The 72089-nt window shown below is 46.8% G+C and overlaps 7 non-coding genes across 7 annotated transcripts; all 7 read right to left on the bottom strand.

The window, feature by feature from the left end:
• Positions 1-5352: 5352 nt before the first annotated feature.
• TRNAV-AAC (transfer RNA valine (anticodon AAC)) lies at positions 5353-5425 on the bottom strand. Its single transcript has one exon. It is a non-coding gene; the product is annotated as a tRNA-Val (tRNA).
• A 7129-nt stretch (positions 5426-12554) lies between these two features.
• Positions 12555-12627, bottom strand: TRNAV-AAC (transfer RNA valine (anticodon AAC)). The gene has a single exon. It is a non-coding gene; the product is annotated as a tRNA-Val (tRNA).
• Positions 12628-26961: 14334 nt separating this feature from the next.
• TRNAV-AAC (transfer RNA valine (anticodon AAC)) lies at positions 26962-27034 on the bottom strand. Its single transcript has one exon. It is a non-coding gene; the product is annotated as a tRNA-Val (tRNA).
• A 7130-nt stretch (positions 27035-34164) lies between these two features.
• TRNAV-AAC (transfer RNA valine (anticodon AAC)) lies at positions 34165-34237 on the bottom strand. Its single transcript has one exon. It is a non-coding gene; the product is annotated as a tRNA-Val (tRNA).
• A 14314-nt stretch (positions 34238-48551) lies between these two features.
• TRNAV-AAC (transfer RNA valine (anticodon AAC)) lies at positions 48552-48624 on the bottom strand. Its single transcript has one exon. It is a non-coding gene; the product is annotated as a tRNA-Val (tRNA).
• Positions 48625-55757: 7133 nt separating this feature from the next.
• Positions 55758-55830, bottom strand: TRNAV-AAC (transfer RNA valine (anticodon AAC)). The gene has a single exon. It is a non-coding gene; the product is annotated as a tRNA-Val (tRNA).
• A 7130-nt stretch (positions 55831-62960) lies between these two features.
• On the bottom strand, positions 62961-63033 carry TRNAV-AAC (transfer RNA valine (anticodon AAC)). The gene has a single exon. It is a non-coding gene; the product is annotated as a tRNA-Val (tRNA).
• Positions 63034-72089: the final 9056 nt, after the last annotated feature.

Below are 72089 nucleotides of genomic sequence, written 5' to 3'. Positions count from 1 at the left end.
CCTAGCCATAATGGACAAGTACCCCAGCTATTTAGAGGCGCAGAGAGTCTCCACGGCAGCTCACTATGTCATCCGAGTCCTGGACCACATTTTCACAGCATATGGCATTTCCCAAAAAGTGAAGACAGATAATGTATCTCCATACGCTGGCCAAGACTTTGAGCGCTTCAGTGAATACATGGGGTTTCATCACCAGAAGATCATGCTGTTATGGCCTCAAGCAAACGGCATGATTGAGCGTTTCATGGCAAACCTCAAACAAGTGCTACAGGTGGCCCAGTAAACTGGACAACCCTACGAGCATGTCTTCCATCAACTGCTCAGGGACTATTGGAGCACTGCACACAGCTCCACAGGAAAAGCCCAGCAGAGGTCCTGTTTGGGAGAAATGTTCGGTCCCGGCTGCCACAGCATGGCCCCCAAGACACCATGCGACCTGAGGATAGTGAAATGAGAGATCACGACCAGAACGCCAAGCAGAGAATAAAGGACGATGCAGACATTCGCAGGAAAGCCAAGGACTGCATGCTAGAAGTTGAAGAGGTAGTGACGATGAAGCAGCCACAAACCCACAAACACATGGCAATGTTCAAGGATGATCTCCTAGTGATTACTGCACGAAAGGGTTCAATGGTTACGGCCCAGGGCGACCGTGGGTCCACCACCTGCAACTCCTCACATTTCAAACGGTTTCCACTAGCCACCCCACGGCGGGCAAGGGGAAGAGGGGACATGTCTGATGAACACCATGAGGACGATTCATATCATGGAGACCGAGAAGACTCTGACACCTCTGGTGTGGAATACACTGGGGAGCCGGCAGGAAGAATGGTGCGAGAGACAGAGAACTCGAGACCCCAGAGAGCAAGAAACAAACTGCAATGTCTCATTGAAGAAATGGTCTGAGGCGCACCATCCCAGGCACATGTTGCACCCCCTTTGGGGTAATTGTTTAATTTGCGGGGATGTCCCATTGACAGTTGGGTTCTGGGGCATGGGGCGGGGGTAACAGGGGAACTGATGAAGGCTAAGCATGGGCAAGGCAGTGGCATGTAGGAGGTGTATGAATAAAGATGTGTTGCGTTTGACACCTGCCTCCCGTGTCTTTGTACTGTGCAGTGCCGGCACCAGGGCAGGAGGTCCCTCACCCCGGGCCCAACACAATGGCCTGCATGTGATGATGCCATGAGCGAGGCAATGGACAAGTCAGCCTGCGCTGCACGACACACACCTGATCAACATTATGTATGGAAAATGGTGCAGACCATAACAACGTGTAAGAACGGGTTATTTTGTATAGTGCAGAATTATGTATTGTCAGCTGGAAAATGTCCCGACAGTTTTCAGATATAAGCCAGCCACATGGTGGTTGGTATATGTGAATTTAGTATGTAATACGTTTTCAGGAACTGCTAAGAACCAGCCTAAATACCAATACCAGTAATTGTCACATAGAACAGACTTCAGACACTTACGTGGGCAACTACCACCAAGTAGGTAAGATACCACCTGTCCAGTGACAGATGCACCCTGGTGGATCCACCCTGGTGCACAAGGCATCCTAGTTCGAGAGAAGTGTGAGAGAATTCCTAGACTTCACTGTGAATGATCCTATGGTTAAGAGACCATAGTAACTACATTGAAAAATGTAATCTCCATAAAAGAAGCACTTGACTTCTGAAGTGAATTCATTTTCATAATCAATGACTCAGGCCATGTTCTTTCACTTTAAGTATCCTGGTTCTTCCCTTATCTGCTCAAGGCTCACCCCTTCACTCACCTGGTCTCTATCTCTTTCCCCTCCACCTGTCTTTCTAGTCTCTACTCATTGGCTCTCATTTCCTCACTACCGTAAATGCCTCTTTTTTGCAACTTTTCCAATACACCTCTAGCAACTCTGTCCTTGTCTCACCTCTAGCCCTTCCAATCTGCTGATTATCCCCTATTCCGCCCTATTGCATCTTTCCCTTTGAACTATCCCATTCACTCTCACCTTCATGGCTGTCCTACTCTCACTTTTATCTATCTCTATCTATGGTTCCACGCCACTCATAGCTCAGGGTCTTTCTCCCACTGCAACCTCAATCCTTGTTTTGTTATCAACTTTATCTTTACCAATTCCACTCTGGCACCAATGCCAGACTCGCGTCTATATCCTTTCATCTAAATAAGTTTCCCCATGTTAATTTTCATCAATAAAATTACATTGTGGCCTTTCATCGTTTTGTTAATATATAGGGGGTGTCACCCCATAGTCCACAATACCCCCAGCCCTATGCTTCCTTTCTTAATACATATGCATGCCTTGTCATCACCACCATGCAATGCTGTCAAAGTCAATTTCCACAAGGTAATTTATTTTGATGAAAGATGGCATATGTCAGACTATCACCTACATTCCTCCCAGTATCACACCTCCAACTCTCCTTGTTTCTTCCCTTCTTCTATCCTCTCATTCTCTCATGATATTCTCTTATTATCCCTATAATCTCCATCAGTTTGGTTTCCTCTCAACTACATCAAGTCTTCTTCCTCTTTTTCCTTCTACTATTTTGCTCTCATCTGTCAACCCAGCTCTCTCAGAGTCCTGGTGGCCTCTGGGCTCTGTGGGTTTTCCGGCGTGTGCCTCTCTGCTCCAGGAGCCGCCGCCATAGGTTGTTACCGTGGCAAGACCCAGTGGTCGGGTCTCTCCTCCGTTCCGTTCTGCCCTCAGAAACACCACTCAGTTCCTCGGGTGTCCTGGCTGGTGTATGCTGATCTCCCCAGTAGTTGGGGGACTGGTTGCTCCGCCTTCGCCTCCCGGGAGTGACGGGCTGCGATCCTCCATGCCACACAGAGGAGGAGCCGTTATGCCCGGGGCTCCCCCGGTGTGGTGAGCCGATCCGCAGCCTCCCTGCTGGCTCCCTCGATGTCCGGGAGTCGGGTAAGGCTCTTGCCAATTCCGCTTTGATGTTGCCCGCAAGGCAGTCTAGGCCATCTGGGGTGCTAGGTGCAGCTGAAGTCCCTGTCACAGGATCAGAGGCGCCTCTCCCTGCACTCCGCGCTACTGCGCACACAAAGGTGTCCTCTGTCGTTCTCAGCCCAGTTTAGGTTTAGGAACCTCAAGTCTCGCCAAGAGGTGCCCAGTGTCTCAAATTTTCATAATCTGCACTTTGAGGTTGGCTTCAGAGTTGATGTGCGGCCGGATCTTGTACGGATGTTTCGGCTCACGGCCATGTTGATTGGGCTCTCTAGTACCACCTCCAAGGTGTATTTTATTAAAATTTGAAATTAACAAAGATCACTTCGCAGTGTGTGCTGAAAACTGTACTCTATAAATTAATTGGGTAATCCTTGTTGTCCAGCTGACCACGACTTCTTAAGGAAGAGGGGTGTCATTGTTTTTTAATCAGTCCAACCTTTTTATCCAGCTTCCCCAAAACAGGTATTTCTGCAAGGGGAGTCTGAAATCCAAAATTCCCCAAAGCATTCTAAGTTTTCTGTCTGACTTCCCAACATAGACCAAAGCGGGGGGAGTGGTGGGGGGGTCTGAAAAATTAACCGATAAATCACCCTGTGTTTATTTTAAACCATAAGTGTGTGCGAAATCATCATTACCAATCTTGAAATCCTACTTCTATCCTTTTAAGCCTGCAGGAAAATCAAAATCGCACAAAAGTGCCTCCATTATTAATCAATATAATTATTTTGTGAAGTTAAATTTACAGAAAGTGAATAATTGCGATTGTGTCTTTTTAACTCACTTTTGTGATATATTTATGCTGAGAAAAGTTGAGCCACGGATAAAGTGGTTTTTAACATTTTCGTGCTCATTTCTATTACTTTTAATTTAAATAAATACCAATATATTTCCCCTACACTGGCCTGGTTCTTGGCTCATTGTCAGCTCATGGTAGAGGGATCCAAGGGGCATGATATGTGTCTGAGATAGGGCAAAAAAAAAAAGAATCTGTTAAATAGTTTGTTGCATAACCACGTGAGTGGGGAGAGAAGGAACTCCCCGTTTTGAGGGTGGCTTATCGACACTGTTACAACCCTCAGGAAGAGTATGTTATCAAACAAATTTGGACTTTGGAAAATCGGTCTGAGATTAGGCGCAGAGCCTCTAGGCATCAAGAATTGGGACTCAATCTGAAAGGCATTTGAATTTTCTCAAATAGGACTATTACAGGAATTATGCAAGGTAGAAGAAGTACCTATGAAGTGATTAGAAATAAGCATCTCAAGAACCATTGGGAATTTGTATAGTGAAGACGTTCTAACGCCCTGGTGAAGACCAGTGAGTAAGAGGTTGAAACACTCATTGACGATATTTTCAGGCTGAATGGACATTAAAGAATATCTATATGCATGACATAAAACTATTGTTGTTCGAATTCAACTTTTTTTAGTGTTATAATTGTTCATGTAAAATAGATGAATAGGTACATGGCGCATATGCCAGATACTGTGAACTTTAGTATTATGTCAGAAGAAGCTTCAAAACTGCTAAATAATCTTAAACTGATCGCTACAAATGGATGCAAGTTGTCCCGACCCCTTACAGCTACCATATTCCGAAGGAACAGATAAATACAATTTTAAGGGAGCATTGGTAAAGTTCATAAAAATGTCCCTCTATTTGGACTAACAGTATACCACAAAAGAAAGGGACAAGACTTGATATGATTTATCAAGTGCAACAAGTCACCAGTGTGATCCCTCTAGAAGAAGTACGCTATGCCTATTTAAGCTTCACAAAGGTGGTTTAAAAAAGGCCACCCCAGTGTGGGTCACATTGGTGCAGGCCTGTTTTGTAATTTTGTGTTTATTTTTTTTTGGTCAATTCACATAATTATCTATGGACTGTAACTTTACTGTTTCTACCCCTTTTAGATAGGTGGCACACCACCGCTATCTATGGACATGAGCCTTTATTAGGGATCGTGTAGTTCTTCCAGGGGTATATATAGGTCGTGAACATGATGCAGCAACTCTATATAGCAATCTACGTTTAAGGGTAGCCCAAACTCTGATATCTGGATCCTCCCAATCTATCTATGAGTGCAGCCACTCTGGTACTTAATGCATATTTCCAGTTTTGATTTGATCATCCCTTTTGCTGTATATTGTATAGGCGTTCATAAAACTGTCCCATACTTTGGTCTATAAAGTCTGGTACACCCCTAATTTCTATATGTGGCAGTGCAGAGTATGCACATGGCTAGTCAGAATGTGAGATTCCTTGCACAGCACTAACCATATGTTGCCGCTACCGACTTTTTTAGCATGTCATCCACAAATGTTTGCACGTATGTGCAGTTTTTAATTAACAGAGTTCTAATTCGGTATGTGCCAGGAAAAAAAAAAAAGTGTTTCCGCCCGGTCTCGAACCGGGGACCTTTCGCGTGTTAGGCGAACGTGATAACCACTACACTACGGAAACTGCCACGTTAGCACTGAACAGTTTGACTTACTCTTCACACTCCTCCTTCTGTGATGTATGTTTTGGCCTGTTTTCAGCACTCAAAGCCTCCTTGTATTTCAGTTTCTCTTACTGTTGTTGGATAATTGTGTTGTAGCTTCACCAAAATCCTACCCCCATCAGGATAGTTTCTAAGAAGTTTGTGAAATATGGTGCCAAAGGAAAACTGTTACATGCACCCCTGCCCCAAATGTGTGCACGGCTCCCTTCCATGCCCCAAACTTCTCCCTATGCATAACCACCACATGGCACCACCCAATATCAATGGCCCCTCTTGCTTCAGGCACAAACATGACAGCATGTGTAGCTTCCATATCCACAGGCCCAAAGACGTAGGGTTTGCAAAATCCCCACCCAGATAAATACCTTGTCCCAGCCAGATCTGCGTTTACCCACCATACCCTGCAGTATATTATTAACCTGACCCATACATCTCAACCTCTTCGAGTTGCCCTGGCAAATTAAATCAGATTTAGCCAGAGAGAGTCCACTGAAATCAATGGGCTGGTGGGCGGGCTAGCCATATTTATGAACTGACTCCATAGTAAGTGACACCCCACGAAATGTGTTAATTGAGTGGTAGGCCTCACTTTTCTGTTAGGAATGGATGATGGCCCTCACGTTGATAGTTGGGTTCCCGGGGCACGGAGCGGGATAGGGTGGGGGGCGGCGGGAAAAGGGGAAGTGACAAGGCTAAGCACGGGCAAGGCAGTTGCAGGTAGGAGGTGTATGAATAACAACATGTTGCGTGTGACACCTGCCTCCTGTGTCTTTGTACTGCCCAGTGCTGGCCCTGGGGTAGAAGGTCCCTCACCCCGGGTCCACCCAGTGGCAACGAAGGAGAGACATCCTATGCGTGGGAGGCTACAGCGCCGGGAAGGCGAAGCGCATGGCAACGGAGGCCCAGGAGAGGGAGAACTACTGGTGGCCGTGGCAGTGAGGGCGTTGCCCTGCCTATGTATCGGAAGATGCAGGAGGCTGGATTGTGCCCGGGGGTCCGCAGCAGTGATTGCCAGTAGCAGTGGTGAGTGAGGGAAGGGAGCAGGGAACCAACGGTGCTTGTGCCTCGCTGCAGCTGTTAGAAGAAGCCCCTCCCTCCCACATCTCATAACCCCACGGTGCTGGTACCTCACATAGGCTCCAAGGGTGAAAGTGAGTGTGAGTTCTGTCCCGTCATCCGAGAAGCGGAGACCGACCGGAACCTTCTGTAGTGAATCGCTACTTCTGATATCTTATTCAAGAAGCCATGCCCAAGGGCATCGACCCCGCTACCCTCGCACAGGAAACAAGAGATGGATCCAGCATGCCTCATCGTCAGTGAAGGACTCAGATCAGGGCGGTGGAGATGGGCCAAAGAAAGAGGTCGCCTTGAATCGGAAGACGTCCATAGAGAAATAGACAGGCTTTTACTGGTGAAGGAGGAACTAGCCTTGTCTGAGGACAACCTACTACTAAAAGGACACAATATGGTGATCCCAGCTTCACTCCGAAGGAAAGTAGTGGAACTAGCACATGAGGGGCACCGAGGAATAGTGTCTACGAAACACATGTTGAGACAGAAGGTCTGGTTCCCCCAACTAGATGCGCTTTTGGGGGAGGTCTTGAAAGAGTGTCCGACCTGTTGCCTCATTACACCCAACAGACATCCAGAGCGTTATCGGATGTCTGCGTTACCGGAGGGGGTGTGGGAAGCAGTGGCGGCTGACTTCTTTGGTCTCATCGAAGGGAGAAAATACATCCTAGCCATAATGGACAAGTACCCCAGCTATTTAGAGGCGCAGAGAGTCTCCACGGCAGCTCACTATGTCATCCGAGTCCTGGACCACATTTTCACAGCATATGGCATTTCCCAAAAAGTGAAGACAGATAATGTATCTCCATACGCTGGCCAAGACTTTGAGCGCTTCAGTGAATACATGGGGTTTCATCACCAGAAGATCATGCTGTTATGGCCTCAAGCAAACGGCATGATTGAGCGTTTCATGGCAAACCTCAAACAAGTGCTACAGGTGGCCCAGTAAACTGGACAACCCTACGAGCATGTCTTCCATCAACTGCTCAGGGACTATTGGAGCACTGCACACAGCTCCACAGGAAAAGCCCAGCAGAGGTCCTGTTTGGGAGAAATGTTCGGTCCCGGCTGCCACAGCATGGCCCCCAAGACACCATGCGACCTGAGGATAGTGAAATGAGAGATCACGACCAGAAAGCCAAGCAGAGAATAAAGGACTATGCAGACATTCGCAGGAAAGCCAAGGACTGCATGCTAGAAGTTGAAGAGGTAGTGACGATGAAGCAGCCACAAACCCACAAACACATGGCAATGTTCAAGGATGATCTCCTAGTGATTACTGCACGAAAGGGTTCAATGGTTACGGCCCAGGGCGACTGTGGGTCCACCACCTGCAACTCCTCACATTTCAAACGGTTTCCACTAGCCACCCCACGGCGGGCAAGGGGAAGAGGGGACATGTCTGATGAACACCATGAGGACGATTCATATCATGGAGACCGAGAAGACTCTGACACCTCTGGTGTGGAATACACTGGGGAGCCGGCAGGAAGAATGGTGCGAGAGACAGAGAACTCGAGACCCCAAAGAGCAAGAAACAAACTGCAATGTCTCATTGAAGAAATGGTCTGAGGCGCACCATCCCAGGCACATGTTGCACCCCCTTTGGGGTAATTGTTTAATTTGCGGGGATGTCCCATTGACAGTTGGGTTCTGGGGCATGGGGCGGGGGTAACAGGGGAACTGATGAAGGCTAAGCATGGGCAAGGCAGTGGCATGTAGGAGGTGTATGAATAAAGATGTGTTGCGTTTGACACCTGCCTCCTGTGTCTTTGTACTGTGCAGTGCCGGCACCAGGGCAGGAGGTCCCTCACCCCGGGCCCAACACAATGGCCTGTATGTGATGATGCCATGAGCGAGGCAATGGACAAGTCAGCCTGCGCTGCACGACACACACCTGATCAACATTATGTATGGAAAATGGTGCAGACCATAACAACGTGTAAGAACGGGTTATTTTGTATAGTGCAGAATTATGTATTGTCAGCTGGAAAATGTCCCGACAGTTTTCAGATATAAGCCAGCCACATGGTGGTTGGTATATGTGAATTTAGTATGTAATACGTTTTCAGGAACTGCTAAGAACCAGCCTAAATACCAATACCAGTAATTGTCACATAGAACAGACTTCAGACACTTACGTGGGCAACTACCACCAAGTAGGTAAGATACCACCTGTCCAGTGACAGATGCACCCTGGTGGATCCACCCTGGTGCACAAGGCATCCTAGTTCGAGAGAAGTGTGAGAGAATTCCTAGACTTCACTGTGAATGATCCTATGGTTAAGAGACCATAGTAACTACATTGAAAAATGTAATCTCCATAAAAGAAGCACTTGACTTCTGAAGTGAATTCATTTTCATAATCAATGACTCAGGCCATGTTCTTTCACTTTAAGTATCCTGGTTCTTCCCTTATCTGCTCAAGGCTCACCCCCTTCACTCACCTGGTCTCTATCTCTTTCCCCTCCACCTGTCTTTCTAGTCTCTACTCATTGGCTCTCATTTCCTCACTACCGTAAATGCCTCTTTTTTGCAACTTTTCCAATACACCTCTAGCAACTCTGTCCTTGTCTCACCTCTAGCCCTTCCAATCTGCTGATTATCCCCTATTCCGCCCCATTGCATCTTTCCCTTTGAATTATCCCATTCACTCTCACCTTCATGGCTGTCCTACTCTCACTTTTATCTATCTCTATCTATGGTTCCACGCCACTCATAGCTCAGGGTCTTTCTCCCACTGCAACCTCAATCCTTGTTTTGTTATCAACTTTATCTTTACCAATTCCACTCTGGCACCAATGCCAGACTCGCGTCTATGTCCTTTCATCTAAATAAGTTTCCCCATTTTAATTTTCATCAATAAAATTACATTGTGGCCTTTCATCGTTTTGTTAATATATAGGGGGTGTCACCCCATAGTCCACAATACCCCCAGCCCTATGCTGCCTTTCTTAATACATATGCATGCCTTGTCATCACCACCATGCAATGCTGTCAAAGTCAATTTCCACAAGGTAATTTATTTTGATGAAAGATGGCATATGTCAGACTATCACCTACATTCCTCCCAGTATCACACCTCCAACTCTCCTTGTTTCTTCCCTTCTTCTATCCTCTCATTCTCTCATGATATTCTCTTATTATCCCTATAATCTCCATCAGTTTGGTTTCCTCTCAACTACATCAAGTCTTCTTCCTCTTTTTCCCTCTACTATTTTGCTCTCATCTGTCAACCCAGCTCTCTCAGAGTCCTGGTGGCCTCTGGGCTCTGTGGGTTTTCCGGCGTGTGCCTCTCTGCTCCAGGAGCCGCCGCCATAGTTTGTTACCGTGGCAAGACCCAGTGGTCGGGTCTCTCCTCCGTTCCGTTCTGCCCTCAGAAACACCACTCAGTTCCTCGGGTGTCCTGGCTGGTGTATGCTGATCTCCCCAGTAGTTGGGGGACTGGTTGCTCCGCCTTCGCCTCCCGGGAGTGACGGGCTGCGATCCTCCATGCCACACAGAGGAGGAGCCGTTATGCCTGGGGCTCCCCCGGTGTGGTGAGCCGATCCGCAGCCTCCCTGCTGGCTCCCTCGATGTCCGGGAGTCGGGTAAGGCTCTTGCCAATTCCGCTTTGATGTTGCCCGCAAGGCAGTCTAGGCCATCTGGGGTGCTAGGTGCAGCTGAAGTCCCTGTCACAGGATCAGAGGCGCCTCTCCCTGCACTCCGCGCTACTGCGCACACAAAGGTGTCCTCTGTCGTTCTCAGCCCAGTTTAGGTTTAGGAACCTCAAGTCTCGCCAACAGGTGCCCAGTGTCTCAAATTTTCATAATCTGCACTTTGAGGTTGGCTTCAGAGTTGATGTGCGGCCGGATCTTGTACGGATGTTTCGGCTCGCGGCCATGTTGATTGGGCTCTCTAGTACCACCTCCAGGGTGTATTTTATTAAAATTTGAAATTAACAAAGATCACTTCGCAGTGTGTGCTGAAAACTGTACTCTATAAATTAATTGGGTAATCCTTGTTGTCCAGCTGACCACGACTTCTTAAGGAAGAGGGGTGTCTTTGTTTTTTAATCAGTCCAACCTTTTTATCCAGCTTCCCCAAAACAGGTATTTCTGCAAGGGGAGTCTGAAATCCAAAATTCCCCAAAGCATTCTAAGTTTTCTGTCTGACTTCCCAACATAGACCAAAGCGGGGGGAGTAGTGGGGGGGTCTGAAAAATTAACCGATAAATCACCCTGTGTTTATTTTAAATCATAAGTGTGTGCGAAATCATCATTACCAATCTTGAAATCCTACTTCTATCCTTTTAAGCCTGCAGGAAAATCAAAATCGCACAAAAGTGCCTCCATTATTAATCAATATAATTATTTTGTGAAGTTAAATTTACAGAAAGTGAATAATTGCGATTGTGTCTTTTTAACTCACTTTTGTGATATATTTATGCTGAGAAAAGTTGAGCCACGGATAAAGTGGTTTTTAACATTTTCGTGCTCATTTCTATTACTTTTAATTTAAATAAATACCAATATATTTCCCCTACACTGGCCTGGTTCTTGGCTCATTGTCAGCTCATGGTAGAGGGATCCAAGGGGCATGATATGTGTCTGAGATAGGGCAAAAAAAAAAAGAATCTGTTAAATAGTTTGTTGCATAACCACGTGAGTGGGGAGAGAAGGAACTCCCCGTTTTGAGGGTGGCTTATCGACACTGTTACAACCCTCAGGAAGAGTATGTTATCAAACAAATTTGGACTTTGGAAAATCGGTCTGAGATTAGGCGCAGAGCCTCTAGGCATCAAGAATTGGGACTCAATCTGAAAGGCATTTGAATTTTCTCAAATAGGACTATTACAGGAATTATGCAAGGTAGAAGAAGTACCTATGAAGTGATTAGAAATAAGCATCTCAAGAACCATTGGGAATTTGTATAGTGAAGACGTTCTAACGCCCTGGTGAAGACCAGTGAGTAAGAGGTTGAAACACTCATTGACGATATTTTCAGGCTGAATGGACATTAAAGAATATCTATATGCATGACATAAAACTATTGTTGTTCGAATTCAACTTTTTTTAGTGTTATAATTGTTCATGTAAAATAGATGAATAGGTACATGGCGCATATGCCAGATACTGTGAACTTTAGTATTATGTCAGAAGAAGCTTCAAAACTGCTAAATAATCTTAAACTGATCGCTACAAATGGATGCAAGTTGTCCCGACCCCTTACAGCTACCATATTCCGAAGGAACAGATAAATACAATTTTAAGGGAGCATTGGTAAAGTTCATAAAAATGTCCCTCTATTTGGACTAACAGTATACCACAAAAGAAAGGGACAAGACTTGATATGATTTATCAAGTGCAACAAGTCACCAGTGTGATCCCTCTAGAAGAAGTACGCTATGCCTATTTAAGCTTCACAAAGGTGGTTTAAAAAAGGCCACCCCAGTGTGGGTCACATTGGTGCAGGCCTGTTTTGTAATTTTGTGTTTATTTTTTTTTGGTCAATTCACATAATTATCTATGGACTGTAACTTTACTGTTTCTACCCCTTTTAGATAGGTGGCACACCACCGCTATCTATGGACATGAGCCTTTATTAGGGATCGTGTAGTTCTTCCAGGGGTATATATAGGTCGTGAACATGATGCAGCAACTCTATATAGCAATCTACGTTTAAGGGTAGCCCAAACTCTGATATCTGGATCCTCCCAATCTATCTATGAGTGCAGCCACTCTGGTACTTAATGCATATTTCCAGTTTTGATTTGATCATCCCTTTTGCTGTATATTGTATAGGCGTTCATAAAACTGTCCCATACGTTGGTCTATAAAGTCTGGTACACCCCTAATTTCTATATGTGGCAGTGCAGAGTATGCACATGGCTAGTCAGAATGTGAGATTCCTTGCACAGCACTAACCATATGTTGCCGCTACCGACTTTTTTAGCATGTCATCCACAAATGTTTGCACGTATGTGCAGTTTTTAATTAACAGAGTTCTAATTCGGTATGTGCCAGGAAAAAAAAAAAGTGTTTCCGCCCGGTCTCGAACCGGGGACCTTTCGCGTGTTAGGCGAACGTGATAACCACTACACTACGGTAACTGCCACGTTAGCACTGAACAGTTTGACTTACTCTTCACACTCCTCCTTCTGTGATGTATGTTTTGGCCTGTTTTCAGCACTCAAAGCCTCCTTGTATTTCAGTTTCTCTTACTGTTGTTGGATAATTGTGTTGTAGCTTCACCAAAATCCTACCCCCATCAGGATAGTTTCTAAGAAGTTTGTGAAATATGGTGCCAAAGGAAAACTGTTACATGCACCCCTGCCCCAAATGTGTGCACGGCTCCCTTCCATGCCCCAAACTTCTCCCTATGCATAACCACCACATGGCACCACCCAATATCAATGGCCCCTCTTGCTTCAGGCACAAACATGACAGCATGTGTAGCTTCCATATCCACAGGCCCAAAGACGTAGGGTTTGCAAAATCCCCACCCAGATAAATACCTTGTCCCAGCCAGATCTGCGTTTACCCACCATACCCTGCAGTATATTATTAACCTGACCCATACATCTCAACCTCTTCGAGTTGCCCTGGCAAATTAAATCAGATTTAGCCAGAGAGAGTCCACTGAAATCAATGGGCTGGTGGGCGGGCTAGCCATATTTATGAACTGACTCCATAGTAAGTGACACCCCACGAAATGTGTTAATTGAGTAGTAGGCCTCACTTTTCTGTTAGGAATGGATGATGGCCCTCACGTTGATAGTTGGGTTCCCGGGGCACGGAGCGGGATAGGGTGGGGGGCGGCGGGAAAAGGGGAAGTGACAAGGCTAAGCACGGGCAAGGCAGTTGCAGGTAGGAGGTGTATGAATAACAACATGTTGCGTGTGACACCTGCCTCCTGTGTCTTTGTACTGCCCAGTGCTGGCCCTGGGGTAGAAGGTCCCTCACCCCGGGTCCACCCAGTGGCAACGAAGGAGAGACATCCTATGCGTGGGAGGCTACAGCGCCGGGAAGGCGAAGCGCATGGCAACGGAGGCCCAGGAGAGGGAGAACTACTGGTGGCCGTGGCAGTGAGGGCGTTGCCCTGCCTATGTATCGGAAGATGCAGGAGGCTGGATTGTGCCCGGGGGTCCGCAGCAGTGATTGCCAGTAGCAGTGGTGAGTGAGGGAAGGGAGCAGGGAACCAACGGTGCTTGTGCCTCGCTGCAGCTGTTAGAAGAAGCCCCTCCCTCCCACATCTCATAACCCCACGGTGCTGGTACCTCACATAGGTTCCAAGGGTGAAAGTGAGTGTGAGTTCTGTCCCGTCATCCGAGAAGCGGAGACCGACCGGAACCTTCTGTAGTGAATCGCTACTTCTGATATCTTATTCAAGAAGCCATGCCCAAGGGCATCGACCCCGCTACCCTCGCACAGGAAACAAGAGATGGATCCAGCATGCCTCATCGTCAGTGAAGGACTCAGATCAGGGCGGTGGAGATGGGCCAAAGAAAGAGGTCGCCTTGAATCGGAAGACGTCCATAGAGAAATAGACAGGCTTTTACTGGTGAAGGAGGAACTAGCCTTGTCTGAGGACAACCTACTACTAAAAGGACACAATATGGTGATCCCAGCTTCACTCCGAAGGAAAGTAGTGGAACTAGCACATGAGGGGCACCGAGGAATAGTGTCTACGAAACACATGTTGAGACAGAAGGTCTGGTTCCCCCAACTAGATGCGCTTTTGGGGGAGGTCTTGAAAGAGTGTCCGACCTGTTGCCTCATTACACCCAACAGACATCCAGAGCGTTATCGGATGTCTGCGTTACCGGAGGGGGTGTGGGAAGCAGTGGCGGCTGACTTCTTTGGTCTCATCGAAGGGAGAAAATACATCCTAGCCATAATGGACAAGTACCCCAGCTATTTAGAGGCGCAGAGAGTCTCCACGGCAGCTCACTATGTCATCCGAGTCCTGGACCACATTTTCACAGCATATGGCATTTCCCAAAAAGTGAAGACAGATAATGTATCTCCATACGCTGGCCAAGACTTTGAGCGCTTCAGTGAATACATGGGGTTTCATCACCAGAAGATCATGCTGTTATGGCCTCAAGCAAACGGCATGATTGAGCGTTTCATGGCAAACCTCAAACAAGTGCTACAGGTGGCCCAGTAAACTGGACAACCCTACGAGCATGTCTTCCATCAACTGCTCAGGGACTATTGGAGCACTGCACACAGCTCCACAGGAAAAGCCCAGCAGAGGTCCTGTTTGGGAGAAATGTTCGGTCCCGGCTGCCACAGCATGGCCCCCAAGACACCATGCGACCTGAGGATAGTGAAATGAGAGATCACGACCAGAACGCCAAGCAGAGAATAAAGGACTATGCAGACATTCGCAGGAAAGCCAAGGACTGCATGCTAGAAGTTGAAGAGGTAGTGACGATGAAGCAGCCACAAACCCACAAACACATGGCAATGTTCAAGGATGATCTCCTAGTGATTACTGCACGAAAGGGTTCAATGGTTACGGCCCAGGGCGACCGTGGGTCCACCACCTGCAACTCCTCACATTTCAAACGGTTTCCACTAGCCACCCCACGGCGGGCAAGGGGAAGAGGGGACATGTCTGATGAACACCATGAGGACGATTCATATCATGGAGACCGAGAAGACTCTGACACCTCTGGTGTGGAATACACTGGGGAGCCGGCAGGAAGAATGGTGCGAGAGACAGAGAACTCGAGACCCCAGAGAGCAAGAAACAAACTGCAATGTCTCATTGAAGAAATGGTCTGAGGCGCACCATCCCAGGCACATGTTGCACCCCCTTTGGGGTAATTGTTTAATTTGCGGGGATGTCCCATTGACAGTTGGGTTCTGGGGCATGGGGCGGGGGTAACAGGGGAACTGATGAAGGCTAAGCATGGGCAAGGCAGTGGCATGTAGGAGGTGTATGAATAAAGATGTGTTGCGTTTGACACCTGCCTCCCGTGTCTTTGTACTGTGCAGTGCCGGCACCAGGGCAGGAGGTCCCTCACCCCGGGCCCAACACAATGGCCTGCATGTGATGATGCCATGAGCGAGGCAATGGACAAGTCAGCCTGCGCTGCACGACACACACCTGATCAACATTATGTATGGAAAATGGTGCAGACCATAACAACGTGTAAGAACGGGTTATTTTGTATAGTGCAGAATTATGTATTGTCAGCTGGAAAATGTCCCGACAGTTTTCAGATATAAGCCAGCCACATGGTGGTTGGTATATGTGAATTTAGTATGTAATACGTTTTCAGGAACTGCTAAGAACCAGCCTAAATACCAATACCAGTAATTGTCACATAGAACAGACTTCAGACACTTACGTGGGCAACTACCACCAAGTAGGTAAGATACCACCTGTCCAGTGACAGATGCACCCTGGTGGATCCACCCTGGTGCACAAGGCATCCTAGTTCGAGAGAAGTGTGAGAGAATTCCTAGACTTCACTGTGAATGATCCTATGGTTAAGAGACCATAGTAACTACATTGAAAAATGTAATCTCCATAAAAGAAGCACTTGACTTCTGAAGTGAATTCATTTTCATAATCAATGACTCAGGCCATGTTCTTTCACTTTAAGTATCCTGGTTCTTCCCTTATCTGCTCAAGGCTCACCCCTTCACTCACCTGGTCTCTATCTCTTTCCCCTCCACCTGTCTTTCTAGTCTCTACTCATTGGCTCTCATTTCCTCACTACCGTAAATGCCTCTTTTTTGCAACTTTTCCAATACACCTCTAGCAACTCTGTCCTTGTCTCACCTCTAGCCCTTCCAATCTGCTGATTATCCCCTATTCCGCCCTATTGCATCTTTCCCTTTGAACTATCCCATTCACTCTCACCTTCATGGCTGTCCTACTCTCACTTTTATCTATCTCTATCTATGGTTCCACGCCACTCATAGCTCAGGGTCTTTCTCCCACTGCAACCTCAATCCTTGTTTTGTTATCAACTTTATCTTTACCAATTCCACTCTGGCACCAATGCCAGACTCGCGTCTATATCCTTTCATCTAAATAAGTTTCCCCATGTTAATTTTCATCAATAAAATTACATTGTGGCCTTTCATCGTTTTGTTAATATATAGGGGGTGTCACCCCATAGTCCACAATACCCCCAGCCCTATGCTTCCTTTCTTAATACATATGCATGCCTTGTCATCACCACCATGCAATGCTGTCAAAGTCAATTTCCACAAGGTAATTTATTTTGATGAAAGATGGCATATGTCAGACTATCACCTACATTCCTCCCAGTATCACACCTCCAACTCTCCTTGTTTCTTCCCTTCTTCTATCCTCTCATTCTCTCATGATATTCTCTTATTATCCCTATAATCTCCATCAGTTTGGTTTCCTCTCAACTACATCAAGTCTTCTTCCTCTTTTTCCTTCTACTATTTTGCTCTCATCTGTCAACCCAGCTCTCTCAGAGTCCTGGTGGCCTCTGGGCTCTGTGGGTTTTCCGGCGTGTGCCTCTCTGCTCCAGGAGCCGCCGCCATAGGTTGTTACCGTGGCAAGACCCAGTGGTCGGGTCTCTCCTCCGTTCCGTTCTGCCCTCAGAAACACCACTCAGTTCCTCGGGTGTCCTGGCTGGTGTATGCTGATCTCCCCAGTAGTTGGGGGACTGGTTGCTCCGCCTTCGCCTCCCGGGAGTGACGGGCTGCGATCCTCCATGCCACACAGAGGAGGAGCCGTTATGCCCGGGGCTCCCCCGGTGTGGTGAGCCGATCCGCAGCCTCCCTGCTGGCTCCCTCGATGTCCGGGAGTCGGGTAAGGCTCTTGCCAATTCCGCTTTGATGTTGCCCGCAAGGCAGTCTAGGCCATCTGGGGTGCTAGGTGCAGCTGAAGTCCCTGTCACAGGATCAGAGGCGCCTCTCCCTGCACTCCGCGCTACTGCGCACACAAAGGTGTCCTCTGTCGTTCTCAGCCCAGTTTAGGTTTAGGAACCTCAAGTCTCGCCAAGAGGTGCCCAGTGTCTCAAATTTTCATAATCTGCACTTTGAGGTTGGCTTCAGAGTTGATGTGCGGCCGGATCTTGTACGGATGTTTCGGCTCACGGCCATGTTGATTGGGCTCTCTAGTACCACCTCCAGGGTGTATTTTATTAAAATTTGAAATTAACAAAGATCACTTCGCAGTGTGTGCTGAAAACTGTACTCTATAAATTAATTGGGTAATCCTTGTTGTCCAGCTGACCACGACTTCTTAAGGAAGAGGGGTGTCTTTGTTTTTTAATCAGTCCAACCTTTTTATCCAGCTTCCCCAAAACAGGTATTTCTGCAAGGGGAGTCTGAAATCCAAAATTCCCCAAAGCATTCTAAGTTTTCTGTCTGACTTCCCAACATAGACCAAAGCGGGGGGAGTGGTGGGGGGGTCTGAAAAATTAACCGATAAATCACCCTGTGTTTATTTTAAACCATAAGTGTGTGCGAAATCATCATTACCAATCTTGAAATCCTACTTCTATCCTTTTAAGCCTGCAGGAAAATCAAAATCGCACAAAAGTGCCTCCATTATTAATCAATATAATTATTTTGTGAAGTTAAATTTACAGAAAGTGAATAATTGCGATTGTGTCTTTTTAACTCACTTTTGTGATATATTTATGCTGAGAAAAGTTGAGCCACGGATAAAGTGGTTTTTAACATTTTCGTGCTCATTTCTATTACTTTTAATTTAAATAAATACCAATATATTTCCCCTACACTGGCCTGGTTCTTGGCTCATTGTCAGCTCATGGTAGAGGGATCCAAGGGGCATGATATGTGTCTGAGATAGGGCAAAAAAAAAAAGAATCTGTTAAATAGTTTGTTGCATAACCACGTGAGTGGGGAGAGAAGGAACTCCCCGTTTTGAGGGTGGCTTATCGACACTGTTACAACCCTCAGGAAGAGTATGTTATCAAACAAATTTGGACTTTGGAAAATCGGTCTGAGATTAGGCGCAGAGCCTCTAGGCATCAAGAATTGGGACTCAATCTGAAAGGCATTTGAATTTTCTCAAATAGGACTATTACAGGAATTATGCAAGGTAGAAGAAGTACCTATGAAGTGATTAGAAATAAGCATCTCAAGAACCATTGGGAATTTGTATAGTGAAGACGTTCTAACGCCCTGGTGAAGACCAGTGAGTAAGAGGTTGAAACACTCATTGACGATATTTTCAGGCTGAATGGACATTAAAGAATATCTATATGCATGACATAAAACTATTGTTGTTCGAATTCAACTTTTTTTAGTGTTATAATTGTTCATGTAAAATAGATGAATAGGTACATGGCGCATATGCCAGATACTGTGAACTTTAGTATTATGTCAGAAGAAGCTTCAAAACTGCTAAATAATCTTAAACTGATCGCTACAAATGGATGCAAGTTGTCCCGACCCCTTACAGCTACCATATTCCGAAGGAACAGATAAATACAATTTTAAGGGAGCATTGGTAAAGTTCATAAAAATGTCCCTCTATTTGGACTAACAGTATACCACAAAAGAAAGGGACAAGACTTGATATGATTTATCAAGTGCAACAAGTCACCAGTGTGATCCCTCTAGAAGAAGTACGCTATGCCTATTTAAGCTTCACAAAGGTGGTTTAAAAAAGGCCACCCCAGTGTGGGTCACATTGGTGCAGGCCTGTTTTGTAATTTTGTGTTTATTTTTTTTTGGTCAATTCACATAATTATCTATGGACTGTAACTTTACTGTTTCTACCCCTTTTAGATAGGTGGCACACCACCGCTATCTATGGACATGAGCCTTTATTAGGGATCGTGTAGTTCTTCCAGGGGTATATATAGGTCGTGAACATGATGCAGCAACTCTATATAGCAATCTACGTTTAAGGGTAGCCCAAACTCTGATATCTGGATCCTCCCAATCTATCTATGAGTGCAGCCACTCTGGTACTTAATGCATATTTCCAGTTTTGATTTGATCATCCCTTTTGCTGTATATTGTATAGGCGTTCATAAAACTGTCCCATACTTTGGTCTATAAAGTCTGGTACACCCCTAATTTCTATATGTGGCAGTGCAGAGTATGCACATGGCTAGTCAGAATGTGAGATTCCTTGCACAGCACTAACCATATGTTGCCGCTACCGACTTTTTTAGCATGTCATCCACAAATGTTTGCACGTATGTGCAGTTTTTAATTAACAGAGTTCTAATTCGGTATGTGCCAGGAAAAAAAAAAAGTGTTTCCGCCCGGTCTCAAACCGGGGACCTTTCGCGTGTTAGGCGAACGTGATAACCACTACACTACGGTAACTGCCACGTTAGCACTGAACAGTTTGACTTACTCTTCACACTCCTCCTTCTGTGATGTATGTTTTGGCCTGTTTTCAGCACTCAAAGCCTCCTTGTATTTCAGTTTCTATTACTGTTGTTGGATAATTGTGTTGTAGCTTCACCAAAATCCTACCCCCATCAGGATAGTTTCTAAGAAGTTTGTGAAATATGGTGCCAAAGGAAAACTGTTACATGCACCCCTGCCCCAAATGTGTGCACGGCTCCCTTCCATGCCCCAAACTTCTCCCTATGCATAACCACCACATGGCACCACCCAATATCAATGGCCCCTCTTGCTTCAGGCACAAACATGACAGCATGTGTAGCTTCCATATCCACAGGCCCAAAGACGTAGGGTTTGCAAAATCCCCACCCAGATAAATACCTTGTCCCAGCCAGATCTGCGTTTACCCACCATACCCTGCAGTATATTATTAACCTGACCCATACATCTCAACCTCTTCGAGTTGCCCTGGCAAATTAAATCAGATTTATCCAGAGAGAGTCCACTGAAATCAATGGGCTGGTGGGCGGGCTAGCCATATTTATGAACTGACTCCATAGTAAGTGACACCCCACGAAATGTGTTAATTGAGTGGTAGGCCTCACTTTTCTGTTAGGAATGGATGATGGCCCTCACGTTGATAGTTGGGTTCCCGGGGCACGGAGCGGGATAGGGTGGGGGGCGGCGGGAAAAGGGGAAGTGACAAGGCTAAGCACGGGCAAGGCAGTTGCAGGTAGGAGGTGTATGAATAACAACATGTTGCGTGTGACACCTGCCTCCTGTGTCTTTGTACTGCCCAGTGCTGGCCCTGGGGTAGAAGGTCCCTCACCCCGGGTCCACCCAGTGGCAACGAAGGAGAGACATCCTATGCGTGGGAGGCTACAGCGCCGGGAAGGCGAAGCGCATGGCAACGGAGGCCCAGGAGAGGGAGAACTACTGGTGGCCGTGGCAGTGAGGGCGTTGCCCTGCCTATGTATCGGAAGATGCAGGAGGCTGGATTGTGCCCGGGGGTCCGCAGCAGTGATTGCCAGTAGCAGTGGTGAGTGAGGGAAGGGAGCAGGGAACCAACGGTGCTTGTGCCTCGCTGCAGCTGTTAGAAGAAGCCCCTCCCTCCCACATCTCATAACCCCACGGTGCTGGTACCTCACATAGGTTCCAAGGGTGAAAGTGAGTGTGAGTTCTGTCCCGTCATCCGAGAAGCGGAGACCGACCGGAACCTTCTGTAGTGAATCGCTACTTCTGATATCTTATTCAAGAAGCCATGCCCAAGGGCATCGACCCCGCTACCCTCGCACAGGAAACAAGAGATGGATCCAGCATGCCTCATCGTCAGTGAAGGACTCAGATCAGGGCGGTGGAGATGGGCCAAAGAAAGAGGTCGCCTTGAATCGGAAGACGTCCATAGAGAAATAGACAGGCTTTTACTGGTGAAGGAGGAACTAGCCTTGTCTGAGGACAACCTACTACTAAAAGGACACAATATGGTGATCCCAGCTTCACTCCGAAGGAAAGTAGTGGAACTAGCACATGAGGGGCACCGAGGAATAGTGTCTACGAAACACATGTTGAGACAGAAGGTCTGGTTCCCCCAACTAGATGCGCTTTTGGGGGAGGTCTTGAAAGAGTGTCCGACCTGTTGCCTCATTACACCCAACAGACATCCAGAGCGTTATCGGATGTCTGCGTTACCGGAGGGGGTGTGGGAAGCAGTGGCGGCTGACTTCTTTGGTCTCATCGAAGGGAGAAAATACATCCTAGCCATAATGGACAAGTACCCCAGCTATTTAGAGGCGCAGAGAGTCTCCACGGCAGCTCACTATGTCATCCGAGTCCTGGACCACATTTTCACAGCATATGGCATTTCCCAAAAAGTGAAGACAGATAATGTATCTCCATACGCTGGCCAAGACTTTGAGCGCTTCAGTGAATACATGGGGTTTCATCACCAGAAGATCATGCTGTTATGGCCTCAAGCAAACGGCATGATTGAGCGTTTCATGGCAAACCTCAAACAAGTGCTACAGGTGGCCCAGTAAACTGGACAACCCTACGAGCATGTCTTCCATCAACTGCTCAGGGACTATTGGAGCACTGCACACAGCTCCACAGGAAAAGCCCAGCAGAGGTCCTGTTTGGGAGAAATGTTCGGTCCCGGCTGCCACAGCATGGCCCCCAAGACACCATGCGACCTGAGGATAGTGAAATGAGAGATCACGACCAGAACGCCAAGCAGAGAATAAAGGACTATGCAGACATTCGCAGGAAAGCCAAGGACTGCATGCTAGAAGTTGAAGAGGTAGTGACGATGAAGCAGCCACAAACCCACAAACACATGGCAATGTTCAAGGATGATCTCCTAGTGATTACTGCACGAAAGGGTTCAATGGTTACGGCCCAGGGCGACCGTGGGTCCACCACCTGCAACTCCTCACATTTCAAACGGTTTCCACTAGCCACCCCACGGCGGGCAAGGGGAAGAGGGGACATGTCTGATGAACACCATGAGGACGATTCATATCATGGAGACCGAGAAGACTCTGACACCTCTGGTGTGGAATACACTGGGGAGCCGGCAGGAAGAATGGTGCGAGAGACAGAGAACTCGAGACCCCAGAGAGCAAGAAACAAACTGCAATGTCTCATTGAAGAAATGGTCTGAGGCGCACCATCCCAGGCACATGTTGCACCCCCTTTGGGGTAATTGTTTAATTTGCGGGGATGTCCCATTGACAGTTGGGTTCTGGGGCATGGGGCGGGGGTAACAGGGGAACTGATGAAGGCTAAGCATGGGCAAGGCAGTGGCATGTAGGAGGTGTATGAATAAAGATGTGTTGCGTTTGACACCTGCCTCCCGTGTCTTTGTACTGTGCAGTGCCGGCACCAGGGCAGGAGGTCCCTCACCCCGGGCCCAACACAATGGCCTGCATGTGATGATGCCATGAGCGAGGCAATGGACAAGTCAGCCTGCGCTGCACGACACACACCTGATCAACATTATGTATGGAAAATGGTGCAGACCATAACAACGTGTAAGAACGGGTTATTTTGTATAGTGCAGAATTATGTATTGTCAGCTGGAAAATGTCCCGACAGTTTTCAGATATAAGCCAGCCACATGGTGGTTGGTATATGTGAATTTAGTATGTAATACGTTTTCAGGAACTGCTAAGAACCAGCCTAAATACCAATACCAGTAATTGTCACATAGAACAGACTTCAGACACTTACGTGGGCAACTACCACCAAGTAGGTAAGATACCACCTGTCCAGTGACAGATGCACCCTGGTGGATCCACCCTGGTGCACAAGGCATCCTAGTTCGAGAGAAGTGTGAGAGAATTCCTAGACTTCACTGTGAATGATCCTATGGTTAAGAGACCATAGTAACTACATTGAAAAATGTAATCTCCATAAAAGAAGCACTTGACTTCTGAAGTGAATTCATTTTCATAATCAATGACTCAGGCCATGTTCTTTCACTTTAAGTATCCTGGTTCTTCCCTTATCTGCTCAAGGCTCACCCCTTCACTCACCTGGTCTCTATCTCTTTCCCCTCCACCTGTCTTTCTAGTCTCTACTCATTGGCTCTCATTTCCTCACTACCGTAAATGCCTCTTTTTTGCAACTTTTCCAATACACCTCTAGCAACTCTGTCCTTGTCTCACCTCTAGCCCTTCCAATCTGCTGATTATCCCCTATTCCGCCCTATTGCATCTTTCCCTTTGAACTATCCCATTCACTCTCACCTTCATGGCTGTCCTACTCTCACTTTTATCTATCTCTATCTATGGTTCCACGCCACTCATAGCTCAGGGTCTTTCTCCCACTGCAACCTCAATCCTTGTTTTGTTATCAACTTTATCTTTACCAATTCCACTCTGGCACCAATGCCAGACTCGCGTCTATATCCTTTCATCTAAATAAGTTTCCCCATGTTAATTTTCATCAATAAAATTACATTGTGGCCTTTCATCGTTTTGTTAATATATAGGGGGTGTCACCCCATAGTCCACAATACCCCCAGCCCTATGCTTCCTTTCTTAATACATATGCATGCCTTGTCATCACCACCATGCAATGCTGTCAAAGTCAATTTCCACAAGGTAATTTATTTTGATGAAAGATGGCATATGTCAGACTATCACCTACATTCCTCCCAGTATCACACCTCCAACTCTCCTTGTTTCTTCCCTTCTTCTATCCTCTCATTCTCTCATGATATTCTCTTATTATCCCTATAATCTCCATCAGTTTGGTTTCCTCTCAACTACATCAAGTCTTCTTCCTCTTTTTCCTTCTACTATTTTGCTCTCATCTGTCAACCCAGCTCTCTCAGAGTCCTGGTGGCCTCTGGGCTCTGTGGGTTTTCCGGCGTGTGCCTCTCTGCTCCAGGAGCCGCCGCCATAGGTTGTTACCGTGGCAAGACCCAGTGGTCGGGTCTCTCCTCCGTTCCGTTCTGCCCTCAGAAACACCACTCAGTTCCTCGGGTGTCCTGGCTGGTGTATGCTGATCTCCCCAGTAGTTGGGGGACTGGTTGCTCCGCCTTCGCCTCCCGGGAGTGACGGGCTGCGATCCTCCATGCCACACAGAGGAGGAGCCGTTATGCCCGGGGCTCCCCCGGTGTGGTGAGCCGATCCGCAGCCTCCCTGCTGGCTCCCTCGATGTCCGGGAGTCGGGTAAGGCTCTTGCCAATTCCGCTTTGATGTTGCCCGCAAGGCAGTCTAGGCCATCTGGGGTGCTAGGTGCAGCTGAAGTCCCTGTCACAGGATCAGAGGCGCCTCTCCCTGCACTCCGCGCTACTGCGCACACAAAGGTGTCCTCTGTCGTTCTCAGCCCAGTTTAGGTTTAGGAACCTCAAGTCTCGCCAAGAGGTGCCCAGTGTCTCAAATTTTCATAATCTGCACTTTGAGGTTGGCTTCAGAGTTGATGTGCGGCCGGATCTTGTACGGATGTTTCGGCTCACGGCCATGTTGATTGGGCTCTCTAGTACCACCTCCAGGGTGTATTTTATTAAAATTTGAAATTAACAAAGATCACTTCGCAGTGTGTGCTGAAAACTGTACTCTATAAATTAATTGGGTAATCCTTGTTGTCCAGCTGACCACGACTTCTTAAGGAAGAGGGGTGTCTTTGTTTTTTAATCAGTCCAACCTTTTTATCCAGCTTCCCCAAAACAGGTATTTCTGCAAGGGGAGTCTGAAATCCAAAATTCCCCAAAGCATTCTAAGTTTTCTGTCTGACTTCCCAACATAGACCAAAGCGGGGGGAGTGGTGGGGGGGTCTGAAAAATTAACCGATAAATCACCCTGTGTTTATTTTAAACCATAAGTGTGTGCGAAATCATCATTACCAATCTTGAAATCCTACTTCTATCCTTTTAAGCCTGCAGGAAAATCAAAATCGCACAAAAGTGCCTCCATTATTAATCAATATAATTATTTTGTGAAGTTAAATTTACAGAAAGTGAATAATTGCGATTGTGTCTTTTTAACTCACTTTTGTGATATATTTATGCTGAGAAAAGTTGAGCCACGGATAAAGTGGTTTTTAACATTTTCGTGCTCATTTCTATTACTTTTAATTTAAATAAATACCAATATATTTCCCCTACACTGGCCTGGTTCTTGGCTCATTGTCAGCTCATGGTAGAGGGATCCAAGGGGCATGATATGTGTCTGAGATAGGGCAACAAAAAAAAGAATCTGTTAAATAGTTTGTTGCATAACCACGTGAGTGGGGAGAGAAGGAACTCCCCGTTTTGAGGGTGGCTTATCGACACTGTTACAACCCTCAGGAAGAGTATGTTATCAAACAAATTTGGACTTTGGAAAATCGGTCTGAGATTAGGCGCAGAGCCTCTAGGCAACAAGAATTGGGACTCAATCTGAAAGGCATTTGAATTTTCTCAAATAGGACTATTACAGGAATTATGCAAGGTAGAAGAAGTACCTATGAAGTGATTAGAAATAAGCATCTCAAGAACCATTGGGAATTTGTATAGTGAAGACGTTCTAACGCCCTGGTGAAGACCAGTGAGTAAGAGGTTGAAACACTCATTGACGATATTTTCAGGCTGAATGGACATTAAAGAATATCTATATGCATGACATAAAACTATTGTTGTTCGAATTCAACTTTTTTTAGTGTTATAATTGTTCATGTAAAATAGATGAATAGGTACATGGCGCATATGCCAGATACTGTGAACTTTAGTATTATGTCAGAAGAAGCTTCAAAACTGCTAAATAATCTTAAACTGATCGCTACAAATGGATGCAAGTTGTCCCGACCCCTTACAGCTACCATATTCCGAAGGAACAGATAAATACAATTTTAAGGGAGCATTGGTAAAGTTCATAAAAATGTCCCTCTATTTGGACTAACAGTATACCACAAAAGAAAGGGACAAGACTTGATATGATTTATCAAGTGCAACAAGTCACCAGTGTGATCCCTCTAGAAGAAGTACGCTATGCCTATTTAAGCTTCGCAAAGGTGGTTTAAAAAAGGCCACCCCAGTGTGGTTCACATTGGTGCAGGCCTGTTTTGTAATTTTGTGTTTATTTTTTTTTGGTCAATTCACATAATTATCTATGGACTGTATGTAACTTTACTGTTTCTACCCCTTTTAGGTAGGTGGCACACCACCGCTATCTATGGACATGAGCCTTTATTAGGGATCGTGTAGTTCTTCCAGGGGTATATATAGGTCGTGAACATGATGCAGCAACTCTATATAGCAATCTACGTTTAAGGGTAGCCCAAACTCTGATATCTGGATCCTCCCAATCTATCTATGAGTGCAGCCACTCTGGTACTTAATGCATATTTCCAGTTTTGATTTGATCATCCCTTTTGCTGTATATTGTATAGGCGTTCATAAAACTGTCCCATACTTTGGTCTATAAAGTCTGGTACACCCCTAATTTCTATATGTGGCAGTGCAGAGTATGCACATGGCTAGTCAGAATGTGAGATTCCTTGCACAGCACTAACCATATGTTGCCGCTACCGACTTTTTTAGCATGTCATCCACAAATGTTTGCACGTATGTGCAGTTTTTAATTAACAGAGTTCTAATTCGGTATGTGCCAGGAAAAAAAAAAAAGTGTTTCCGCCCGGTCTCGAACCGGGGACCTTTCGCGTGTTAGGCGAACGTGATAACCACTACACTACGGAAACTGCCATGTTAGCACTGAACAGTTTGACTTACTCTTCACACTCCTCCTTCTGTGATGTATGTTTTGGCCTGTTTTCAGCACTCAAAGCCTCCTTGTATTTCAGTTTCTCTTACTGTTGTTGGATAATTGTGTTGTAGCTTCACCAAAATCCTACCCCCATCAGGATAGTTTCTAAGAAGTTTGTGAAATATGGTGCCAAAGGAAAACTGTTACATGCACCCCTGCCCCAAATGTGTGCACGGCTCCCTTCCATGCCCCAAACTTCTCCCTATGCATAACCACCACATGGCACCACCCAATATCAATGGCCCCTCTTGCTTCAGGCACAAACATGACAGCATGTGTAGCTTCCATATGCACAGGCCCAAAGACGTAGGGTTTGCAAAATCCCCACCCAGATAAATACCTTGTCCCAGCCAGATCTGCGTTTACCCACCATACCCTGCAGTATATTATTAACCTGACCCATACATCTCAACCTCTTCGAGTTGCCCTGGCAAATTAAATCAGATTTAGCCAGAGAGAGTCCACTGAAATCAATGGGCTGGTGGGCGGGCTAGCCATATTTATGAACTGACTCCATAGTAAGTGACACCCCACGAAATGTGTTAATTGAGTGGTAGGCCTCACTTTTCTGTTAGGAATGGATGATGGCCCTCACGTTGATAGTTGGGTTCCCGGGGCACGGAGCGGGATAGGGTGGGGGGCGGCGGGAAAAGGGGAAGTGACAAGGCTAAGCACGGGCAAGGCAGTTGCAGGTAGGAGGTGTATGAATAACAACATGTTGCGTGTGACACCTGCCTCCTGTGTCTTTGTACTGCCCAGTGCTGGCCCTGGGGTAGAAGGTCCCTCACCCCGGGTCCACCCAGTGGCAACGAAGGAGAGACATCCTATGCGTGGGAGGCTACAGCGCCGGGAAGGCGAAGCGCATGGCAACGGAGGCCCAGGAGAGGGAGAACTACTGGTGGCCGTGGCAGTGAGGGCGTTGCCCTGCCTATGTATCGGAAGATGCAGGAGGCTGGATTGTGCCCGGGGGTCCGCAGCAGTGATTGCCAGTAGCAGTGGTGAGTGAGGGAAGGGAGCAGGGAACCAACGGTGCTTGTGCCTCGCTGCAGCTGTTAGAAGAAGCCCCTCCCTCCCACATCTCATAACCCCACGGTGCTGGTACCTCACATAGGCTCCAAGGGTGAAAGTGAGTGTGAGTTCTGTCCCGTCATCCGAGAAGCGGAGACCGACCGGAACCTTCTGTAGTGAATCGCTACTTCTGATATCTTATTCAAGAAGCCATGCCCAAGGGCATCGACCCCGCTACCCTCGCACAGGAAACAAGAGATGGATCCAGCATGCCTCATCGTCAGTGAAGGACTCAGATCAGGGCGGTGGAGATGGGCCAAAGAAAGAGGTCGCCTTGAATCGGAAGACGTCCATAGAGAAATAGACAGGCTTTTACTGGTGAAGGAGGAACTGGCTTTGTCTGAGGACAACCTACTACTAAAAGGACACAATATGGTGATCCCAGCTTCACTCCGAAGGAAAGTAGTGGAACTAGCACATGAGGGGCACCGAGGAATAGTGTCTACGAAACACATGTTGAGACAGAAGGTCTGGTTCCCCCAACTAGATGCGCTTTTGGGGGAGGTCTTGAAAGAGTGTCCGACCTGTTGCCTCATTACACCCAACAGACATCCAGAGCGTTATCGGATGTCTGCGTTACCGGAGGGGGTGTGGGAAGCAGTGGCGGCTGACTTCTTTGGTCTCATCGAAGGGAGAAAATACATCCTAGCCATAATGGACAAGTACCCCAGCTATTTAGAGGCGCAGAGAGTCTCCACGGCAGCTCACTATGTCATCCGAGTCCTGGACCACATTTTCACAGCATATGGCATTTCCCAAAAAGTGAAGACAGATAATGTATCTCCATACGCTGGCCAAGACTTTGAGCGCTTCAGTGAATACATGGGGTTTCATCACCAGAAGATCATGCTGTTATGGCCTCAAGCAAACGGCATGATTGAGCGTTTCATGGCAAACCTCAAACAAGTGCTACAGGTGGCCCAGTAAACTGGACAACCCTACGAGCATGTCTTCCATCAACTGCTCAGGGACTATTGGAGCACTGCACACAGCTCCACAGGAAAAGCCCAGCAGAGGTCCTGTTTGGGAGAAATGTTCGGTCCCGGCTGCCACAGCATGGCCCCCAAGACACCATGCGACCTGAGGATAGTGAAATGAGAGATCACGACCAGAACGCCAAGCAGAGAATAAAGGACTATGCAGACATTCGCAGGAAAGCCAAGGACTGCATGCTAGAAGTTGAAGAGGTAGTGACGATGAAGCAGCCACAAACCCACAAACACATGGCAATGTTCAAGGATGATCTCCTAGTGATTACTGCACGAAAGGGTTCAATGGTTACGGCCCAGGGCGACCGTGGGTCCACCACCTGCAACTCCTCACATTTCAAACGGTTTCCACTAGCCACCCCACGGCGGGCAAGGGGAAGAGGGGACATGTCTGATGAACACCATGAGGACGATTCATATCATGGAGACCGAGAAGACTCTGACACCTCTGGTGTGGAATACACTGGGGAGCCGGCAGGAAGAATGGTGCGAGAGACAGAGAACTCGAGACCCCAAAGAGCAAGAAACAAACTGCAATGTCTCATTGAAGAAATGGTCTGAGGCGCACCATCCCAGGCACATGTTGCACCCCCTTTGGGGTAATTGTTTAATTTGCGGGGATGTCCCATTGACAGTTGGGTTCTGGGGCATGGGGCGGGGGTAACAGGGGAACTGATGAAGGCTAAGCATGGGCAAGGCAGTGGCATGTAGGAGGTGTATGAATAAAGATGTGTTGCGTTTGACACCTGCCTCCTGTGTCTTTGTACTGTGCAGTGCCGGCACCAGGGCAGGAGGTCCCTCACCCCGGGCCCAACACAATGGCCTGTATGTGATGATGCCATGAGCGAGGCAATGGACAAGTCAGCCTGCGCTGCACGACACACACCTGATCAACATTATGTATGGAAAATGGTGCAGACCATAACAACGTGTAAGAACGGGTTATTTTGTATAGTGCAGAATTATGTATTGTCAGCTGGAAAATGTCCCGACAGTTTTCAGATATAAGCCAGCCACATGGTGGTTGGTATATGTGAATTTAGTATGTAATACGTTTTCAGGAACTGCTAAGAACCAGCCTAAATACCAATACCAGTAATTGTCACATAGAACAGACTTCAGACACTTACGTGGGCAACTACCACCAAGTAGGTAAGATACCACCTGTCCAGTGACAGATGCACCCTGGTGGATCCACCCTGGTGCACAAGGCATCCTAGTTCGAGAGAAGTGTGAGAGAATTCCTAGACTTCACTGTGAATGATCCTATGGTTAAGAGACCATAGTAACTACATTGAAAAATGTAATCTCCATAAAAGAAGCACTTGACTTCTGAAGTGAATTCATTTTCATAATCAATGACTCAGGCCATGTTCTTTCACTTTAAGTATCCTGGTTCTTCCCTTATCTGCTCAAGGCTCACCCCCTTCACTCACCTGGTCTCTATCTCTTTCCCCTCCACCTGTCTTTCTAGTCTCTACTCATTGGCTCTCATTTCCTCACTACCGTAAATGCCTCTTTTTTGCAACTTTTCCAATACACCTCTAGCAACTCTGTCCTTGTCTCACCTCTAGCCCTTCCAATCTGCTGATTATCCCCTATTCCGCCCTATTGCATCTTTCCCTTTGAATTATCCCATTCACTCTCACCTTCATGGCTGTCCTACTCTCACTTTTATCTATCTCTATCTATGGTTCCACGCCACTCATAGCTCAGGGTCTTTCTCCCACTGCAACCTCAATCCTTGTTTTGTTATCAACTTTATCTTTACCAATTCCACTCTGGCACCAATGCCAGACTCGCGTCTATGTCCTTTCATCTAAATAAGTTTCCCCATGTTAATTTTCATCAATAAAATTACATTGTGGCCTTTCATCGTTTTGTTAATATATAGGGGGTGTCACCCCATAGTCCACAATACCCCCAGCCCTATGCTGCCTTTCTTAATACATATGCATGCCTTGTCATCACCACCATGCAATGCTGTCAAAGTCAATTTCCACAAGGTAATTTATTTTGATGAAAGATGGCATATGTCAGACTATCACCTACATTCCTCCCAGTATCACACCTCCAACTCTCCTTGTTTCTTCTCTTCTTCTATCCTCTCATTCTCTCATGATATTCTCTTATTATCCCTATATTCTCCATCAGTTTGGTTTCCTCTCAACTACATCAAGTCTTCTTCCTCTTTTTCCCTCTACTATTTTGCTCTCATCTGTCAACCCAGCTCTCTCAGAGTCCTGGTGGCCTCTGGGCTCTGTGGGTTTTCCGGCGTGTGCCTCTCTGCTCCAGGAGCCGCCGCCATAGGTTGTTACCGTGGCAAGACCCAGTGGTCGGGTCTCTCCTCCGTTCCGTTCTGCCCTCAGAAACACCAATCAGTTCCTCGGGTGTCCTCGCTGGTGTATGCTGATCTCCCCAGTAGTTGGGGGACTGGTTGCTCCGCCTTCGCCTCCCGGGAGTGACGGGCTGCGATCCTCCATGCCACACAGAGGAGGAGCCGTTATGCCCGGGGCTCCCCCGGTGTGGTGAGCCGATCCGCAGCCTCCCTGCTGGCTCCCTCGATGTCCGGGAGTCGGGTAAGGCTCTTGCCAATTCCGCTTTGATGTTGCCCGCAAGGCAGTCTAGGCCATCTGGGGTGCTAGGTGCAGCTGAAGTCCCTGTCACAGGATCAGAGGCGCCTCTCCCTGCACTCCGCGCTACTGCGCACACAAAGGTGTCCTCTGTCGTTCTCAGCCCAGTTTAGGTTTAGGAACCTCAAGTCTCGCCAACAGGTGCCCAGTGTCTCAAATTTTCATAATCTGCACTTTGAGGTTGGCTTCAGAGTTGATGTGCGGCCGGATCTTGTACGGATGTTTCGGCTCGCGGCCATGTTGATTGGGCTCTCTAGTACCACCTCCAGGGTGTATTTTATTAAAATTTGAAATTAACAAAGATCACTTCGCAGTGTGTGCTGAAAACTGTACTCTATAAATTAATTGGGTAATCCTTGTTGTCCAGCTGACCACGACTTCTTAAGGAAGAGGGGTGTCTTTGTTTTTTAATCAGTCCAACCTTTTTATCCAGCTTCCCCAAAACAGGTATTTCTGCAAGGGGAGTCTGAAATCCAAAATTCCCCAAAGCATTCAAAGTTTTCTGTCTGACTTCCCAACATAGACCAAAGCGGGGGGAGTGGTGGGGGGATCTGAAAAATTAACCGATAAATCACCCTGTGTTTATTTTAAACCATAAGTGTGTGCGAAATCATCATTACCAATCTTGAAATCCTACTTCTATCCTTTTAAGCCTGCAGGAAAATCAAAATCGCACAAAAGTGCCTCCATTATTAATCAATATAATTATTTTGTGAAGTTAAATTTACAGAAAGTGAATAATTGCGATTGTGTCTTTTTAACTCACTTTTGTGATATATTTATGCTGAGAAAAGTTGAGCCACGGATAAAGTGGTTTTTAACATTTTCGTGCTCATTTCTATTACTTTTAATTTAAATAAATACCAATATATTTCCCCTACACTGGCCTGGTTCTTGGCTCATTGTCAGCTCATGGTAGAGGGATCCAAGGGGCATGATATGTGTCTGAGATAGGGCAAAAAAAAAAAGAATCTGTTAAATAGTTTGTTGCATAACCACGTGAGTGGGGAGAGAAGGAACTCCCCGTTTTGAGGGTGGCTTATCGACACTGTTACAACCCTCAGGAAGAGTATGTTATCAAACAAATTTGGACTTTGGAAAATCGGTCTGAGATTAGGCGCAGAGCCTCTAGGCATCAAGAATTGGGACTCAATCTGAAAGGCATTTGAATTTTCTCAAATAGGACTATTACAGGAATTATGCAAGGTAGAAGAAGTACCTATGAAGTGATTAGAAATAAGCATCTCAAGAACCATTGGGAATTTGTATAGTGAAGACGTTCTAACGCCCTGGTGAAGACCAGTGAGTAAGAGGTTGAAACACTCATTGACGATATTTTCAGGCTGAATGGACATTAAAGAATATCTATATGCATGACATAAAACTATTGTTGTTCGAATTCAACTTTTTTTAGTGTTATAATTGTTCATGTAAAATAGATGAATAGGTACATGGCGCATATGCCAGATACTGTGAACTTTAGTATTATGTCAGAAGAAGCTTCAAAACTGCTAAATAATCTTAAACTGATCGCTACAAATGGATGCAAGTTGTCCCGACCCCTTACAGCTACCATATTCCGAAGGAACAGATAAATACAATTTTAAGGGAGCATTGGTAAAGTTCATAAAAATGTCCCTCTATTTGGACTAACAGTATACCACAAAAGAAAGGGACAAGACTTGATATGATTTATCAAGTGCAACAAGTCACCAGTGTGATCCCTCTAGAAGAAGTACGCTATGCCTATTTAAGCTTCACAAAGGTGGTTTAAAAAAGGCCACCCCAGTGTGGGTCACATTGGTGCAGGCCTGTTTTGTAATTTTGTGTTTATTTTTTTTTGGTCAATTCACATAATTATCTATGGACTGTAACTTTACTGTTTCTACCCCTTTTAGATAGGTGGCACACCACCGCTATCTATGGACATGAGCCTTTATTAGGGATCGTGTAGTTCTTCCAGGGGTATATATAGGTCGTGAACATGATGCAGCAACTCTATATAGCAATCTACGTTTAAGGGTAGCCCAAACTCTGATATCTGGATCCTCCCAATCTATCTATGAGTGCAGCCACTCTGGTACTTAATGCATATTTCCAGTTTTGATTTGATCATCCCTTTTGCTGTATATTGTATAGGCGTACATAAAACTGTCCCATACTTTGGTCTATAAAGTCTGGTACACCCCTAATGTCTATATGTGGCAGTGCAGAGTATGCACATGGCTAGTCAGAATGTGAGATTCCTTGCACAGCACTAACCATATGTTGCCGCTACCGACTTTTTTAGCATGTCATCCACAAATGTTTGCACGTATGTGCAGTTTTTAATTAACAGAGTTCTAATTCGGTATGTGCCAGGAAAAAAAAAAAAGTGTTTCCGCCCGGTCTCGAACCGGGGACCTTTCGCGTGTTAGGCGAACGTGATAACCACTACACTACGGAAACTGCCATGTTAGCACTGAACAGTTTGACTTACTCTTCACACTCCTCCTTCTGTGATGTATGTTTTGGCCTGTTTTCAGCACTCAAAGCCTCCTTGTATTTCAGTTTCTCTTACTGTTGTTGGATAATTGTGTTGTAGCTTCACCAAAATCCTACCCCCATCAGGATAGTTTCTAAGAAGTTTGTGAAATATGGTGCCAAAGGAAAACTGTTACATGCACCCCTGCCCCAAATGTGTGCACGGCTCCCTTCCATGCCCCAAACTTCTCCCTATGCATAACCACCACATGGCACCACCCAATATCAATGGCCCCTCTTGCTTCAGGCACAAACATGACAGCATGTGTAGCTTCCATATCCACAGGCCCAAAGACGTAGGGTTTGCAAAATCCCCACCCAGATAAATACCTTGTCCCAGCCAGATCTGCGTTTACCCACCATACCCTGCAGTATATTATTAACCTGACCCATACATCTCAACCTCTTCGAGTTGCCCTGGCAAATTAAATCAGATTTAGCCAGAGAGAGTCCACTGAAATCAATGGGCTGGTGGGCGGGCTAGCCATATTTATGAACTGACTCCATAGTAAGTGACACCCCACGAAATGTGTTAATTGAGTGGTAGGCCTCACTTTTCTGTTAGGAATGGATGATGGCCCTCACGTTGATAGTTGGGTTCCCGGGGCACGGAGCGGGATAGGGTGGGGGGCGGCGGGAAAAGGGGAAGTGACAAGGCTAAGCACGGGCAAGGCAGTTGCAGGTAGGAGGTGTATGAATAACAACATGTTGCGTGTGACACCTGCCTCCTGTGTCTTTGTACTGCCCAGTGCTGGCCCTGGGGTAGAAGGTCCCTCACCCCGGGTCCACCCAGTGGCAACGAAGGAGAGACATCCTATGCGTGGGAGGCTACAGCGCCGGGAAGGCGAAGCGCATGGCAACGGAGGCCCAGGAGAGGGAGAACTACTGGTGGCCGTGGCAGTGAGGGCGTTGCCCTGCCTATGTATCGGAAGATGCAGGAGGCTGGATTGTGCCCGGGGGTCCGCAGCAGTGATTGCCAGTAGCAGTGGTGAGTGAGGGAAGGGAGCAGGGAACCAACGGTGCTTGTGCCTCGCTGCAGCTGTTAGAAGAAGCCCCTCCCTCCCACATCTCATAACCCCACGGTGCTGGTACCTCACATAGGTTCCAAGGGTGAAAGTGAGTGTGAGTTCTGTCCCGTCATCCGAGAAGCGGAGACCGACCGGAACCTTCTGTAGTGAATCGCTACTTCTGATATCTTATTCAAGAAGCCATGCCCAAGGGCATCGACCCCGCTACCCTCGCACAGGAAACAAGAGATGGATCCAGCATGCCTCATCGTCAGTGAAGGACTCAGATCAGGGCGGTGGAGATGGGCCAAAGAAAGAGGTCGCCTTGAATCGGAAGACGTCCATAGAGAAATAGACAGGCTTTTACTGGTGAAGGAGGAACTGGCCTTGTCTGAGGACAACCTACTACTAAAAGGACACAATATGGTGATCCCAGCTTCACTCCGAAGGAAAGTAGTGGAACTAGCACATGAGGGGCACCGAGGAATAGTGTCTACGAAACACATGTTGAGACAGAAGGTCTGGTTCCCCCAACTAGATGCGCTTTTGGGGGAGGTCTTGAAAGAGTGTCCGACCTGTTGCCTCATTACACCCAACAGACATCCAGAGCGTTATCGGATGTCTGCGTTACCGGAGGGGGTGTGGGAAGCAGTGGCGGCTGACTTCTTTGGTCTCATCGAAGGGAGAAAATACATCCTAGCCATAATGGACAAGTACCCCAGCTATTTAGAGGCGCAGAGAGTCTCCACGGCAGCTCACTATGTCATCCGAGTCCTGGACCACATTTTCACAGCATATGGCATTTCCCAAAAAGTGAAGACAGATAATGTATCTCCATACGCTGGCCAAGACTTTGAGCGCTTCAGTGAATACATGGGGTTTCATCACCAGAAGATCATGCTGTTATGGCCTCAAGCAAACGGCATGATTGAGCGTTTCATGGCAAACCTCAAACAAGTGCTACAGGTGGCCCAGTAAACTGGACAACCCTACGAGCATGTCTTCCATCAACTGCTCAGGGACTATTGGAGCACTGCACACAGATCCACAGGAAAAGCCCAGCAGAGGTCCTGTTTGGGAGAAATGTTCGGTCCCGGCTGCCACAGCATGGCCCCCAAGACACCATGCGACCTGAGGATAGTGAAATGAGAGATCACGACCAGAACGCCAAGCAGAGAATAAAGGACTATGCAGACATTCGCAGGAAAGCCAAGGACTGCATGCTAGAAGTTGAAGAGGTAGTGACGATGAAGCAGCCACAAACCCACAAACACATGGCAATGTTCAAGGATGATCTCCTAGTGATTACTGCACGAAAGGGTTCAATGGTTACGGCCCAGGGCGACCGTGGGTCCACCACCTGCAACTCCTCACATTTCAAACGGTTTCCACTAGCCACCCCACGGCGGGCAAGGGGAAGAGGGGACATGTCTGATGAACACCATGAGGACGATTCATATCATGGAGACCGAGAAGACTCTGACACCTCTGGTGTGGAATACACTGGGGAGCCGGCAGGAAGAATGGTGCGAGAGACAGAGAACTCGAGACCCCAAAGAGCAAGAAACAAACTGCAATGTCTCATTGAAGAAATGGTCTGAGGCGCACCATCCCAGGCACATGTTGCACCCCCTTTGGGGTAATTGTTTAATTTGCGGGGATGTCCCATTGACAGTTGGGTTCTGGGGCATGGGGCGGGGGTAACAGGGGAACTGATGAAGGCTAAGCATGGGCAAGGCAGTGGCATGTAGGAGGTGTATGAATAAAGATGTGTTGCGTTTGACACCTGCCTCCCGTGTCTTTGTACTGTGCAGTGCCGGCACCAGGGCAGGAGGTCCCTCACCCCGGGCCCAACACAATGGCCTGTATGTGATGATGCCATGAGCGAGGCAATGGACAAGTCAGCCTGCGCTGCACGACACACACCTGATCAACATTATGTATGGAAAATGGTGCAGACCATAACAACGTGTAAGAACGGGTTATTTTGTATAGTGCAGAATTATGTATTGTCAGCTGGAAAATGTCCCGACAGTTTTCAGATATAAGCCAGCCACATGGTGGTTGGTATATGTGAATTTAGTATGTAATACGTTTTCAGGAACTGCTAAGAACCAGCCTAAATACCAATACCAGTAATTGTCACATAGAACAGACTTCAGACACTTACGTGGGCAACTACCACCAAGTAGGTAAGATACCACCTGTCCAGTGACAGATGCACCCTGGTGGATCCACCCTGGTGCACAAGGCATCCTAGTTCGAGAGAAGTGTGAGAGAATTCCTAGACTTCACTGTGAATGATCCTATGGTTAAGAGACCATAGTAACTACATTGAAAAATGTAATCTCCATAAAAGAAGCACTTGACTTCTGAAGTGAATTCATTTTCATAATCAATGACTCAGGCCATGTTCTTTCACTTTAAGTATCCTGGTTCTTCCCTTATCTGCTCAAGGCTCACCCCCTTCACTCACCTGGTCTCTATCTCTTTCCCCTCCACCTGTCTTTCTAGTCTCTACTCATTGGCTCTCATTTCCTCACTACCGTAAATGCCTCTTTTTTGCAACTTTTCCAATACACCTCTAGCAACTCTGTCCTTGTCTCACCTCTAGCCCTTCCAATCTGCTGATTATCCCCTATTCCGCCCTATTGCATCTTTCCCTTTGAATTATCCCATTCACTCTCACCTTCATGGCTGTCCTACTCTCACTTTTATCTATCTCTATCTATGGTTCCACGCCACTCATAGCTCAGGGTCTTTCTCCCACTGCAACCTCAATCCTTGTTTTGTTATCAACTTTATCTTTACCAATTCCACTCTGGCACCAATGCCAGACTCGCGTCTATGTCCTTTCATCTAAATAAGTTTCCCCATGTTAATTTTCATCAATAAAATTACATTGTGGCCTTTCATCGTTTTGTTAATATATAGGGGGTGTCACCCCATAGCCCACAATACCCCCAGCCCTATGCTTCCTTTCTTAATACATATGCATGCCTTGTCATCACCACCATGCAATGCTGTCAAAGTCAATTTCCACAAGGTAATTTATTTTGATGAAAGATGGCATATGTCAGACTATCACCTACATTCCTCCCAGTATCACACCTCCAACTCTCCTTGTTTCTTCCATTCTTCTATCCTCTCATTCTCTCATGATATTCTCTTATTATCCCTATAATCTCCATCAGTTTGGTTTCCTCTCAACTACATCAAGTCTTCTTCCTCTTTTTCCTTCTACTATTTTGCTCTCATCTGTCAACCCAGCTCTCTCAGAGTCCTGGTGGCCTCTGGGCTCTGTGGGTTTTCCGGCGTGTGCCTCTCTGCTCCAGGAGCCGCCGCCATAGGTTGTTACCGTGGCAAGACCCAGTGGTCGGGTCTCTCCTCCGTTCCGTTCTGCCCTCAGAAACACCACTCAGTTCCTCGGGTGTCCTGGCTGGTGTATGCTGATCTCCCCAGTAGTTGGGGGACTGGTTGCTCCGCCTTCGCCTCCCGGGAGTGACGGGCTGCGATCCTCCATGCCACACAGAGGAGGAGCCGTTATGCCCGGGGCTCCCCCGGTGTGGTGAGCCGATCCGCAGCCTCCCTGCTGGCTCCCTCGATGTCCGGGAGTCGGGTAAGGCTCTTGCCAATTCCGCTTTGATGTTGCCTGCAAGGCAGTCTAGGCCATCTGGGGTGCTAGGTGCAGCTGAAGTCCCTGTCACAGGATCAGAGGCGCCTCTCCCTGCACTCCGCGCTACTGCGCACACAAAGGTGTCCTCTGTCGTTCTCAGCCCAGTTTAGGTTTAGGAACCTCAAGTCTCGCCAACAGGTGCCCAGTGTCTCAAATTTTCATAATCTGCACTTTGAGGTTGGCTTCAGAGTTGATGTGCGGCCGGATCTTGTACGGATGTTTCGGCTCGCGGCCATGTTGATTGGGCTCTCTAGTACCACCTCCAGGGTGTATTTTATTAAAATTTGAAATTAACAAAGATCACTTCGCAGTGTGTGCTGAAAACTGTACTCTATAAATTAATTGGGTAATCCTTGTTGTCCAGCTGACCACGACTTCTTAAGGAAGAGGGGTGTCTTTGTTTTTTAATCAGTCCAACCTTTTTATCCAGCTTCCCCAAAACAGGTATTTCTGCAAGGGGAGTCTGAAATCCAAAATTCCCCAAAGCATTCTAAGTTTTCTGTCTGACTTCCCAACATAGACCAAAGCGGGGGGAATGGTGGGGGGGTCTGAAAAATTAACCGATAAATCACCCTGTGTTTATTTTAAATCATAAGTGTGTGCGAAATCATCATTACCAATCTTGAAATCCTACTTCTATCCTTTTAAGCCTGCAGGAAAATCAAAATCGCACAAAAGTGCCTCCATTATTAATCAATATAATTATTTTGTGAAGTTAAATTTACAGAAAGTGAATAATTGCGATTGTGTCTTTTTAACTCACTTTTGTGATATATTTATGCTGAGAAAAGTTGAGCCACGGATAAAGTGGTTTTTAACATTTTCGTGCTCATTTCTATTACTTTTAATTTAAATAAATACCAATATATTTCCCCTACACTGGCCTGGTTCTTGGCTCATTGTCAGCTCATGGTAGAGGGATCCAAGGGGCATGATATGTGTCTGAGATAGGGCAAAAAAAAAAAGAATCTGTTAAATAGTTTGTTGCATAACCACGTGAGTGGGGAGAGAAGGAACTCCCCGTTTTGAGGGTGGCTTATCGACACTGTTACAACCCTCAGGAAGAGTATGTTATCAAACAAATTTGGACTTTGGAAAATCGGTCTGAGATTAGGCGCAGAGCCTCTAGGCATCAAGAATTGGGACTCAATCTGAAAGGCATTTGAATTTTCTCAAATAGGACTATTACAGGAATTATGCAAGGTAGAAGAAGTACCTATGAAGTGATTAGAAATAAGCATCTCAAGAACCATTGGGAATTTGTATAGTGAAGACGTTCTAACGCCCTGGTGAAGACCAGTGAGTAAGAGGTTGAAACACTCATTGACGATATTTTCAGGCTGAATGGACATTAAAGAATATCTATATGCATGACATAAAACTATTGTTGTTCGAATTCAACTTTTTTTAGTGTTATAATTGTTCATGTAAAATAGATGAATAGGTACATGGCGCATATGCCAGATACTGTGAACTTTAGTATTATGTCAGAAGAAGCTTCAAAACTGCTAAATAATCTTAAACTGATCGCTACAAATGGATGCAAGTTGTCCCGACCCCTTACAGCTACCATATTCCGAAGGAACAGATAAATACAATTTTAAGGGAGCATTGGTAAAGTTCATAAAAATGTCCCTCTATATGGACTAACAGTATACCACAAAAGAAAGGGACAAGACTTGATATGATTTATCAAGTGCAACAAGTCACCAGTGTGATCCCTCTAGAAGAAGTACGCTATGCCTATTTAAGCTTCACAAAGGTGGTTTAAAAAAGGCCACCCCAGTGTGGGTCACATTGGTGCAGGCCTGTTTTGTAATTTTGTGTTTATTTTTTTTTGGTCAATTCACATAATTATCTATGGACTGTAACTTTACTGTTTCTACCCCTTTTAGATAGGTGGCACACCACCGCTATCTATGGACATGAGCCTTTATTAGGGATCGTGTAGTTCTTCCAGGGGTATATATAGGTCGTGAACATGATGCAGCAACTCTATATAGCAATCTACGTTTAAGGGTAGCCCAAACTCTGATATCTGGATCCTCCCAATCTATCTATGAGTGCAGCCACTCTGGTACTTAATGCATATTTCCAGTTTTGATTTGATCATCCCTTTTGCTGTATATTGTATAGGCGTTCATAAAACTGTCCCATACTTTGGTCTATAAAGTCTGGTACACCCCTAATGTCTATATGTGGCAGTGCAGAGTATGCACATGGCTAGTCAGAATGTGAGATTCCTTGCACAGCACTAACCATATGTTGCCGCTACCGACTTTTTTAGCATGTCATCCACAAATGTTTGCACGTATGTGCAGTTTTTAATTAACAGAGTTCTAATTCGGTATGTGCCAGGAAAAAAAAAAGTGTTTCCGCCCGGTCTCGCGTGTTAGGCGAACGTGATAACCACTACACTACGGAAACTGCCATGTTAGCACTGAACAGTTTGACTTACTCTTCACACTCCTCCTTCTGTGATGTATGTTTTGGCCTGTTTTCAGCACTCAAAGCCTCCTTGTATTTCAGTTTCTCTTACTGTTGTTGGATAATTGTGTTGTAGCTTCACCAAAATCCTACCCCCATCAGGATAGTTTCTAAGAAGTTTGTGAAATATGGTGCCAAAGGAAAACTGTTACATGCACCCCTGCCCCAAATGTGTGCACGGCTCCCTTCCATGCCCCAAACTTCTCCCTATGCATAACCACCACATGGCACCACCCAATATCAATGGCCCCTCTTGCTTCAGGCACAAACATGATAGCATGTGTAGCTTCCATATCCACAGGCCCAAAGACGTAGGGTTTGCAAAATCCCCACCCAGATAAATACCTTGTCCCAGCCAGATCTGCGTTTACCCACCATACCCTGCAGTATATTATTAACCTGACCCATACATCTCAACCTCTTCGAGTTGCCCTGGCAAATTAAATCAGATTTAGCCAGAGAGAGTCCACTGAAATCAATGGGCTGGTGGGCGGGCTAGCCATATTTATGAACTGACTCCATAGTAAGTGACACCCCACGAAATGTGTTAATTGAGTGGTAGGCCTCACTTTTCTGTTAGGAATGGATGATGGCCCTCACGTTGATAGTTGGGTTCCCGGGGCACGGAGCGGGATAGGGTGGGGGGCGGCGGGAAAAGGGGAAGTGACAAGGCTAAGCACGGGCAAGGCAGTTGCAGGTAGGAGGTGTATGAATAACAACATGTTGCGTGTGACACCTGCCTCCTGTGTCTTTGTACTGCCCAGTGCTGGCCCTGGGGTAGAAGGTCCCTCACCCCGGGTCCACCCAGTGGCAACGAAGGAGAGACATCCTATGCGTGGGAGGCTACAGCGCCGGGAAGGCGAAGCGCATGGCAACGGAGGCCCAGGAGAGGGAGAACTACTGGTGGCCGTGGCAGTGAGGGCGTTGCCCTGCCTATGTATCGGAAGATGCAGGAGGCTGGATTGTGCCCGGGGGTCCGCAGCAGTGATTGCCAGTAGCAGTGGTGAGTGAGGGAAGGGAGCAGGGAACCAACGGTGCTTGTGCCTCGCTGCAGCTGTTAGAAGAAGCCCCTCCCTCCCACATCTCATAACCCCACGGTGCTGGTACCTCACATAGGTTCCAAGGGTGAAAGTGAGTGTGAGTTCTGTCCCGTCATCCGAGAAGCGGAGACCGACCGGAACCTTCTGTAGTGAATCGCTACTTCTGATATCTTATTCAAGAAGCCATGCCCAAGGGCATCGACCCCGCTACCCTCGCACAGGAAACAAGAGATGGATCCAGCATGCCTCATCGTCAGTGAAGGACTCAGATCAGGGCGGTGGAGATGGGCCAAAGAAAGAGGTCGCCTTGAATCGGAAGACGTCCATAGAGAAATAGACAGGCTTTTACTGGTGAAGGAGGAACTGGCCTTGTCTGAGGACAACCTACTACTAAAAGGACACAATATGGTGATCCCAGCTTCACTCCGAAGGAAAGTAGTGGAACTAGCACATGAGGGGCACCGAGGAATAGTGTCTACGAAACACATGTTGAGACAGAAGGTCTGGTTCCCCCAACTAGATGCGCTTTTGGGGGAGGTCTTGAAAGAGTGTCCGACCTGTTGCCTCATTACACCCAACAGACATCCAGAGCGTTATCGGATGTCTGCGTTACCGGAGGGGGTGTGGGAAGCAGTGGCGGCTGACTTCTTTGGTCTCATCGAAGGGAGAAAATACATCCTAGCCATAATGGACAAGTACCCCAGCTATTTAGAGGCGCAGAGAGTCTCCACGGCAGCTCACTATGTCATCCGAGTCCTGGACCACATTTTCACAGCATATGGCATTTCCCAAAAAGTGAAGACAGATAATGTATCTCCATACGCTGGCCAAGACTTTGAGCGCTTCAGTGAATACATGGGGTTTCATCACCAGAAGATCATGCTGTTATGGCCTCAAGCAAACGGCATGATTGAGCGTTTCATGGCAAACCTCAAACAAGTGCTACAGGTGGCCCAGTAAACTGGACAACCCTACGAGCATGTCTTCCATCAACTGCTCAGGGACTATTGGAGCACTGCACACAGATCCACAGGAAAAGCCCAGCAGAGGTCCTGTTTGGGAGAAATGTTCGGTCCCGGCTGCCACAGCATGGCCCCCAAGACACCATGCGACCTGAGGATAGTGAAATGAGAGATCACGACCAGAACGCCAAGCAGAGAATAAAGGACTATGCAGACATTCGCAGGAAAGCCAAGGACTGCATGCTAGAAGTTGAAGAGGTAGTGACGATGAAGCAGCCACAAACCCACAAACACATGGCAATGTTCAAGGATGATCTCCTAGTGATTACTGCACGAAAGGGTTCAATGGTTACGGCCCAGGGCGACCGTGGGTCCACCACCTGCAACTCCTCACATTTCAAACGGTTTCCACTAGCCACCCCACGGCGGGCAAGGGGAAGAGGGGACATGTCTGATGAACACCATGAGGACGATTCATATCATGGAGACCGAGAAGACTCTGACACCTCTGGTGTGGAATACACTGGGGAGCCGGCAGGAAGAATGGTGCGAGAGACAGAGAACTCGAGACCCCAAAGAGCAAGAAACAAACTGCAATGTCTCATTGAAGAAATGGTCTGAGGCGCACCATCCCAGGCACATGTTGCACCCCCTTTGGGGTAATTGTTTAATTTGCGGGGATGTCCCATTGACAGTTGGGTTCTGGGGCATGGGGCGGGGGTAACAGGGGAACTGATGAAGGCTAAGCATGGGCAAGGCAGTGGCATGTAGGAGGTGTATGAATAAAGATGTGTTGCGTTTGACACCTGCCTCCCGTGTCTTTGTACTGTGCAGTGCCGGCACCAGGGCAGGAGGTCCCTCACCCCGGGCCCAACACAATGGCCTGTATGTGATGATGCCATGAGCGAGGCAATGGACAAGTCAGCCTGCGCTGCACGACACACACCTGATCAACATTATGTATGGAAAATGGTGCAGACCATAACAACGTGTAAGAACGGGTTATTTTGTATAGTGCAGAATTATGTATTGTCAGCTGGAAAATGTCCCGACAGTTTTCAGATATAAGCCAGCCACATGGTGGTTGGTATATGTGAATTTAGTATGTAATACGTTTTCAGGAACTGCTAAGAACCAGCCTAAATACCAATACCAGTAATTGTCACATAGAACAGACTTCAGACACTTACGTGGGCAACTACCACCAAGTAGGTAAGATACCACCTGTCCAGTGACAGATGCACCCTGGTGGATCCACCCTGGTGCACAAGGCATCCTAGTTCGAGAGAAGTGTGAGAGAATTCCTAGACTTCACTGTGAATGATCCTATGGTTAAGAGACCATAGTAACTACATTGAAAAATGTAATCTCCATAAAAGAAGCACTTGACTTCTGAAGTGAATTCATTTTCATAATCAATGACTCAGGCCATGTTCTTTCACTTTAAGTATCCTGGTTCTTCCCTTATCTGCTCAAGGCTCACCCCCTTCACTCACCTGGTCTCTATCTCTTTCCCCTCCACCTGTCTTTCTAGTCTCTACTCATTGGCTCTCATTTCCTCACTACCGTAAATGCCTCTTTTTTGCAACTTTTCCAATACACCTCTAGCAACTCTGTCCTTGTCTCACCTCTAGCCCTTCCAATCTGCTGATTATCCCCTATTCCGCCCTATTGCATCTTTCCCTTTGAATTATCCCATTCACTCTCACCTTCATGGCTGTCCTACTCTCACTTTTATCTATCTCTATCTATGGTTCCACGCCACTCATAGCTCAGGGTCTTTCTCCCACTGCAACCTCAATCCTTGTTTTGTTATCAACTTTATCTTTACCAATTCCACTCTGGCACCAATGCCAGACTCGCGTCTATGTCCTTTCATCTAAATAAGTTTCCCCATGTTAATTTTCATCAATAAAATTACATTGTGGCCTTTCATCATTTTGTTAATATATAGGGGGTGTCACCCCATAGTCCACAATACCCCCAGCCCTATGCTTCCTTTCTTAATACATATGCATGCCTTGTCATCACCACCATGCAATGCTGTCAAAGTCAATTTCCACAAGGTAATTTATTTTGATGAAAGATGGCATATGTCAGACTATCACCTACATTCCTCCCAGTATCACACCTCCAACTCTCCTTGTTTCTTCCCTTCTTCTATCCTCTCATTCTCTCATGATATTCTCTTATTATCCCTATAATCTCCATCAGTTTGGTTTCCTCTCAACTACATCAAGTCTTCTTCCTCTTTTTCCTTCTACTATTTTGCTCTCATCTGTCAACCCAGCTCTCTCAGAGTCCTGGTGGCCTCTGGGCTCTGTGGGTTTTCCGGCGTGTGCCTCTCTGCTCCAGGAGCCGCCGCCATAGGTTGTTACCGTGGCAAGACCCAGTGGTCGGGTCTCTCCTCCGTTCCGTTCTGCCCTCAGAAACACCACTCAGTTCCTCGGGTGTCCTGGCTGGTGTATGCTGATCTCCCCAGTAGTTGGGGGACTGGTTGCTCCGCCTTCGCCTCCCGGGAGTGACGGGCTGCGATCCTCCATGCCACACAGAGGAGGAGCCGTTATGCCCGGGGCTCCCCCGGTGTGGTGAGCCGATCCGCAGCCTCCCTGCTGGCTCCCTCGATGTCCGGGAGTCGGGTAAGGCTCTTGCCAATTCCGCTTTGATGTTGCCCGCAAGGCAGTCTAGGCCATCTGGGGTGCTAGGTGCAGCTGAAGTCCCTGTCACAGGATCAGAGGCGCCTCTCCCTGCACTCCGCGCTACTGCGCACACAAAGGTGTCCTCTGTCGTTCTCAGCCCAGTTTAGGTTTAGGAACCTCAAGTCTCGCCAACAGGTGCCCAGTGTCTCAAATTTTCATAATCTGCACTTTGAGGTTGGCTTCAGAGTTGATGTGCGGCCGGATCTTGTACGGATGTTTCGGCTCGCGGCCATGTTGATTGGGCTCTCTAGTACCACCTCCAGGGTGTATTTTATTAAAATTTGAAATTAACAAAGATCACTTCGCAGTGTGTGCTGAAAACTGTACTCTATAAATTAATTGGGTAATCCTTGTTGTCCAGCTGACCACGACTTCTTAAGGAAGAGGGGTGTCTTTGTTTTTTAATCAGTCCAACCTTTTTATCCAGCTTCCCCAAAACAGGTATTTCTGCAAGGGGAGTCTGAAATCCAAAATTCCCCAAAGCATTCTAAGTTTTCTGTCTGACTTCCCAACATAGACCAAAGCGGGGGGAGTGGTGGGGGGGTCTGAAAAATTAACCGATAAATCACCCTGTGTTTATTTTAAATCATAAGTGTGTGCGAAATCATCATTACCAATCTTGAAATCCTACTTCTATCCTTTTAAGCCTGCAGGAAAATCAAAATCGCACAAAAGTGCCTCCATTATTAATCAATATAATTATTTTGTGAAGTTAAATTTACAGAAAGTGAATAATTGCGATTGTGTCTTTTTAACTCACTTTTGTGATATATTTATGCTGAGAAAAGTTGAGCCACGGATAAAGTGGTTTTTAACATTTTCGTGCTCATTTCTATTACTTTTAATTTAAATAAATACCAATATATTTCCCCTACACTGGCCTGGTTCTTGGCTCATTGTCAGCTCATGGTAGAGGGATCCAAGGGGCATGATATGTGTCTGAGATAGGGCAAAAAAAAAAAGAATCTGTTAAATAGTTTGTTGCATAACCACGTGAGTGGGGAGAGAAGGAACTCCCCGTTTTGAGGGTGGCTTATCGACACTGTTACAACCCTCAGGAAGAGTATGTTATCAAACAAATTTGGACTTTGGAAAATCGGTCTGAGATTAGGCGCAGAGCCTCTAGGCATCAAGAATTGGGACTCAATCTGAAAGGCATTTGAATTTTCTCAAATAGGACTATTACAGGAATTATGCAAGGTAGAAGAAGTACCTATGAAGTGATTAGAAATAAGCATCTCAAGAACCATTGGGAATTTGTATAGTGAAGACGTTCTAACGCCCTGGTGAAGACCAGTGAGTAAGAGGTTGAAACACTCATTGACGATATTTTCAGGCTGAATGGACATTAAAGAATATCTATATGCATGACATAAAACTATTGTTGTTCGAATTCAACTTTTTTTAGTGTTATAATTGTTCATGTAAAATAGATGAATAGGTACATGGCGCATATGCCAGATACTGTGAACTTTAGTATTATGTCAGAAGAAGCTTCAAAACTGCTAAATAATCTTAAACTGATCGCTACAAATGGATGCAAGTTGTCCCGACCCCTTACAGCTACCATATTCCGAAGGAACAGATAAATACAATTTTAAGGGAGCATTGGTAAAGTTCATAAAAATGTCCCTCTATTTGGACTAACAGTATACCACAAAAGAAAGGGACAAGACTTGATATGATTTATCAAGTGCAACAAGTCACCAGTGTGATCCCTCTAGAAGAAGTACGCTATGCCTATTTAAGCTTCACAAAGGTGGTTTAAAAAAGGCCACCCCAGTGTGGGTCACATTGGTGCAGGCCTGTTTTGTAATTTTGTGTTTATTTTTTTTTGGTCAATTCACATAATTATCTATGGACTGTAACTTTACTGTTTCTACCCCTTTTAGATAGGTGGCACACCACCGCTATCTATGGACATGAGCCTTTATTAGGGATCGTGTAGTTCTTCCAGGGGTATATATAGGTCGTGAACATGATGCAGCAACTCTATATAGCAATCTACGTTTAAGGGTAGCCCAAACTCTGATATCTGGATCCTCCCAATCTATCTATGAGTGCAGCCACTCTGGTACTTAATGCATATTTCCAGTTTTGATTTGATCATCCCTTTTGCTGTATATTGTATAGGCGTTCATAAAACTGTCCCATACTTTGGTCTATAAAGTCTGGTACACCCCTAATGTCTATATGTGGCAGTGCAGAGTATGCACATGGCTAGTCAGAATGTGAGATTCCTTGCACAGCACTAACCATATGTTGCCGCTACCGACTTTTTTAGCATGTCATCCACAAATGTTTGCACGTATGTGCAGTTTTTAATTAACAGAGTTCTAATTCGGTATGTGCCAGGAAAAAAAAAAAGTGTTTCCGCCCGGTCTCGAACCGGGGACCTTTCGCGTGTTAGGCGAACGTGATAACCACTACACTACGGAAACTGCCATGTTAGCACTGAACAGTTTGACTTACTCTTCACACTCCTCCTTCTGTGATGTATGTTTTGGCCTGTTTTCAGCACTCAAAGCCTCCTTGTATTTCAGTTTCTCTTACTGTTGTTGGATAATTGTGTTGTAGCTTCACCAAAATCCTACCCCCATCAGGATAGTTTCTAAGAAGTTTGTGAAATATGGTGCCAAAGGAAAACTGTTACATGCACCCCTGCCCCAAATGTGTGCACGGCTCCCTTCCATGCCCCAAACTTCTCCCTATGCATAACCACCACATGGCACCACCCAATATCAATGGCCCCTCTTGCTTCAGGCACAAACATGACAGCATGTGTAGCTTCCATATCCACAGGCCCAAAGACGTAGGGTTTGCAAAATCCCCACCCAGATAAATACCTTGTCCCAGCCAGATCTGCGTTTACCCACCATACCCTGCAGTATATTATTAACCTGACCCATACATCTCAACCTCTTCGAGTTGCCCTGGCAAATTAAATCAGATTTAGCCAGAGAGAGTCCACTGAAATCAATGGGCTGGTGGGCGGGCTAGCCATATTTATGAACTGACTCCATAGTAAGTGACACCCCACGAAATGTGTTAATTGAGTGGTAGGCCTCACTTTTCTGTTAGGAATGGATGATGGCCCTCACGTTGATAGTTGGGTTCCCGGGGCACGGAGCGGGATAGGGTGGGGGGCGGCGGGAAAAGGGGAAGTGACAAGGCTAAGCACGGGCAAGGCAGTTGCAGGTAGGAGGTGTATGAATAACAACATGTTGCGTGTGACACCTGCCTCCTGTGTCTTTGTACTGCCCAGTGCTGGCCCTGGGGTAGAAGGTCCCTCACCCCGGGTCCACCCAGTGGCAACGAAGGAGAGACATCCTATGCGTGGGAGGCTACAGCGCCGGGAAGGCGAAGCGCATGGCAACGGAGGCCCAGGAGAGGGAGAACTACTGGTGGCCGTGGCAGTGAGGGCGTTGCCCTGCCTATGTATCGGAAGATGCAGGAGGCTGGATTGTGCCCGGGGGTCCGCAGCAGTGATTGCCAGTAGCAGTGGTGAGTGAGGGAAGGGAGCAGGGAACCAACGGTGCTTGTGCCTCGCTGCAGCTGTTAGAAGAAGCCCCTCCCTCCCACATCTCATAACCCCACGGTGCTGGTACCTCACATAGGTTCCAAGGGTGAAAGTGAGTGTGAGTTCTGTCCCGTCATCCGAGAAGCGGAGACCGACCGGAACCTTCTGTAGTGAATCGCTACTTCTGATATCTTATTCAAGAAGCCATGCCCAAGGGCATCGACCCCGCTACCCTCGCACAGGAAACAAGAGATGGATCCAGCATGCCTCATCGTCAGTGAAGGACTCAGATCAGGGCGGTGGAGATGGGCCAAAGAAAGAGGTCGCCTTGAATCGGAAGACGTCCATAGAGAAATAGACAGGCTTTTACTGGTGAAGGAGGAACTGGCCTTGTCTGAGGACAACCTACTACTAAAAGGACACAATATGGTGATCCCAGCTTCACTCCGAAGGAAAGTAGTGGAACTAGCACATGAGGGGCACCGAGGAATAGTGTCTACGAAACACATGTTGAGACAGAAGGTCTGGTTCCCCCAACTAGATGCGCTTTTGGGGGAGGTCTTGAAAGAGTGTCCGACCTGTTGCCTCATTACACCCAACAGACATCCAGAGCGTTATCGGATGTCTGCGTTACCGGAGGGGGTGTGGGAAGCAGTGGCGGCTGACTTCTTTGGTCTCATCGAAGGGAGAAAATACATCCTAGCCATAATGGACAAGTACCCCAGCTATTTAGAGGCGCAGAGAGTCTCCACGGCAGCTCACTATGTCATCCGAGTCCTGGACCACATTTTCACAGCATATGGCATTTCCCAAAAAGTGAAGACAGATAATGTATCTCCATACGCTGGCCAAGACTTTGAGCGCTTCAGTGAATACATGGGGTTTCATCACCAGAAGATCATGCTGTTATGGCCTCAAGCAAACGGCATGATTGAGCGTTTCATGGCAAACCTCAAACAAGTGCTACAGGTGGCCCAGTAAACTGGACAACCCTGCGAGCATGTCTTCCATCAACTGCTCAGGGACTATTGGAGCACTGCACACAGCTCCACAGGAAAAGCCCAGCAGAGGTCCTGTTTGGGAGAAATGTTCGGTCCCGGCTGCCACAGCATGGCCCCCAAGACACCATGCGACCTGAGGATAGTGAAATGAGAGATCACGACCAGAACGCCAAGCAGAGAATAAAGGACTATGCAGACATTCGCAGGAAAGCCAAGGACTGCATGCTAGAAGTTGAAGAGGTAGTGACGATGAAGCAGCCACAAACCCACAAACACATGGCAATGTTCAAGGATGATCTCCTAGTGATTACTGCACGAAAGGGTTCAATGGTTACGGCCCAGGGCGACCGTGGGTCCACCACCTGCAACTCCTCACATTTCAAACGGTTTCCACTAGCCACCCCACGGCGGGCAAGGGGAAGAGGGGACATGTCTGATGAACACCATGAGGACGATTCATATCATGGAGACCGAGAAGACTCTGACACCTCTGGTGTGGAATACACTGGGGAGCCGGCAGGAAGAATGGTGCGAGAGACAGAGAACTCGAGACCCCAAAGAGCAAGAAACAAACTGCAATGTCTCATTGAAGAAATGGTCTGAGGCGCACCATCCCAGGCACATGTTGCACCCCCTTTGGGGTAATTGTTTAATTTGCGGGGATGTCCCATTGACAGTTGGGTTCTGGGGCATGGGGCGGGGGTAACAGGGGAACTGATGAAGGCTAAGCATGGGCAAGGCAGTGGCATGTAGGAGGTGTATGAATAAAGATGTGTTGCGTTTGACACCTGCCTCCCGTGTCTTTGTACTGTGCAGTGCCGGCACCAGGGCAGGAGGTCCCTCACCCCGGGCCCAACACAATGGCCTGTATGTGATGATGCCATGAGCGAGGCAATGGACAAGTCAGCCTGCGCTGCACGACACACACCTGATCAACATTATGTATGGAAAATGGTGCAGACCATAACAACGTGTAAGAACGGGTTATTTTGTATAGTGCAGAATTATGTATTGTCAGCTGGAAAATGTCCCGACAGTTTTCAGATATAAGCCAGCCACATGGTGGTTGGTATATGTGAATTTAGTATGTAATACGTTTTCAGGAACTGCTAAGAACCAGCCTAAATACCAATACCAGTAATTGTCACATAGAACAGACTTCAGACACTTACGTGGGCAACTACCACCAAGTAGGTAAGATACCACCTGTCCAGTGACAGATGCACCCTGGTGGATCCACCCTGGTGCACAAGGCATCCTAGTTCGAGAGAAGTGTGAGAGAATTCCTAGACTTCACTGTGAATGATCCTATGGTTAAGAGACCATAGTAACTACATTGAAAAATGTAATCTCCATAAAAGAAGCACTTGACTTCTGAAGTGAATTCATTTTCATAATCAATGACTCAGGCCATGTTCTTTCACTTTAAGTATCCTGGTTCTTCCCTTATCTGCTCAAGGCTCACCCCCTTCACTCACCTGGTCTCTATCTCTTTCCCCTCCACCTGTCTTTCTAGTCTCTACTCATTGGCTCTCATTTCCTCACTACCGTAAATGCCTCTTTTTTGCAACTTTTCCAATACACCTCTAGCAACTCTGTCCTTGTCTCACCTCTAGCCCTTCCAATCTGCTGATTATCCCCTATTCCGCCCTATTGCATCTTTCCCTTTGAATTATCCCATTCACTCTCACCTTCATGGCTGTCCTACTCTCACTTTTATCTATCTCTATCTATGGTTCCACGCCACTCATAGCTCAGGGTCTTTCTCCCACTGCAACCTCAATCCTTGTTTTGTTATCAACTTTATCTTTACCAATTCCACTCTGGCACCAATGCCAGACTCGCGTCTATGTCCTTTCATCTAAATAAGTTTCCCCATGTTAATTTTCATCAATAAAATTACATTGTGGCCTTTCATCGTTTTGTTAATATATAGGGGGTGTCACCCCATAGTCCACAATACCCCCAGCCCTATGCTTCCTTTCTTAATACATATGCATGCCTTGTCATCACCACCATGCAATGCTGTCAAAGTCAATTTCCACAAGGTAATTTATTTTGATGAAAGATGGCATATGTCAGACTATCACCTACATTCCTCCCAGTATCACACCTCCAACTCTCCTTGTTTCTTCCCTTCTTCTATCCTCTCATTCTCTCATGATATTCTCTTATTATCCCTATAATCTCCATCAGTTTGGTTTCCTCTCAACTACATCAAGTCTTCTTCCTCTTTTTCCTTCTACTATTTTGCTCTCATCTGTCAACCCAGCTCTCTCAGAGTCCTGGTGGCCTCTGGGCTCTGTGGGTTTTCCGGCGTGTGCCTCTCTGCTCCAGGAGCCGCCGCCATAGGTTGTTACCGTGGCAAGACCCAGTGGTCGGGTCTCTCCTCCGTTCCGTTCTGCCCTCAGAAACACCACTCAGTTCCTCGGGTGTCCTGGCTGGTGTATGCTGATCTCCCCAGTAGTTGGGGGACTGGTTGCTCCGCCTTCGCCTCCCGGGAGTGACGGGCTGCGATCCTCCATGCCACACAGAGGAGGAGCCGTTATGCCCGGGGCTCCCCCGGTGTGGTGAGCCGATCCGCAGCCTCCCTGCTGGCTCCCTCGATGTCCGGGAGTCGGGTAAGGCTCTTGCCAATTCCGCTTTGATGTTGCCCGCAAGGCAGTCTAGGCCATCTGGGGTGCTAGGTGCAGCTGAAGTCCCTGTCACAGGATCAGAGGCGCCTCTCCCTGCACTCCGCGCTACTGCGCACACAAAGGTGTCCTCTGTCGTTCTCAGCCCAGTTTAGGTTTAGGAACCTCAAGTCTCGCCAAGAGGTGCCCAGTGTCTCAAATTTTCATAATCTGCACTTTGAGGTTGGCTTCAGAGTTGATGTGCGGCCGGATCTTGTACGGATGTTTCGGCTCGCGGCCATGTTGATTGGGCTCTCTAGTACCACCTCCAGGGTGTATTTTATTAAAATTTGAAATTAACAAAGATCACTTCGCAGTGTGTGCTGAAAACTGTACTCTATAAATTAATTGGGTAATCCTTGTTGTCCAGCTGACCACGACTTCTTAAGGAAGAGGGGTGTCTTTGTTTTTTAATCAGTCCAACCTTTTTATCCAGCTTCCCCAAAACAGGTATTTCTGCAAGGGGAGTCTGAAATCCAAAATTCCCCAAAGCATTCTAAGTTTTCTGTCTGACTTCCCAACATAGACCAAAGCGGGGGGAGTGGTGGGGGGGTCTGAAAAATTAACCGATAAATCACCCTGTGTTTATTTTAAACCATAAGTGTGTGCGAAATCATCATTACCAATCTTGAAATCCTACTTCTATCCTTTTAAGCCTGCAGGAAAATCAAAATCGCACAAAAGTGCCTCCATTATTAATCAATATAATTATTTTGTGAAGTTAAATTTACAGAAAGTGAATAATTGCGATTGTGTCTTTTTAACTCACTTTTGTGATATATTTATGCTGAGAAAAGTTGAGCCACGGATAAAGTGGTTTTTAACATTTTCGTGCTCATTTCTATTACTTTTAATTTAAATAAATACCAATATATTTCCCCTACACTGGCCTGGTTCTTGGCTCATTGTCAGCTCATGGTAGAGGGATCCAAGGGGCATGATATGTGTCTGAGATAGGGCAAAAAAAAAAAGAATCTGTTAAATAGTTTGTTGCATAACCACGTGAGTGGGGAGAGAAGGAACTCCCCGTTTTGAGGGTGGCTTATCGACACTGTTACAACCCTCAGGAAGAGTATGTTATCAAACAAATTTGGACTTTGGAAAATCGGTCTGAGATTAGGCGCAGAGCCTCTAGGCAACAAGAATTGGGACTCAATCTGAAAGGCATTTGAATTTTCTCAAATAGGACTATTACAGGAATTATGCAAGGTAGAAGAAGTACCTATGAAGTGATTAGAAATAAGCATCTCAAGAACCATTGGGAATTTGTATAGTGAAGACGTTCTAACGCCCTGGTGAAGACCAGTGAGTAAGAGGTTGAAACACTCATTGACGATATTTTCAGGCTGAATGGACATTAAAGAATATCTATATGCATGACATAAAACTATTGTTGTTCGAATTCAACTTTTTTTAGTGTTATAATTGTTCATGTAAAATAGATGAATAGGTACATGGCGCATATGCCAGATACTGTGAACTTTAGTATTATGTCAGAAGAAGCTTCAAAACTGCTAAATAATCTTAAACTGATCGCTACAAATGGATGCAAGTTGTCCCGACCCCTTACAGCTACCATATTCCGAAGGAACAGATAAATACAATTTTAAGGGAGCATTGGTAAAGTTCATAAAAATGTCCCTCTATTTGGACTAACAGTATACCACAAAAGAAAGGGACAAGACTTGATATGATTTATCAAGTGCAACAAGTCACCAGTGTGATCCCTCTAGAAGAAGTACGCTATGCCTATTTAAGCTTCGCAAAGGTGGTTTAAAAAAGGCCACCCCAGTGTGGTTCACATTGGTGCAGGCCTGTTTTGTAATTTTGTGTTTATTTTTTTTTGGTCAATTCACATAATTATCTATGGACTGTATGTAACTTTACTGTTTCTACCCCTTTTAGGTAGGTGGCACACCACCGCTATCTATGGACATGAGCCTTTATTAGGGATCGTGTAGTTCTTCCAGGGGTATATATAGGTCGTGAACATGATGCAGCAACTCTATATAGCAATCTACGTTTAAGGGTAGCCCAAACTCTGATATCTGGATCCTCCCAATCTATCTATGAGTGCAGCCACTCTGGTACTTAATGCATATTTCCAGTTTTGATTTGATCATCCCTTTTGCTGTATATTGTATAGGCGTTCATAAAACTGTCCCATACTTTGGTCTATAAAGTCTGGTACACCCCTAATTTCTATATGTGGCAGTGCAGAGTATGCACATGGCTAGTCAGAATGTGAGATTCCTTGCACAGCACTAACCATATGTTGCCGCTACCGACTTTTTTAGCATGTCATCCACAAATGTTTGCACGTATGTGCAGTTTTTAATTAACAGAGTTCTAATTCGGTATGTGCCAGGAAAAAAAAAAAGTGTTTCCGCCCGGTCTCGAACCGGGGACCTTTCGCGTGTTAGGCGAACGTGATAACCACTACACTACGGAAACTGCCATGTTAGCACTGAACAGTTTGACTTACTCTTCACACTCCTCCTTCTGTGATGTATGTTTTGGCCTGTTTTCAGCACTCAAAGCCTCCTTGTATTTCAGTTTCTCTTACTGTTGTTGGATAATTGTGTTGTAGCTTCACCAAAATCCTACCCCCATCAGGATAGTTTCTAAGAAGTTTGTGAAATATGGTGCCAAAGGAAAACTGTTACATGCACCCCTGCCCCAAATGTGTGCACGGCTCCCTTCCATGCCCCAAACTTCTCCCTATGCATAACCACCACATGGCACCACCCAATATCAATGGCCCCTCTTGCTTCAGGCACAAACATGACAGCATGTGTAGCTTCCATATGCACAGGCCCAAAGACGTAGGGTTTGCAAAATCCCCACCCAGATAAATACCTTGTCCCAGCCAGATCTGCGTTTACCCACCATACCCTGCAGTATATTATTAACCTGACCCATACATCTCAACCTCTTCGAGTTGCCCTGGCAAATTAAATCAGATTTAGCCAGAGAGAGTCCACTGAAATCAATGGGCTGGTGGGCGGGCTAGCCATATTTATGAACTGACTCCATAGTAAGTGACACCCCACGAAATGTGTTAATTGAGTGGTAGGCCTCACTTTTCTGTTAGGAATGGATGATGGCCCTCACGTTGATAGTTGGGTTCCCGGGGCACGGAGCGGGATAGGGTGGGGGGCGGCGGGAAAAGGGGAAGTGACAAGGCTAAGCACGGGCAAGGCAGTTGCAGGTAGGAGGTGTATGAATAACAACATGTTGCGTGTGACACCTGCCTCCTGTGTCTTTGTACTGCCCAGTGCTGGCCCTGGGGTAGAAGGTCCCTCACCCCGGGTCCACCCAGTGGCAACGAAGGAGAGACATCCTATGCGTGGGAGGCTACAGCGCCGGGAAGGCGAAGCGCATGGCAACGGAGGCCCAGGAGAGGGAGAACTACTGGTGGCCGTGGCAGTGAGGGCGTTGCCCTGCCTATGTATCGGAAGATGCAGGAGGCTGGATTGTGCCCGGGGGTCCGCAGCAGTGATTGCCAGTAGCAGTGGTGAGTGAGGGAAGGGAGCAGGGAACCAACGGTGCTTGTGCCTCGCTGCAGCTGTTAGAAGAAGCCCCTCCCTCCCACATCTCATAACCCCACGGTGCTGGTACCTCACATAGGCTCCAAGGGTGAAAGTGAGTGTGAGTTCTGTCCCGTCATCCGAGAAGCGGAGACCGACCGGAACCTTCTGTAGTGAATCGCTACTTCTGATATCTTATTCAAGAAGCCATGCCCAAGGGCATCGACCCCGCTACCCTCGCACAGGAAACAAGAGATGGATCCAGCATGCCTCATCGTCAGTGAAGGACTCAGATCAGGGCGGTGGAGATGGGCCAAAGAAAGAGGTCGCCTTGAATCGGAAGACGTCCATAGAGAAATAGACAGGCTTTTACTGGTGAAGGAGGAACTGGCTTTGTCTGAGGACAACCTACTACTAAAAGGACACAATATGGTGATCCCAGCTTCACTCCGAAGGAAAGTAGTGGAACTAGCACATGAGGGGCACCGAGGAATAGTGTCTACGAAACACATGTTGAGACAGAAGGTCTGGTTCCCCCAACTAGATGCGCTTTTGGGGGAGGTCTTGAAAGAGTGTCCGACCTGTTGCCTCATTACACCCAACAGACATCCAGAGCGTTATCGGATGTCTGCGTTACCGGAGGGGGTGTGGGAAGCAGTGGCGGCTGACTTCTTTGGTCTCATCGAAGGGAGAAAATACATCCTAGCCATAATGGACAAGTACCCCAGCTATTTAGAGGCGCAGAGAGTCTCCACGGCAGCTCACTATGTCATCCGAGTCCTGGACCACATTTTCACAGCATATGGCATTTCCCAAAAAGTGAAGACAGATAATGTATCTCCATACGCTGGCCAAGACTTTGAGCGCTTCAGTGAATACATGGGGTTTCATCACCAGAAGATCATGCTGTTATGGCCTCAAGCAAACGGCATGATTGAGCGTTTCATGGCAAACCTCAAACAAGTGCTACAGGTGGCCCAGTAAACTGGACAACCCTACGAGCATGTCTTCCATCAACTGCTCAGGGACTATTGGAGCACTGCACACAGCTCCACAGGAAAAGCCCAGCAGAGGTCCTGTTTGGGAGAAATGTTCGGTCCCGGCTGCCACAGCATGGCCCCCAAGACACCATGCGACCTGAGGATAGTGAAATGAGAGATCACGACCAGAACGCCAAGCAGAGAATAAAGGACTATGCAGACATTCGCAGGAAAGCCAAGGACTGCATGCTAGAAGTTGAAGAGGTAGTGACGATGAAGCAGCCACAAACCCACAAACACATGGCAATGTTCAAGGATGATCTCCTAGTGATTACTGCACGAAAGGGTTCAATGGTTACGGCCCAGGGCGACCGTGGGTCCACCACCTGCAACTCCTCACATTTCAAACGGTTTCCACTAGCCACCCCACGGCGGGCAAGGGGAAGAGGGGACATGTCTGATGAACACCATGAGGACGATTCATATCATGGAGACCGAGAAGACTCTGACACCTCTGGTGTGGAATACACTGGGGAGCCGGCAGGAAGAATGGTGCGAGAGACAGAGAACTCGAGACCCCAAAGAGCAAGAAACAAACTGCAATGTCTCATTGAAGAAATGGTCTGAGGCGCACCATCCCAGGCACATGTTGCACCCCCTTTGGGGTAATTGTTTAATTTGCGGGGATGTCCCATTGACAGTTGGGTTCTGGGGCATGGGGCGGGGGTAACAGGGGAACTGATGAAGGCTAAGCATGGGCAAGGCAGTGGCATGTAGGAGGTGTATGAATAAAGATGTGTTGCGTTTGACACCTGCCTCCTGTGTCTTTGTACTGTGCAGTGCCGGCACCAGGGCAGGAGGTCCCTCACCCCGGGCCCAACACAATGGCCTGTATGTGATGATGCCATGAGCGAGGCAATGGACAAGTCAGCCTGCGCTGCACGACACACACCTGATCAACATTATGTATGGAAAATGGTGCAGACCATAACAACGTGTAAGAACGGGTTATTTTGTATAGTGCAGAATTATGTATTGTCAGCTGGAAAATGTCCCGACAGTTTTCAGATATAAGCCAGCCACATGGTGGTTGGTATATGTGAATTTAGTATGTAATACGTTTTCAGGAACTGCTAAGAACCAGCCTAAATACCAATACCAGTAATTGTCACATAGAACAGACTTCAGACACTTACGTGGGCAACTACCACCAAGTAGGTAAGATACCACCTGTCCAGTGACAGATGCACCCTGGTGGATCCACCCTGGTGCACAAGGCATCCTAGTTCGAGAGAAGTGTGAGAGAATTCCTAGACTTCACTGTGAATGATCCTATGGTTAAGAGACCATAGTAACTACATTGAAAAATGTAATCTCCATAAAAGAAGCACTTGACTTCTGAAGTGAATTCATTTTCATAATCAATGACTCAGGCCATGTTCTTTCACTTTAAGTATCCTGGTTCTTCCCTTATCTGCTCAAGGCTCACCCCCTTCACTCACCTGGTCTCTATCTCTTTCCCCTCCACCTGTCTTTCTAGTCTCTACTCATTGGCTCTCATTTCCTCACTACCGTAAATGCCTCTTTTTTGCAACTTTTCCAATACACCTCTAGCAACTCTGTCCTTGTCTCACCTCTAGCCCTTCCAATCTGCTGATTATCCCCTATTCCGCCCTATTGCATCTTTCCCTTTGAATTATCCCATTCACTCTCACCTTCATGGCTGTCCTACTCTCACTTTTATCTATCTCTATCTATGGTTCCACGCCACTCATAGCTCAGGGTCTTTCTCCCACTGCAACCTCAATCCTTGTTTTGTTATCAACTTTATCTTTACCAATTCCACTCTGGCACCAATGCCAGACTCGCGTCTATGTCCTTTCATCTAAATAAGTTTCCCCATGTTAATTTTCATCAATAAAATTACATTGTGGCCTTTCATCGTTTTGTTAATATATAGGGGGTGTCACCCCATAGTCCACAATACCCCCAGCCCTATGCTGCCTTTCTTAATACATATGCATGCCTTGTCATCACCACCATGCAATGCTGTCAAAGTCAATTTCCACAAGGTAATTTATTTTGATGAAAGATGGCATATGTCAGACTATCACCTACATTCCTCCCAGTATCACACCTCCAACTCTCCTTGTTTCTTCCCTTCTTCTATCCTCTCATTCTCTCATGATATTCTCTTATTATCCCTATATTCTCCATCAGTTTGGTTTCCTCTCAACTACATCAAGTCTTCTTCCTCTTTTTCCCTCTACTATTTTGCTCTCATCTGTCAACCCAGCTCTCTCAGAGTCCTGGTGGCCTCTGGGCTCTGTGGGTTTTCCGGCGTGTGCCTCTCTGCTCCAGGAGCCGCCGCCATAGGTTGTTACCGTGGCAAGACCCAGTGGTCGGGTCTCTCCTCCGTTCCGTTCTGCCCTCAGAAACACCAATCAGTTCCTCGGGTGTCCTCGCTGGTGTATGCTGATCTCCCCAGTAGTTGGGGGACTGGTTGCTCCGCCTTCGCCTCCCGGGAGTGACGGGCTGCGATCCTCCATGCCACACAGAGGAGGAGCCGTTATGCCCGGGGCTCCCCCGGTGTGGTGAGCCGATCCGCAGCCTCCCTGCTGGCTCCCTCGATGTCCGGGAGTCGGGTAAGGCTCTTGCCAATTCCGCTTTGATGTTGCCCGCAAGGCAGTCTAGGCCATCTGGGGTGCTAGGTGCAGCTGAAGTCCCTGTCACAGGATCAGAGGCGCCTCTCCCTGCACTCCGCGCTACTGCGCACACAAAGGTGTCCTCTGTCGTTCTCAGCCCAGTTTAGGTTTAGGAACCTCAAGTCTCGCCAACAGGTGCCCAGTGTCTCAAATTTTCATAATCTGCACTTTGAGGTTGGCTTCAGAGTTGATGTGCGGCCGGATCTTGTACGGATGTTTCGGCTCGCGGCCATGTTGATTGGGCTCTCTAGTACCACCTCCAGGGTGTATTTTATTAAAATTTGAAATTAACAAAGATCACTTCGCAGTGTGTGCTGAAAACTGTACTCTATAAATTAATTGGGTAATCCTTGTTGTCCAGCTGACCACGACTTCTTAAGGAAGAGGGGTGTCTTTGTTTTTTAATCAGTCCAACCTTTTTATCCAGCTTCCCCAAAACAGGTATTTCTGCAAGGGGAGTCTGAAATCCAAAATTCCCCAAAGCATTCAAAGTTTTCTGTCTGACTTCCCAACATAGACCAAAGCGGGGGGAGTGGTGGGGGGATCTGAAAAATTAACCGATAAATCACCCTGTGTTTATTTTAAACCATAAGTGTGTGCGAAATCATCATTACCAATCTTGAAATCCTACTTCTATCCTTTTAAGCCTGCAGGAAAATCAAAATCGCACAAAAGTGCCTCCATTATTAATCAATATAATTATTTTGTGAAGTTAAATTTACAGAAAGTGAATAATTGCGATTGTGTCTTTTTAACTCACTTTTGTGATATATTTATGCTGAGAAAAGTTGAGCCACGGATAAAGTGGTTTTTAACATTTTCGTGCTCATTTCTATTACTTTTAATTTAAATAAATACCAATATATTTCCCCTACACTGGCCTGGTTCTTGGCTCATTGTCAGCTCATGGTAGAGGGATCCAAGGGGCATGATATGTGTCTGAGATAGGGCAAAAAAAAAAAGAATCTGTTAAATAGTTTGTTGCATAACCACGTGAGTGGGGAGAGAAGGAACTCCCCGTTTTGAGGGTGGCTTATCGACACTGTTACAACCCTCAGGAAGAGTATGTTATCAAACAAATTTGGACTTTGGAAAATCGGTCTGAGATTAGGCGCAGAGCCTCTAGGCATCAAGAATTGGGACTCAATCTGAAAGGCATTTGAATTTTCTCAAATAGGACTATTACAGGAATTATGCAAGGTAGAAGAAGTACCTATGAAGTGATTAGAAATAAGCATCTCAAGAACCATTGGGAATTTGTATAGTGAAGACGTTCTAACGCCCTGGTGAAGACCAGTGAGTAAGAGGTTGAAACACTCATTGACGATATTTTCAGGCTGAATGGACATTAAAGAATATCTATATGCATGACATAAAACTATTGTTGTTCGAATTCAACTTTTTTTAGTGTTATAATTGTTCATGTAAAATAGATGAATAGGTACATGGCGCATATGCCAGATACTGTGAACTTTAGTATTATGTCAGAAGAAGCTTCAAAACTGCTAAATAATCTTAAACTGATCGCTACAAATGGATGCAAGTTGTCCCGACCCCTTACAGCTACCATATTCCGAAGGAACAGATAAATACAATTTTAAGGGAGCATTGGTAAAGTTCATAAAAATGTCCCTCTATTTGGACTAACAGTATACCACAAAAGAAAGGGACAAGACTTGATATGATTTATCAAGTGCAACAAGTCACCAGTGTGATCCCTCTAGAAGAAGTACGCTATGCCTATTTAAGCTTCACAAAGGTGGTTTAAAAAAGGCCACCCCAGTGTGGGTCACATTGGTGCAGGCCTGTTTTGTAATTTTGTGTTTATTTTTTTTTGGTCAATTCACATAATTATCTATGGACTGTAACTTTACTGTTTCTACCCCTTTTAGATAGGTGGCACACCACCGCTATCTATGGACATGAGCCTTTATTAGGGATCGTGTAGTTCTTCCAGGGGTATATATAGGTCGTGAACATGATGCAGCAACTCTATATAGCAATCTACGTTTAAGGGTAGCCCAAACTCTGATATCTGGATCCTCCCAATCTATCTATGAGTGCAGCCACTCTGGTACTTAATGCATATTTCCAGTTTTGATTTGATCATCCCTTTTGCTGTATATTGTATAGGCGTACATAAAACTGTCCCATACTTTGGTCTATAAAGTCTGGTACACCCCTAATGTCTATATGTGGCAGTGCAGAGTATGCACATGGCTAGTCAGAATGTGAGATTCCTTGCACAGCACTAACCATATGTTGCCGCTACCGACTTTTTTAGCATGTCATCCACAAATGTTTGCACGTATGTGCAGTTTTTAATTAACAGAGTTCTAATTCGGTATGTGCCAGGAAAAAAAAAAAAGTGTTTCCGCCCGGTCTCGAACCGGGGACCTTTCGCGTGTTAGGCGAACGTGATAACCACTACACTACGGAAACTGCCATGTTAGCACTGAACAGTTTGACTTACTCTTCACACTCCTCCTTCTGTGATGTATGTTTTGGCCTGTTTTCAGCACTCAAAGCCTCCTTGTATTTCAGTTTCTCTTACTGTTGTTGGATAATTGTGTTGTAGCTTCACCAAAATCCTACCCCCATCAGGATAGTTTCTAAGAAGTTTGTGAAATATGGTGCCAAAGGAAAACTGTTACATGCACCCCTGCCCCAAATGTGTGCACGGCTCCCTTCCATGCCCCAAACTTCTCCCTATGCATAACCACCACATGGCACCACCCAATATCAATGGCCCCTCTTGCTTCAGGCACAAACATGACAGCATGTGTAGCTTCCATATCCACAGGCCCAAAGACGTAGGGTTTGCAAAATCCCCACCCAGATAAATACCTTGTCCCAGCCAGATCTGCGTTTACCCACCATACCCTGCAGTATATTATTAACCTGACCCATACATCTCAACCTCTTCGAGTTGCCCTGGCAAATTAAATCAGATTTAGCCAGAGAGAGTCCACTGAAATCAATGGGCTGGTGGGCGGGCTAGCCATATTTATGAACTGACTCCATAGTAAGTGACACCCCACGAAATGTGTTAATTGAGTGGTAGGCCTCACTTTTCTGTTAGGAATGGATGATGGCCCTCACGTTGATAGTTGGGTTCCCGGGGCACGGAGCGGGATAGGGTGGGGGGCGGCGGGAAAAGGGGAAGTGACAAGGCTAAGCACGGGCAAGGCAGTTGCAGGTAGGAGGTGTATGAATAACAACATGTTGCGTGTGACACCTGCCTCCTGTGTCTTTGTACTGCCCAGTGCTGGCCCTGGGGTAGAAGGTCCCTCACCCCGGGTCCACCCAGTGGCAACGAAGGAGAGACATCCTATGCGTGGGAGGCTACAGCGCCGGGAAGGCGAAGCGCATGGCAACGGAGGCCCAGGAGAGGGAGAACTACTGGTGGCCGTGGCAGTGAGGGCGTTGCCCTGCCTATGTATCGGAAGATGCAGGAGGCTGGATTGTGCCCGGGGGTCCGCAGCAGTGATTGCCAGTAGCAGTGGTGAGTGAGGGAAGGGAGCAGGGAACCAACGGTGCTTGTGCCTCGCTGCAGCTGTTAGAAGAAGCCCCTCCCTCCCACATCTCATAACCCCACGGTGCTGGTACCTCACATAGGTTCCAAGGGTGAAAGTGAGTGTGAGTTCTGTCCCGTCATCCGAGAAGCGGAGACCGACCGGAACCTTCTGTAGTGAATCGCTACTTCTGATATCTTATTCAAGAAGCCATGCCCAAGGGCATCGACCCCGCTACCCTCGCACAGGAAACAAGAGATGGATCCAGCATGCCTCATCGTCAGTGAAGGACTCAGATCAGGGCGGTGGAGATGGGCCAAAGAAAGAGGTCGCCTTGAATCGGAAGACGTCCATAGAGAAATAGACAGGCTTTTACTGGTGAAGGAGGAACTGGCCTTGTCTGAGGACAACCTACTACTAAAAGGACACAATATGGTGATCCCAGCTTCACTCCGAAGGAAAGTAGTGGAACTAGCACATGAGGGGCACCGAGGAATAGTGTCTACGAAACACATGTTGAGACAGAAGGTCTGGTTCCCCCAACTAGATGCGCTTTTGGGGGAGGTCTTGAAAGAGTGTCCGACCTGTTGCCTCATTACACCCAACAGACATCCAGAGCGTTATCGGATGTCTGCGTTACCGGAGGGGGTGTGGGAAGCAGTGGCGGCTGACTTCTTTGGTCTCATCGAAGGGAGAAAATACATCCTAGCCATAATGGACAAGTACCCCAGCTATTTAGAGGCGCAGAGAGTCTCCACGGCAGCTCACTATGTCATCCGAGTCCTGGACCACATTTTCACAGCATATGGCATTTCCCAAAAAGTGAAGACAGATAATGTATCTCCATACGCTGGCCAAGACTTTGAGCGCTTCAGTGAATACATGGGGTTTCATCACCAGAAGATCATGCTGTTATGGCCTCAAGCAAACGGCATGATTGAGCGTTTCATGGCAAACCTCAAACAAGTGCTACAGGTGGCCCAGTAAACTGGACAACCCTACGAGCATGTCTTCCATCAACTGCTCAGGGACTATTGGAGCACTGCACACAGATCCACAGGAAAAGCCCAGCAGAGGTCCTGTTTGGGAGAAATGTTCGGTCCCGGCTGCCACAGCATGGCCCCCAAGACACCATGCGACCTGAGGATAGTGAAATGAGAGATCACGACCAGAACGCCAAGCAGAGAATAAAGGACTATGCAGACATTCGCAGGAAAGCCAAGGACTGCATGCTAGAAGTTGAAGAGGTAGTGACGATGAAGCAGCCACAAACCCACAAACACATGGCAATGTTCAAGGATGATCTCCTAGTGATTACTGCACGAAAGGGTTCAATGGTTACGGCCCAGGGCGACCGTGGGTCCACCACCTGCAACTCCTCACATTTCAAACGGTTTCCACTAGCCACCCCACGGCGGGCAAGGGGAAGAGGGGACATGTCTGATGAACACCATGAGGACGATTCATATCATGGAGACCGAGAAGACTCTGACACCTCTGGTGTGGAATACACTGGGGAGCCGGCAGGAAGAATGGTGCGAGAGACAGAGAACTCGAGACCCCAAAGAGCAAGAAACAAACTGCAATGTCTCATTGAAGAAATGGTCTGAGGCGCACCATCCCAGGCACATGTTGCACCCCCTTTGGGGTAATTGTTTAATTTGCGGGGATGTCCCATTGACAGTTGGGTTCTGGGGCATGGGGCGGGGGTAACAGGGGAACTGATGAAGGCTAAGCATGGGCAAGGCAGTGGCATGTAGGAGGTGTATGAATAAAGATGTGTTGCGTTTGACACCTGCCTCCCGTGTCTTTGTACTGTGCAGTGCCGGCACCAGGGCAGGAGGTCCCTCACCCCGGGCCCAACACAATGGCCTGTATGTGATGATGCCATGAGCGAGGCAATGGACAAGTCAGCCTGCGCTGCACGACACACACCTGATCAACATTATGTATGGAAAATGGTGCAGACCATAACAACGTGTAAGAACGGGTTATTTTGTATAGTGCAGAATTATGTATTGTCAGCTGGAAAATGTCCCGACAGTTTTCAGATATAAGCCAGCCACATGGTGGTTGGTATATGTGAATTTAGTATGTAATACGTTTTCAGGAACTGCTAAGAACCAGCCTAAATACCAATACCAGTAATTGTCACATAGAACAGACTTCAGACACTTACGTGGGCAACTACCACCAAGTAGGTAAGATACCACCTGTCCAGTGACAGATGCACCCTGGTGGATCCACCCTGGTGCACAAGGCATCCTAGTTCGAGAGAAGTGTGAGAGAATTCCTAGACTTCACTGTGAATGATCCTATGGTTAAGAGACCATAGTAACTACATTGAAAAATGTAATCTCCATAAAAGAAGCACTTGACTTCTGAAGTGAATTCATTTTCATAATCAATGACTCAGGCCATGTTCTTTCACTTTAAGTATCCTGGTTCTTCCCTTATCTGCTCAAGGCTCACCCCCTTCACTCACCTGCTCTCTATCTCTTTCCCCTCCACCTGTCTTTCTAGTCTCTACTCATTGGCTCTCATTTCCTCACTACCGTAAATGCCTCTTTTTTGCAACTTTTCCAATACACCTCTAGCAACTCTGTCCTTGTCTCACCTCTAGCCCTTCCAATCTGCTGATTATCCCCTATTCCGCCCTATTGCATCTTTCCCTTTGAATTATCCCATTCACTCTCACCTTCATGGCTGTCCTACTCTCACTTTTATCTATCTCTATCTATGGTTCCACGCCACTCATAGCTCAGGGTCTTTCTCCCACTGCAACCTCAATCCTTGTTTTGTTATCAACTTTATCTTTACCAATTCCACTCTGGCACCAATGCCAGACTCGCGTCTATGTCCTTTCATCTAAATAAGTTTCCCCATGTTAATTTTCATCAATAAAATTACATTGTGGCCTTTCATCGTTTTGTTAATATATAGGGGGTGTCACCCCATAGTCCACAATACCCCCAGCCCTATGCTTCCTTTCTTAATACATATGCATGCCTTGTCATCACCACCATGCAATGCTGTCAAAGTCAATTTCCACAAGGTAATTTATTTTGATGAAAGATGGCATATGTCAGACTATCACCTACATTCCTCCCAGTATCACACCTCCAACTCTCCTTGTTTCTTCCCTTCTTCTATCCTCTCATTCTCTCATGATATTCTCTTATTATCCCTATAATCTCCATCAGTTTGGTTTCCTCTCAACTACATCAAGTCTTCTTCCTCTTTTTCCTTCTACTATTTTGCTCTCATCTGTCAACCCAGCTCTCTCAGAGTCCTGGTGGCCTCTGGGCTCTGTGGGTTTTCCGGCGTGTGCCTCTCTGCTCCAGGAGCCGCCGCCATAGGTTGTTACCGTGGCAAGACCCAGTGGTCGGGTCTCTCCTCCGTTCCGTTCTGCCCTCAGAAACACCACTCAGTTCCTCGGGTGTCCTGGCTGGTGTATGCTGATCTCCCCAGTAGTTGGGGGACTGGTTGCTCCGCCTTCGCCTCCCGGGAGTGACGGGCTGCGATCCTCCATGCCACACAGAGGAGGAGCCGTTATGCCCGGGGCTCCCCCGGTGTGGTGAGCCGATCCGCAGCCTCCCTGCTGGCTCCCTCGATGTCCGGGAGTCGGGTAAGGCTCTTGCCAATTCCGCTTTGATGTTGCCCGCAAGGCAGTCTAGGCCATCTGGGGTGCTAGGTGCAGCTGAAGTCCCTGTCACAGGATCAGAGGCGCCTCTCCCTGCACTCCGCGCTACTGCGCACACAAAGGTGTCCTCTGTCGTTCTCAGCCCAGTTTAGGTTTAGGAACCTCAAGTCTCGCCAACAGGTGCCCAGTGTCTCAAATTTTCATAATCTGCACTTTGAGGTTGGCTTCAGAGTTGATGTGCGGCCGGATCTTGTACGGATGTTTCGGCTCGCGGCCATGTTGATTGGGCTCTCTAGTACCACCTCCAGGGTGTATTTTATTAAAATTTGAAATTAACAAAGATCACTTCGCAGTGTGTGCTGAAAACTGTACTCTATAAATTAATTGGGTAATCCTTGTTGTCCAGCTGACCACGACTTCTTAAGGAAGAGGGGTGTCTTTGTTTTTTAATCAGTCCAACCTTTTTATCCAGCTTCCCCAAAACAGGTATTTCTGCAAGGGGAGTCTGAAATCCAAAATTCCCCAAAGCATTCTAAGTTTTCTGTCTGACTTCCCAACATAGACCAAAGCGGGGGGAGTGGTGGGGGGGTCTGAAAAATTAACCGATAAATCACCCTGTGTTTATTTTAAATCATAAGTGTGTGCGAAATCATCATTACCAATCTTGAAATCCTACTTCTATCCTTTTAAGCCTGCAGGAAAATCAAAATCGCACAAAAGTGCCTCCATTATTAATCAATATAATTATTTTGTGAAGTTAAATTTACAGAAAGTGAATAATTGCGATTGTGTCTTTTTAACTCACTTTTGTGATATATTTATGCTGAGAAAAGTTGAGCCACGGATAAAGTGGTTTTTAACATTTTCGTGCTCATTTCTATTACTTTTAATTTAAATAAATACCAATATATTTCCCCTACACTGGCCTGGTTCTTGGCTCATTGTCAGCTCATGGTAGAGGGATCCAAGGGGCATGATATGTGTCTGAGATAGGGCAAAAAAAAAAAGAATCTGTTAAATAGTTTGTTGCATAACCACGTGAGTGGGGAGAGAAGGAACTCCCCGTTTTGAGGGTGGCTTATCGACACTGTTACAACCCTCAGGAAGAGTATGTTATCAAACAAATTTGGACTTTGGAAAATCGGTCTGAGATTAGGCGCAGAGCCTCTAGGCATCAAGAATTGGGACTCAATCTGAAAGGCATTTGAATTTTCTCAAATAGGACTATTACAGGAATTATGCAAGGTAGAAGAAGTACCTATGAAGTGATTAGAAATAAGCATCTCAAGAACCATTGGGAATTTGTATAGTGAAGACGTTCTAACGCCCTGGTGAAGACCAGTGAGTAAGAGGTTGAAACACTCATTGACGATATTTTCAGGCTGAATGGACATTAAAGAATATCTATATGCATGACATAAAACTATTGTTGTTCGAATTCAACTTTTTTTAGTGTTATAATTGTTCATGTAAAATAGATGAATAGGTACATGGCGCATATGCCAGATACTGTGAACTTTAGTATTATGTCAGAAGAAGCTTCAAAACTGCTAAATAATCTTAAACTGATCGCTACAAATGGATGCAAGTTGTCCCGACCCCTTACAGCTACCATATTCCGAAGGAACAGATAAATACAATTTTAAGGGAGCATTGGTAAAGTTCATAAAAATGTCCCTCTATATGGACTAACAGTATACCACAAAAGAAAGGGACAAGACTTGATATGATTTATCAAGTGCAACAAGTCACCAGTGTGATCCCTCTAGAAGAAGTACGCTATGCCTATTTAAGCTTCACAAAGGTGGTTTAAAAAAGGCCACCCCAGTGTGGGTCACATTGGTGCAGGCCTGTTTTGTAATTTTGTGTTTATTTTTTTTTGGTCAATTCACATAATTATCTATGGACTGTAACTTTACTGTTTCTACCCCTTTTAGATAGGTGGCACACCACCGCTATCTATGGACATGAGCCTTTATTAGGGATCGTGTAGTTCTTCCAGGGGTATATATAGGTCGTGAACATGATGCAGCAACTCTATATAGCAATCTACGTTTAAGGGTAGCCCAAACTCTGATATCTGGATCCTCCCAATCTATCTATGAGTGCAGCCACTCTGGTACTTAATGCATATTTCCAGTTTTGATTTGATCATCCCTTTTGCTGTATATTGTATAGGCGTTCATAAAACTGTCCCATACTTTGGTCTATAAAGTCTGGTACACCCCTAATGTCTATATGTGGCAGTGCAGAGTATGCACATGGCTAGTCAGAATGTGAGATTCCTTGCACAGCACTAACCATATGTTGCCGCTACCGACTTTTTTAGCATGTCATCCACAAATGTTTGCACGTATGTGCAGTTTTTAATTAACAGAGTTCTAATTCGGTATGTGCCAGGAAAAAAAAAAGTGTTTCCGCCCGGTCTCGCGTGTTAGGCGAACGTGATAACCACTACACTACGGAAACTGCCATGTTAGCACTGAACAGTTTGACTTACTCTTCACACTCCTCCTTCTGTGATGTATGTTTTGGCCTGTTTTCAGCACTCAAAGCCTCCTTGTATTTCAGTTTCTCTTACTGTTGTTGGATAATTGTGTTGTAGCTTCACCAAAATCCTACCCCCATCAGGATAGTTTCTAAGAAGTTTGTGAAATATGGTGCCAAAGGAAAACTGTTACATGCACCCCTGCCCCAAATGTGTGCACGGCTCCCTTCCATGCCCCAAACTTCTCCCTATGCATAACCACCACATGGCACCACCCAATATCAATGGCCCCTCTTGCTTCAGGCACAAACATGATAGCATGTGTAGCTTCCATATCCACAGGCCCAAAGACGTAGGGTTTGCAAAATCCCCACCCAGATAAATACCTTGTCCCAGCCAGATCTGCGTTTACCCACCATACCCTGCAGTATATTATTAACCTGACCCATACATCTCAACCTCTTCGAGTTGCCCTGGCAAATTAAATCAGATTTAGCCAGAGAGAGTCCACTGAAATCAATGGGCTGGTGGGCGGGCTAGCCATATTTATGAACTGACTCCATAGTAAGTGACACCCCACGAAATGTGTTAATTGAGTGGTAGGCCTCACTTTTCTGTTAGGAATGGATGATGGCCCTCACGTTGATAGTTGGGTTTCCGGGGCACGGAGCGGGATAGGGTGGGGGGCGGCGGGAAAAGGGGAAGTGACAAGGCTAAGCACGGGCAAGGCAGTTGCAGGTAGGAGGTGTATGAATAACAACATGTTGCGTGTGACACCTGCCTCCTGTGTCTTTGTACTGCCCAGTGCTGGCCCTGGGGTAGAAGGTCCCTCACCCCGGGTCCACCCAGTGGCAACGAAGGAGAGACATCCTATGCGTGGGAGGCTACAGCGCCGGGAAGGCGAAGCGCATGGCAACGGAGGCCCAGGAGAGGGAGAACTACTGGTGGCCGTGGCAGTGAGGGCGTTGCCCTGCCTATGTATCGGAAGATGCAGGAGGCTGGATTGTGCCCGGGGGTCCGCAGCAGTGATTGCCAGTAGCAGTGGTGAGTGAGGGAAGGGAGCAGGGAACCAACGGTGCTTGTGCCTCGCTGCAGCTGTTAGAAGAAGCCCCTCCCTCCCACATCTCATAACCCCACGGTGCTGGTACCTCACATAGGTTCCAAGGGTGAAAGTGAGTGTGAGTTCTGTCCCGTCATCCGAGAAGCGGAGACCGACCGGAACCTTCTGTAGTGAATCGCTACTTCTGATATCTTATTCAAGAAGCCATGCCCAAGGGCATCGACCCCGCTACCCTCGCACAGGAAACAAGAGATGGATCCAGCATGCCTCATCGTCAGTGAAGGACTCAGATCAGGGCGGTGGAGATGGGCCAAAGAAAGAGGTCGCCTTGAATCGGAAGACGTCCATAGAGAAATAGACAGGCTTTTACTGGTGAAGGAGGAACTGGCCTTGTCTGAGGACAACCTACTACTAAAAGGACACAATATGGTGATCCCAGCTTCACTCCGAAGGAAAGTAGTGGAACTAGCACATGAGGGGCACCGAGGAATAGTGTCTACGAAACACATGTTGAGACAGAAGGTCTGGTTCCCCCAACTAGATGCGCTTTTGGGGGAGGTCTTGAAAGAGTGTCCGACCTGTTGCCTCATTACACCCAACAGACATCCAGAGCGTTATCGGATGTCTGCGTTACCGGAGGGGGTGTGGGAAGCAGTGGCGGCTGACTTCTTTGGTCTCATCGAAGGGAGAAAATACATCCTAGCCATAATGGACAAGTACCCCAGCTATTTAGAGGCGCAGAGAGTCTCCACGGCAGCTCACTATGTCATCCGAGTCCTGGACCACATTTTC

Source organism: Ambystoma mexicanum (genome assembly GCF_040938575.1).
Source record: "Ambystoma mexicanum isolate Mex_15411 chromosome 12 unlocalized genomic scaffold, UKY_AmexF1_1 Mex_chr12_unloc.2, whole genome shotgun sequence".
NCBI lineage: Eukaryota > Metazoa > Chordata > Amphibia > Caudata > Ambystomatidae > Ambystoma > Ambystoma mexicanum.
Note: the sequence above shows the minus strand (reverse complement) of the source record. Positions and strands in the feature narration are given on the sequence as shown.